Source organism: Aethalodelphis obliquidens, unplaced genomic scaffold (assembly GCF_003676395.1).
Source record: "Aethalodelphis obliquidens isolate GAN/ISIS:26980383/991018 unplaced genomic scaffold, ASM367639v1 scaffold134, whole genome shotgun sequence".
Lineage (NCBI taxonomy): Eukaryota > Metazoa > Chordata > Mammalia > Artiodactyla > Delphinidae > Aethalodelphis > Aethalodelphis obliquidens.
In genome coordinates, this window is record NW_020838078.1 from 913914 (window position 1) to 986002 (window position 72089).

Consider the following 72089-nt stretch of genomic DNA (forward strand, 5'->3'; position numbering starts at 1 on the left):
AAAGAGTGGCCCTTCATGAGTTCTATGGGGAGAGATATTTTGCAACCTTCAGGCCTTTGCGTCTAAGCTGCTGGCCCTAAGAGGACTTATTGCCCACATCGAATAGCGCCAACTCTGAAGATAACCAGTGAGCCTAAATTAGACAGTATTTGGCAAGGCAAGGCATCACTGGAGCTCCAGACCCAAATCTTGACCCTTGAATTAAAGAAGTTTTGGATGCCTCATGAGTACTGACTTCCTCTTCCATCCACAGTTGTCATCTGCCTTTTTATCTTATCTCTCTGAAGGTCTGCATCTCTGGGTTACGGAGTGACACATTATTAGGTGTTACTATCAAGCCACCAAGCTACTGTCCTCTCCCATGACACATCTGCAGGTGCACTTTCTCTATTTAAGGGATATCCCAAGCTTTACTTTTTTCCACCCCCTCTCCATGGATTTTCTTTTTGTTGAGAAATGCACCCTCTTCAGCCAATCTTTTCCTGGAAGAAAATGATATCACATTAGCAGGTGTACAGTTGGGCTCCAATGGTGAGCAGCACTAGGGGTTTACTCTGTACTTGGTTTCAAACTTGGCATCAATTCTAAAGTTTTAAACCCTCTGAGTATAATCCATCATAGTGGTTCCAGTCCACAGGCTCTGGGATAGTATTAAACAACCCTCCCAATAGAAGAAAGGTGTGGAGTGAGCTGTGGCAGAGGTAGGAGTTTACTGTTGGCCATGGGAAACTTCACCAAAATGAGGACAAGTCCAGCTCAGGCAGCAGCTGAAACACAAGCAATTCTCTGGCCAGAGCTCTGTTATCTCACAGCATCAGGAGCTCCTATAATTTTTAAATTGTTGTTTGTAAAATTGCTTTCCTACTTTTTCTATATAAGTGTTAATTGTTGTGCTCAAGCTTGTGATCATTAATTCATTAAATCTAGGAAGGTGAAATAGGAGGATTTAATTTTCATAGTCTCACAATGGCAAAATTATGGTCCATGGCTAAAGTTGAGCTGAGATTTAAATTATAGGCTCAAACATTTTCATTATTGAAAAAATCTTAAACGAACACAATCATTAACCCAAACAGTTAGAAAAAGAATAAATATCCAGGGCTTCCCTGGTGGCGCAGTTGTTGAGAGTCCGCCTGCCGATGCAGGGGACACGGGTTCATACCGAGCCTGTGCTCCACAATGGGAGAGGCCACAACAGTGAGAGGCCTGCGTACTGCAAAAAAAAAAAAAAAAAAAAAAAAAAAAAGAAGAAGAAAATTAGAGGAGATAAAATGCAAGAAATGAGGATGAGTTTAAGAAGAATGGGGGCAATCAATCTATTTGAGTCATTCTTACATACTTAAAAAAAACTAATATAACTGACACCACCCTGTAAGATATTTTTAAAAAATAGAAATCTATAAATTAAAGAAGAAAATGATGAACAGGAAAAAAATCCCACTGAGACATATCTGAATGATCTGTAGGAATTATCCTCGTGAAGTAAGAGGTTAAGGGGTGCTATTGGACTGGTGTGGGAATGGTCCTGCTAAAGGTGATACAAGCATGAAAATCCAAAGATAGAAAAACAGCATGGAAGACCGTTTGAAGTCAATCTACCTGAGAAAAAATAAAGTGAAAAATGAGAAAGGGGATATAAGCAAATAGAGGATTCTAGAAATGTCAAGACAATATTGTAAATATGCTTTGGGTTTCAACTGACAATAACCAGACTCAGGAGGGCATACTTAAGAAGCTGTCGGCTGGAGGAAACCCAGGAAGTGTTGAAAGACCACATTGGCTCAGACCAGGGTTGCTGGTCATCCTCAGGAACCTTGGATCCAGAGGTTCCTGCACCTATTCCTTTATTCAAGGATGCTTCTCTGGGAGTGTCAGCTTTGTCTTTGCCCACTGCAGATTTGTTTTCTAAAATTGAAAAAAAACACCAATATGTTACATCTCATGTCGTTGGTCATCTGAGAAAGTCTGACATATACGATGTAGGGGACCTATGTTAATTTAAAAAAAAAAAGTCTTGGGAGGGATTTGGGTGTGGTTGCCAACATGGGACCAGTCAGTCTCTGTGAAAGGTGGGGTTGGGGTCCTGTGAGAAGGTGAAGTTTCCACAGGAACAAATGTGGAGGTTGCAGCAGTCATAAGGGGAAGGAAGATCCTGGACAGACAGGATGAAAGCCATCATACAAGTCTGTGCTAATAAATACGGCAATCTGTGTGATGGGATCCTAATGAAACAAATTAAAAATTACATCAAAATCACCCAAGGGAAGTGGAAAACCAAAATCAATGACCATTAAAACACTAAGAACGTCATTAGTATATTACCTTCAAGAAGGTTTCCACTGCACACAGATTGACTACCTTCTGCATTTTTCATTTATAACCCTTGATTTGGTAGGGAATCAATCAATTTTTATTACTATTCCTCAGAATTCCAATCTCCCACATCTTTTTCAGAGTTTACACATTTTCTTGAGCAATCCTGACTGTTCTCTGTTTACATTCTCACACTTGTCCGAAAGCCAAATTGACACACCAGCCTAGGTCTTGCTCTGGGACTCATCTCTTAACTTGATTCTGGATATACCCAATTGGATATCTCCTAAGCTTAAGTTACCATCTTTCCCCTTAAACTTGCTCCTTGTCCAGTGCTCATCCATCTCCGCCCCCTCCTCTCCAAGACCTTAGCCCCAACAGGACGCCTGGGGTGGCGGTGGTGATCCTTGATGCCATATTCTAGCGGAGCCTCTACCCTCCTCGGGGCCTCACTACCCCCCACCCCCAGCTCCCTCCCGCCAGGCGCCCCGTCCTCCCGCCTGCCTGCCAGGCCCGCGGACGCGCAGGCGCACTGGCCCGTCCCGCCGCTGCCCCGCCCTGCCCAGCCGCTGCGGAAGGCGCCGCGCGTAGCAACGCGCACTTCCTCTCTAGGAGTCCGAGGAGGGATCGCTGACTCGAAGAGCTCCTGGACTCGGCGGCCGTGCCCTTGCCAGACGGAGCAGACATGTCCGAACAAAGTAAGGATGTGTGCGACCCCAACTTTGCAGCCGAGGCCTCCAACTCCGAGGTGCACAGCAGCCCCGGGGTTCCCGGAGGACCCTCTTTGCCCGCGTCTCAGGCCGCGATCTTCCCAGGGCCGGAGAGCCCTCCCGTAGGCCCGCCCGACGCCCCTTTGGCCTCGCCGGCGCCCCAGGCCCCAAGCGAAGAGGGAGACCCGAAGGCCCTGCAGCAGGCCGCGGAGGAAGGCCGCGCCCACCAGGCCCCGAGCGCAGCGCAGCCCGGCCCGGCGCCGCCGGCCCCGGCCCAGCTGGTGCAGAAGGCGCACGAGCTCATGTGGTACGTTCTGGTCAAGGACCAGAAGAGGATGATCATCTGGTTCCCAGACATGGTGAAAGATGTAATCGGCAGTTACAAGAAGTGGTGCAGAAGCATCCTCCGGCGCACCAGCCTCATCCTCGCCCGGGTGTTCGGGCTGCACCTGAGGCTGACCAGCCTACACACCATGGAGTTCTCGCTGGTCAAAGCTCTGGAGCCCGAGGAGCTGGACAGGGTCGCTTTGAGCAACAGCATGCCAATGACAGGCCTCCTGCTGATGATCCTGAGCCTCATCTACGTGAAGGGTCGCGGCGCCCGAGAGAGTGCCGTCTGGAACGTGCTGCGCATCCTAGGGCTGAGGCCTTGGAAGAAGCACTCCACCTTCGGAGACGTGAGAAAGCTCATCACCGAGGAGTTCGTCCAGCAGAACTACCTGAAGTACCAGCGCGTCCCCCACGTCGAGCCCCCTGAGTACGAGTTCTTCTGGGGCTCCCGTGCCAGCCGTGAAATCACCAAGATGCAGATCATGGAGTTCCTGGCCAGGGTCTTTAAGAAAGACCCCCAGGCCTGGCCTTCCCGCTACAGGGAAGCACTGGAAGAGGCCAGAGCCCTGCGGGAGGCCAACCCCACTGCCCACTGCCCCCGCAACAGTGTCTCCGAGGACTAGCAAGGTCTGAAGGCAGATGGATGGTTTCTGCCCCTCACCAGGGCGGTGGAGGGGTGGGGGTGGGACATTAGAGTATTCAGGATTTACAGTGCAGTATTTCACGTGTAACTTTTAAGTTTTCAGTACAGTGCTTTTATACCTCTTAATGCAATGATGTATTAATTTCAGTAATATTAGGTAGAGTGTAGGATTCATGCATGTTTGTTTATAAGTAAGCTCAGTTGGTGCTTTTGCTTTTGTGCTACCTTTCTTGAATTTTTTGTACCAGAGACGTGCTAAACTTATGAAATACATTGAGACATTTTCCATCTTATTCTTTTACATGGAACGGAGGATGTGTATTGGGTAGACTGGTCCTGGAGAGTTTGGAAGAACTCCCCAGAAAAGCTGGCCTAACCAAGAGAAAAGTCAAGACCCCTGTCTTTGTGATCTCCCTGGGCACAGGAAACATCCTTGTGGAGTGTGGTGATGTGGACTGAAACGGGCACAACATGGGCACACTTTACTAAACACAGATACAACCCCACCATGAGTAAACTTTAAAGTAAACATTAAAGATTCTTGTGATACAATCATTCATGGAAAAGTGTACTTTATCTTTTTAACAAAATATTATGGGTTGGGAATGGGAATTACAAAATGTACAGATACCACTATTTCATCTAATAGGGCGGGGACATCACTATGCATCATGACTCATAAATGTGTGAAGTGTATAGTTTTATTTTCAAAATGGACCTCACAAGTTCAATTCAGAACTTTGACAACTAGAGAAAAGTTTAAAAACCAAAAAAGAATCCTAATCACATCACATAGAAATAATAAATGTTAATATTTAGAGTAATTTCCTCTCTTGCATTTCTATATTTTATGAAAAATAATAGCTGTTTTTGTGGGCACTAAAAGAGTGAGGCATTGTACTAAGTCCTTTATGTGTATTTTCTCTTTTTATTTAATCCTCACAACAGCCTTGTGAGGCAGGCACTTATTACATCTGCACTGTGGAGGAAATACAGGGACAAAGCAGGTAATTAACTTTCCCTAGATCGTAAAGTCTTCCTGTGAGGAGAGGCTAGGGTTTGGACTCAGATTGAATGAGTCCATAGCCTATACTTTTACCCGCCTGCCTCCAGCTGCTCCCCTACCTCCTGCCTTTTAGTTTATGCCTTTTAAAAAATTCCTTGTTAGAGTCTGTACTTTTAGCTCCCTACCCCGCAATCCATTCACACAAGGCTAGGGGTTTTATTTTTCTAATGAATCCTCACATTAATCTTCTAGAGGAAGCAGTCATATTATGACTGTACAAATCAAGAAACTTCATTTCGGAGAGACTAATGGACCTAACCAAGTCATGTTCCTGCTTAGCAGTGAAACCAAGATTTGAAACATGGTCTTCCCTGAAGGACTGGGATGATGGAGCAGTCTCTAATCAGTGGTGCTGGAGGAACACACATGGGACACCTGGGAGAGGGAGGTGGGGTTGGGGTGGGAAGGTTGCCTATTGGGGTGTCTCCAACCCAGCAACTCTGGAATTGCAATGGGCCACTAAGCAATCCCTCGGAGAGTGAGATGGGGTGAGGAAGGGGGTGAGGGGCAGTGCCTGGGGATAAATCTCATTATAAAACTCTCAGTCCTGCAAGGGGGAGAGAGAGAAATGGGCTTTTAATAAGACTGAAAATCCTTCAAACTTCAGGACATTGGGAAAGACCATTTGGTTAAAGCCAGATCCATTTCTGGGGAAGCTGGAAAATGAGGCAAACACATAGGTCACATCATCCCAAAAAGAAGTAACCTGGGAGTTATATTTGGGTGAGGGAATTACAACCTGAATTGGGAACTAGGATTCTCATCACTTAAATGACAGTACTTAACAGGCAGGTGCAGGTGCTAAGTGCTGAAGAAGCCTCACATGTCCTTAGACGAAATCCATCCCTTTTAGTAGACGTCCTGTGAAGTCTGTGGCAGGTAGGGGGCATTTCTGCAATAACTCAGGCAGCTGTGCCCTGGCTTCGATGCCACTTCTTACCCTGAGCCAAAGTGAACTCAGACATTTTAGAACTGTTAAAAAATTACCTCCCTCTCACCCCAGAACTTCCTGCAGAATCAAAACAAATCTGTCCCTTTAAATGTAAAATTATGTCTGGGATGTCTCAGTTCTGGAGCAGGGCCACAGCTGTCTCCCCTGCCAAGGCGGGGTACTGGACACTTTCTCTAATGCCCTAATTCTGTTTGCAGCAACTGTAACTCCTGAACGCTTTTTTCATCAAACCCAGAAGTCACCGGGCAGGCAGTCCCCTCACCTCTCAGTGTTTTTATTTACTTTCCTCTCTGCCAGGAGAGACTGGGAGAACCACTCCAGAGCTTCCCCAAGCTCACTGACACAGGCACATCACCTGTGCTATAGAGGACCAAATCTTGAGAGAAGGACAGGGTCATGAGAAAAGAGAAGCTGACCCCAGCAAGCCATGCGGGCAGGGCTGCTCACCTCCCATGCAGGCTTGGAGGCAGCCAGACCCAGAGGAAAAGGCATACCAGATGTGGAACAGGGCTAATTCATGGCACCTGGTCCTGCAGGGACAGCAGCTTGGGGCACATGGAAGGAACATCCAATATCGCTCTTGGATTTTCATGCTGGGCTCAATTGAAAGGTTGGGGGGGCGGTGGTCAAATATTTTCCAAAAGGTTCATCTACAAGGTGCTGGATAATTATGTGATATGCTGGAGTAGTTAGCTAACATTTTGTTGGTGATCATTTTGCAATCTATAAATGTATCAAATCAACACATCATACACCTTAAACTTACACAATGCTGGTCAATTATATCTCAGTAAATCTGGGGAAAAAAAGAAATACAGAGATAAGTAGGTGGCTATTGATAATTGTTCAGTGGTTTGTAGATGTCAAGCTCAACATCTCTGTGATTTGCCTCTTTTCATTCTTGTCATCACATGATGTGCAATAGCTCCTGATATTCCTTCTATGTTCGTAGAAGGAGTAAAAGGTCATGGGAAGGAAAAGCTTAGGTATTTCTTCTCTGTCTTAACTGGAACATCTCTGACAGGCTGAGATATCACATACTCAGCTTGTGCTGCCTATGGTTTTATAGATGCCAAGGGAAAGAGAAGATGAGAGTAGTGTTAAATTTAGTTGAGCTGTGAAGTACTAAAATAATGTGCACTGAAGTTACTAATAAATAGATCATTTTCCTCTAATTAAGAGTAATTTCAATGGAATAAATTTTAACAGAAGACAAACTTCAGTGACTTAAGAATTGAGCATGTCAGTGGAGGGGGTGTGGAGAAAAGGGAACTCTCGTACACTGTTGGTGGGAATGTAAGTTGGCGCAGCCACTGTGGAAAACAGTATGGAAGTTCCTCAGAAAACTAAAAATAGAATTACCATATGATCCAGCAATACCACTCCTGGGCATATATCCAGACAAAACTATAATTCAAAAAGATACATGCACCCCCATGTTCACAGCAGCACTATTTACAATACCCAAGACATGGAAACAGCCTAAATGGATAAAGAAGATGTAAGAGATATATATATATATATATAATTATATATATATATAATTATATATATATATAATAAAGCCATTTGCAGCAACATGGATGCAACTAGAGGTTATAATACTAAGTGAAGTAAGCAGAAGGAGAAAGACAAATTTCATATGATATCATTTATATGTGGAATGTAAAATATGACACAAAGGAACCTATCTATGAAACAGAAACAGAGTCATGGACATATAGAAACAGACTTGTAGTTGCTAAGGGGGAGGGTTTGGGGAAGGGATGGAGTGAAAGGTGGGGGTTAGCAGATGTAAGCTTTTATATATAGAATGGATGAACAACAAGGTCCTACTGTATAGCACAGAGAACTATATTCAACATCCTATGATAAACCATAATGAAAAAGAATATTTTTAAAAGAATGTGTGTATATATATACACATACACACACACACACACACACACATATATATAACTGAATCACTTTGCTGTATAGCAGAAATTAACACATTGTAAATCAACTATACTTCAATTTTTTAAAATTGATTTAAAAAGAAAAAGAATTGAGCATGTCAGGGTCAACAACTCGAATATATTCCACTACCATTGGAAAGAAACCAGTGTTGAGATCGAGCCTTAAACAAAGTCAGTTATGCATTCTCTATACGGACAAGACAGAAGGGTAAAATGACTGATGTATGCACGTTTGTGTATGTGACAGGAAGTTTGTGGTGCTCTATTTTCTAAAAGGAGTGGCAAGGGAAGTAAAAATTTAAGACAGAAAGGAAGTGAAAAGAGAGAAAGTTAGTCCTGGAAGTGTCCTAGAGAATGGAGAAGACTGAGTTTTTCCAGGAGTGGCTGTCATGTCTGATTCTGGCAGATATTAGCAAATTTAATGTATCAATATGAAAGAAGAATAATATTCTACTACCAAGTTTATTTATTCTAGGAATGCAAAGTTGCTTCATTATTAAAAAATCAATCATCTTAATACACCATATTCATAGTCTTTATAATAAAAATCACATTTTCGTATCAATTCATGCAGAAAAAGTATTTGACAATATTCAACTCCCGTTCATGATAAAAAATTCTTAGCAAACTAGGTATAGAAGAGAAATCATCAACCTGATAAGGACCATAAACAAACAAACAAACAAAAAAAAACAGGCTACAGTTAACATTACATAACGTTTAATGGTGGAAGACTGAATGCTTCCCTTGAAGATTGGGAAGAGTAGGCTCTTTTGCCACTCCTTTTCACATTGGGAGTTAACTTCCTGACCAGTTCAATAGGATGAGGAAAGAAAACACATGTTTACATAATGACAATGAAGAAATAAAGCTGCCTCTATTTGCAGGTTACATGATTGACTACCTACGAAAAAAAATACAAAAAAAAACCCAAAAACCTTCCAGAACTAATAAGTGAGTTTAGTAAAGCCACAAGATAAAAGGTCAACACACACAACCAATTATATTTCTGAATATTAGTAATTAACAATTAGAAACTGAAATGTAAAATCCAGTGCATTTATATCAAAGGTAGGTGTAAACCTAACAAAACACATATAGGCTATGTATGTTGAAAAGTATAAAACAATGATAAAAAAAATCAAAGACCTAAATATCAATAAATGGGGGGAAGCATCATGTTTATAAGACCAGAAGACATTACATAGTAATTAGATCCAATTCATCTGTAGGTTAAACACAATTCCTATCAAAATCCCAGCAGTTTGCCTAGGATTGCCCTGGTTTGAGCACTGATAGTTCCACTTCCTAAGAAGTCCCTATGTGGAATGTGATATATCCCAGGTTTGGGATATGAGTGAAAAAAAATTGGAGAAAAACTGTAGAGTCATTTGGCAGCCACAAAATAGAGGCTGGATGCATTTTAGTGTCAAATAGATACAGCATATATTATCTGCTTTTCATCATTCCTGTCACTAATTTTTTTCTTTTGTTTTATTCACTGATCAGTTATATTGGCAACTATGATTTACAGCCCACAGTAATGGACCATCTATTATTGCAACACTTGAAATGTTGTGATCTAAATATGCTTCTTAGGCATGCTGGAATCGTGAGTGTTAGTTCATATTTTACTTTGCCTGTGGATTAATGGTTCTGCTTCATATCCATTTAGTGCTAGTACAGTTTTTACCTATACAAATATTGTGACCATGTTTTCCAGGAATTCAGATAGCAAAAATGAGAACAATTGCAATACCCTAGCTAGTATGTCCCAGCCTTCACTGAAAAGAAGGTTAAATGACTGTGTTATTTTAATGACATATGAAGGGCACATACCAAGGGGTTAGAAAAGTAAATGAACAAAACAGCAGATTGCACAATATACAGAAAATAATTTGGGGTTGGATATAGTAGAGAAGGTGATATGATCTACATTAATTTTCTGGGGCTGCTGTAACAAAGTACTATAGAATGAGTGGCTTAAATATCAGAAATCTCTTTTCTTACAGTTCTGGAAGCTAGAAATCTGAGACCAAGATGTCAGCAGAGTTGGTTCCTTCTGAGGACTGGGAAAGAAGAATCTGTTCCAGGCTTGTTGATGGCTGTCTTTTCCCTGAGTCTTCACATTGCCTTCCCTTTGTATGGAGACTGAATCTCACAAGTTGGGGCAAACAAACAAATACCCTTAAAAAGACAAAAGCTTCTCTTTTTTTTTGTCTCCTAAAAAGACTCCAATGCTCAGCTGAAAATAGCAGCCACTGAATTGGTGTAGGCATACCACACAAACATACTTCATCATTTCATTTCCTTTCCATCATGTCTGTTGTCCTCTGAAACTAAAGTTTGTGAGCTGCAACTAAAATGTCCTTTGGGCAAACAAAAGGGGATATTCTGATTAGGAATGTAACAGCCACTTACCACGGAGAGCTGATTACATCAGGTCTAACCACCATCAATCTTTCTACAGCATTTTAAGTTATTTGTCAAATCAAAGCAACAACAGAAAATGCATCCCCAGCCCTTAAGCATTTTGACTTGAAAAATGGAGCTTGAAATTATCTTTTTGGTTTCTATGAAAATTTTAACTGAACCACAGAAAACATAAAACAGAAGATTATTGATATCTCATCCAAATCCAAACTAGACTTTGCTCATATATCAGCATATTTGGCAGATGGTACAAATGTAAATTTGGCAAATTTCATTCAGTCTATGAACTCCTTGCCAAAAAAATGAAATGAAAAGATCTTACTTGCTAAATGTCCCACACATCTTTTACGTAGCAGTGTTAAAATGGGGCTTCATATGCTTACCTGTGGTTTTGAGGCTTTCATAAAGTTTTTGGTCACTTTTCAGTTTTCTGAAAACATGGAGAAACACTAATGATAGTGGTAGCTTTATAGAAACGGAAGGAGACAGCCTCCATGGACACATGACTACAAGATGGCTGTCATTGTTTACACTCATAAAAGGACTATCAAAATGTTGGCTTACATTTAAATTATATTTTCAATGTGTGTGGGAGGAAGAATGCCCTGTCTAATTTGGAAATACATTGAGGATGAGAATGAAGGTAAGAGAACAATAAAACCAAAATGTATATGGTTTTTATTCTACAATCATAAAAAATTCTAGTAAAAGACAAACTGACTGCACCTGTGTTGCCTGATGCTATGTATGGTTGCAAAAAAAGAAAACAAAACAAAAAAACAATTTTGGGGGGCAACATGGGGAAAAGACTGTTTCAGAACTAAAAAAGAATTATCAGAAAAGGACAGCCAAGTTAAACAAGACTTTCTCAATTTTTTACAATTTTTAAAAATTGTAACTTATTTGGAATAAAAATTTTATTTCACATGTTAAAATTACCTCTGTGCTTTGAAGCCAATTTCCCTGAGAAAAAGTATTAACTCCTGATGACATCCAGTGCACTTCAGAGTGTTTATAAATCATGGACATTTCAGATGTTATAAACCTATATGATGAATTTATAGAAGCAAAAATATGGGCGACCATTCAGCCAGTCTGTGTCTTTTGGTTGTAACATTTTCAAGACCCATACATATGCTGCCTACAAGAGACCCACGTCAGACTTAGGGACACATACTGACTGAACATGAGGGAATGGAAAAAGATATTCCATGCAAATGGAAATCAAAAGAAAGCTGAAGTAGCAATACTCCTCATATCAGATAAAATAGACTTTAAAATAAAGACTGTTACAAGAGACAAGGGAGGACACTACATAATGATCAAGGGATCAATCCAAGAAGAAGATATAACAATTATAAATATTGATGAAACCAACATAGGAGCACCTCAATATATAGGCAAATGCTAACAGCTATAAAAAGGGAAATCAACAGTAACACAATAATACTGGGTACTTTAACACCCTACTAACACCAATAGACAGGTCACCCAGACAGAAAATAAGGAAATACAGGCTTTAAATTACACGATAGAACAGGTAGACTTAATTGATTTTTATAGGACATTCCACCTGAAAGTGGCAGAATACACTTTCTTCTCAAGTGCACATGGAACATTCTCCAGGATAGTTCATATCTTGGGTCACAGATCAAGCCTTGGTAAATTTAAGAAAGTTGAAGTCATATCAAACATCTTTTCCAATCACAATGCTATGAGATTAGAAATCAATTACAGGAAAAAAAACTGTGAAAATCACAAACACATAGAGGGTAAACAATTCACTACTAAATAATCAAGAGATCACTGAGGAAATCGAAAAATACATAGAAACAAATGACAATGAAAACATGATGACCCAAAACCTATGGGATGCAGAAAAGCAGTTCTAAGAGGAAAGTTTATAGCAATTCAATCTCACTTCAAGAAACAAGAAAAGTCTCAAGTAAAAAACCTAAACTTACACTTAAAGCAACTAGAGAAAGAAGAACAAGAAAACCCAAAGTTAGTAGAAGAAAAGAAATCATAAAGATCAGAGCAGAAATAAATAAAATAAAAACTAAGAAAACAATAGCAAAGATCAATAAAACTAAAAGTTGGATCTTTGAGAAGATAAACAAAACTGATAAACCTTTAGCTGACTCATCAAGAAAAACAGGGAGAAATCAAATCAATAAAATTAAAATATAAAAGGAGAAATTACAACTGACACCACAGAAATACAAAGGATCATAAGAGATGATTACAAGCAACTATATGCCAATAAAATGCATAAGCTGGAAGAAATGGACAAATTCTTTAAAAGGTACAAATTTGCAAAACTGAACAAGGGAGAAATAGAAAATATAAGCACACCAATCACAGGTAATGAAATTGAAGCTGTTATTGAAAATCTTCCAACAAACAAAGTCCAAGACCAGATGGTTTCCCAGGTGAATTCTATCGAACATTTAGAGAAAAGCTAACACCTATTCTTTTCAAATTCTTCCAAAAAATTGCAGAGGACGGAACACTCCCAAACTCTTTCTACAAAGCCACCATCACCCTGATACCAAAAGCAGACAAAGATATCACAAAAAAAGGAAATTACAGACCAATATCACTGATGAACATAGATGCAAAAATCCTCAACGAAATACTAGCCAACAAAATCCAACAATACATTAAAAGGGTCATATACCATGATCAAGTGGGATTTACCCCAGGGATGCAAGGATTCTTCAATATATGCAAATCAATCAATGTGATACACCATATTAATAAATTGAAGAATAAAAACCATATGATATTCTCAATAGATTCGGAAAAAGCTTTTGACAAAATTCAACACCCATTTATGATAAAATCTCTCCAGAAAGTTGGCATTGAGGGAACCCATCTCAACATAATAAAGGTCATGTATGACAAAGCCACAGCAAACATCATTCTCAATGTTCAAAAATGGAAAGCATTTCCTCTAAGATCAGGAAGAAGACAAGGATATCCACCCTTGCCACTATTATTCAACATAGTTTTGGAAGTCCTAGCCATGGCGATAAGAGAAGAGAAACAAATAAAAGGAATACAAATTGGAAAAGAAGAAGTATAACTGTCACTGTTTGCAGATGACATGATGCTATGCATAGAGAATCCTAAAGATGCCACCAGAAAACGAATAGAGCTAATCAGTGAATCCAGTAAAATTACAGGATACAAAATTATTGCACAGAAATCATTTGCATTCCTATACACTAACAATGAAAGATCAGAAAGAGAAATTAAGGAAACAATTCTATTCACCATTGCAACAAAAAAGAATAAAATGTCTAGGAATAAATCTACCTAAGGAGGTAAAAAGACCTGTACTCAGAAAACTATAAGACACTGATGAAAAAAATCAAAGATGACACAAACAGATGGAGAGATATACCATGTTCTTGGATTGGAAGAATCAATATTGTGGAAATGACTACACTACCCAAAGAAATCTACAGATTCAATGCAATCCTGGTCAAACTACCAATGGCATTTTTCACAGAATTAGATCAAAAAAAATTTACAATTTGTATGGAAACACAAAATACCCCAAATAATGAAAGAAATCTTGAGAAAGAAAAATGGAGCTGGAGGAGTCAGGCTCCCCAACTTCTGACTATACTACAAAGCTACAGTAATCAAGACAGTATGGTACTAGAACAAAAACAGAAATATACATCAATGAAAAAAGATAGAAAGCCAAGAGATAAACCCATGCACCTATGGTCACCTAATGTATGACAAAGAAGACAAGAATATACAATGGAGAACAGACAGTCTCTTCAATAACTTGTGCTGGGAAAACTCTACAACTATATGTAAAAGAATGAAATTAGAACACTCCCTAACACCATACACAAAAATAAACTCAAAATGGATTAAAGACCTAAATGGAAGTCCAGACACTATAAAACTCTTAGAGGAAAGCATAGACAGAACACTCTTTTACATAAATCACAACAAGATCTTTTATGACCCACATCCTAGAGTAATGAAAATAAAAACAAAAATAAATGGGGCCTAATTAGACTTAAAAAGCTTTTGCACAGCAAAGGAAACCATAAACAAGATGAAAAGACAACCCTCAGAATGGGAGAAAATATTTGCAAATGAAGCAACTGACAAAGGATTAATCCCCAAAATATACAAACAACTCATGCAGCTCAATATTTAAAAAAAAAAATAACAACCGAATCAAAAATGGGGGAAGACCTAAATAAACCTTTCTGCAAAGCAGACATACAGATGGCCGAAAATCACATGAAAAGATGCTCAACATCAGTAATGATTAGAGAAATGCAAATCAAAGCTACAATGAGGTATCAGCTCACACCAGTTAGAATGGGCATCATCAGAAAATGTACAAACAACAAATGCTGGAGAAGGTGTGGAGAAAAGGGAACCCTCTTGCACTGTTGGTGGGAATGTAAATTGATACAGCCACTATGGAGAACAGTATGGAGGTTCCTTAAAAAACTAAAAATAGAACTACCATATGACACAGCAATCCCACTACTGGGCATATATCCAGAGAAAACCATAATTCCAAAAGATACATGTACCCCATGTTCATTGCAGCACTATTTACAATAGCCAGGACATGGAAGCAACCTAAATGTCCCTCAACAGAGGAGTGGATAAAGAAGATGTGGCATATATAGAGAGTGGAATATTACTCCGCCACAAAAAGGAATGAAATTGGGTCATTTGTAGAGACATGGATTGACCTAGAGACTGTCATACAGAGTGAAGTAAGTCAGAAAGAGAAAAAAAAACATTGTATATTAATGCATATATGTGGAATCTAGAAAATGTTATAGATGATCCTATTTGCAAAGCAAAAATAGAGACACAGATGTAGAGAACAAACATACGGACACCAAGGGGGGGAAAGAGGGGGTGGATTGAATTGGGAGACTGGGATTGACATATATACACTATTGATACTATGTATTAAACAAATAACTAATGAGAACCTACTGTATAGCTCAGGGAACTCTACTCAGTGCTCTGTGGTGAACTAAATGGGAAGGAAATCCAAAAAGAAAGAGGGGATATATATATATATATATATATATATATATATAAAGCTGATTCACTTTACTGTACAGTAGAAACTAACATTGTAAAGCAACTATACTCCAATAAAAAATAATTGTAAAAAATGTTGAAGACAAAAGATACTCTGGTGTGAGATCATCCAGATATATCACAGCAGAGCACTGGCTTGGCCAGGAAGGCCCAGTTTCCCTCCGGCTGGCGGCCTCTTAAGGATTCCTGATCTTTGCTGAGCTTCAGTTTCCTCATCTGTGGTCTGGGGTTGACCATCCCTGCCGCCCCCCTTAAAGGGTAGTTTTAGAGGTCAAGGCAGTGCTGATGAGTATCCGCATTTCCCTTTTTAAAGGGTCCACCAGGAATGTAATTTGGTGTATCCACTATAGAAAACAATATGCAGTTTCCTCAAAAAACTAAAAATAGAGTTACCATATGATTCAGCAATCTCACTCCTGAACATATATCCGGACAAAACTACAATTCAAAACGATACATTGCAACCCTAAGTTCAGAGCAGCACTATTCACAATAGCCAAGACATGGAAACAATGTAAAAGTCCATAAACAGATAAACAGATAAAGAAGATGTGGTATATATATATACAATGGGATACTACACACCATAAAAAAAGAATGAAATAATGTCATTTGTAGCAACATGGATGAAACTAGAGATTATCAGACTAAGTGAAGTAAGTCAGAAAGAGAAAGACAAACACCATAGCATATTGCTTATATGTGGAATATAAAATATGACACAAATGAACTTATCTGTGAGGCAGAAACAGACTCACAGACGTAGAGAACACACTTGTGGTTGTCAGTGGGGAAAAGGAGTAGGAGGGATGGATTGGGAGTTCGGGATTGGAAGATGCAAACTATTTTGTATAAGATGGATAAACAATGGGCTCCTACTGTATAGCATGATAAACTGTGATAAACCATAATAGAGAAGAGTATGAAAAAGAATGTATGTGTATGCATGGCTGAGTTGATTTGCTCTGCAGCAGAGATTAACACAGCATTGTAAATCAACTATAGTTCAATAAAATACTTTTAAAAAACCCATAAAACTACAATGAGGTATCACACTGGTCAGAATTGCTATCATCAAAAAATCTATAAACAATAAATGCTGGAGAGGGTATGCAGAAAAGGGAACCCTCTTGCACTGTTGGTGGGAATGTAAATTGATACCGCCACTATGGAGAACAGTAGGGAGGTTCCTTAAAAATCTAAAAATCGAATTACCATATGATCCAGCAATCCCACTACTGGGCATATACCCTGAGAAAACCATAATTCAAAAAGACACATGTACCCCAATGTTCACTGCAGCACTGTTCACAATAGCCAGGACATGGAAGCAACCTAAGTGTCCATCAGCAGATGAATGGATAAAGAAGATGTGGTACATACATACAGTGGAATATTAGCCATGAAAAGGAACAAAATTGGTCATTTGTAGTGATGTGGGTGGATGTAGAGTCTGTCATAAAGACTGTCATAAAGACTGAAGTAAGTTAGAAAGGGAAAAACAAATATCATATATTAACACATACGTGTGGAATCTAGAAAAATGGTACAGATGAACCTATTTGCAGGGCAGGAATAGAGACGCAGATGTAGAGAACAGAAGAGTAGACATGGTAAGGGGGAAGGGGAGAGTGGGAGGAAATGGGAGATTAGGATTGACATAGACACACTACCATGTGTAAAAGAGATAGCTAGTGGGAACCTGCCATATAGCACAGGGAGCTCAGCTCGGTGCTCTGTGATGACCCAGATAGGTGGGATGAGGGGTTGTGTTGGAGGGAGTTCCAAGAGGGAGGAGATATATGTATACATATAGCTGATTCACTTCGTTGTACAGCAGAAACTAACACAACATTGTAAAGCAATTATACTCCAATAAAAATTTAAAAATAAGATTTAAAAAATGGGTGACACACAGCTAGTCTATCAAAATAAGGCTGTAGATTCAAAGTACATTGTGTTTCAAACATTTGTTTTGAAAATGGACATTTTGGAAAGCTGGAAACTAATTCCTATAAATCTAAAAATCTACTGTTGCTGATAAGTAAAATTCTAAGTACCCTAGGCTAAGAAGTGTTTGCTGAGAAAACATTTAGTTTCATGTCATCACATTGGACTTACGCAAGGAATCAGTGTAGGTGGATTGGCTGAGGGCAGAGCTGCAAGTCAAAGGAAACCATATGTTTGTGCTCCTCTTATCATTGCATGAAAAACACGACTTATCACAAACGCTACAGGCTTTGTAGAGAAATGTTATTGGAAAAGGAAACAGAAGGAGAAAAAATAGCCCATGTATCATGGGACAGAAAGAATTATGTCATTGTTATTTTAAAGTTAAATGTATTAATATCCTATACCCTTTTGAATTTATATTCCTCTAAATTTCTTACATGTATGCATCTTAAGAAAAACTAAATTATAGCCTACAATATTCAAATATGCAATTAAGAGTTAAAATAAATTGCTGTATCAGAGGGCAGAAACATAAAATCTTGTTATATTTTCTCACAAGTATTACTTATCAGTTCAACAATTAGTTACTACTAACTTCCACTATTAAGTAGTCCTATTTTTTATTTTGTTTAAAAAATGTCAGTTAGGTAATATAAAAGTAAATGAAGCAAATAATTACAATTCCAAAATAATAAAAAATAATATACAATTTTAATATACATATAAACCCTGATTTTATATATTATATTAAAGTAAAAAACTGCTTGTGTATAATTATTTATTACATATTATGTTATTATAATTTATTTTGTCTAGTATGACAATTCCCAGGTTGACTCTCTAAAAGACTTGTCACCTAAGATATAGACAAGCTGATTCTAAAATTCATATTGAGAGTGCCTGGGTAGCTCAATTGGTAGAGCATCAGAGTTTTAATCTGAGTGCCCAGGGTTCAAGTCCCTGTCCAGGTGCCAAAAGAAAAAAAAATAATAAAATTTATATTGATAAGTAAAGGGACTAGAATAACTAAAGCAATTTTGTGAAAGGTGAATAAAATTGGAGAAATTGCTCTAGCCAATTTCAAGACTTAGTGTACAACTCTGCCATCAGTGTGGTATTTGGCAGAGAGATAGACACATGGATCACTGGAGCAGAATAGAGAACTCAGAAATAGACTCACCACCAGTACAGCCAACTGATTTCTCACAAGGTGCAAAAGCAATTCAGTGGAAGAAGGATTCGTTGCCTTTTCAACAAATAACGTTGGAGCACTTAGGCACCACATGAAAAAACAAACAAAAAAACCCCATGAACCTTAACATAAACCTCACACCTTATACAAAGATTAACTCAAAAAACGAATTAAAGATCTAAATGTAAAATGTAAATCTCTAAAACTTTTAGAAGAAAACATAGGCAGGAAATCTTCATGACCCTTGTTATAGAGGAGGACACTGAAAGCATGATCCACAAAAGAAAGGACTGATAAACTAGAGCTCATAAAGATCAAAAACTACTGTTCTTTGAAAGACACTGTTAAAAGAATGAAAACAAAAAGCCACAGACTGGGAAAAATTATTTGTGAACCACATAACCAAAAAAGGATTCGTATCCAGGAAATATAGAGAACTCTCTAAACTCAACATTATGAAAACAAACAATCTGATTAGAAAATCGTCAGAGATAGAAACAGACACTTAAACAAAATGGATATCTGGATGGCAAATTAGCACATAAGGAGATGGTCAATACCATTAACCATTAGGGAAATGTAAATTAAAGCCACAATGAGATACCACTGCACACAAATTAGAATGACTGAAGGAAAATATACTGTCAGTATCCAAGGGAGGCTGTTGAAAACACCGACTTCTCACATGGCTGGTGGAAATGTAAATTTATACAGCCATTCTGCAAAATGTTTTGGCAGTATCTTATGAAATTAAACACACACTCACCATAAGACCTAATTTTCCCACTCCTGGTTAATTACTCTACAGAAATGACTGCATAGATGCTTAAAAAGCTGGTACACTAATGCTTATACCAGCTTGATTTTGCAATAGTGCACAACTGGAAACAATCCACATGCCCTTCAACAGTGAATACATAAATCGTGGTATATGTATACAAATAAACACTACTCAACAATAAAAAGGAACTGAATATTGTTACACACACCAACTTGGATGGACCCTAAGGGTGTTATACTAAGTGCAAAAAGCCAATCTCAAAAGGTTACATACTGTATGACTCCAATTTTATAACATTTTAAAAATGACAAAATTATAGTGATGAATAACAGATAAGTGGTCATCAGGGTTAGTGGAAAGGTGTGACTATAAAGGGCTAACATGAGAGAATTTATTTGTGGTGATAAAAGAGTTCTGTATCCTGATTATGTTGATGGCTACACAAATCCATATCTGTAATAAAATTTCACAGAACTATACATACACACTCTCAAAAAATGAATGTATTCCCAAACTGATGAAACTCAAATAAGGTTTGTAGTTTATTTAATAGTATTGTACCAATGTTAATTTCCTAGTTTTGATCATTCTACCTTGGTTGTATAAGTTGATATCATTGGGAGAAGATGGATGAAAGGGATACTATAATTTTCCATACTATTTTTGCAACTTCTATATGAGCCTAAAATTATTTAAAAATGAAGAGTTAAAATAAATGAATGTTAATAGTAGTACAGAGACAGAACAGTTTTTAGAACTGCTTAAGTGTGGTATCCATCCTTTTGACTACCCAGTGTGCCTCATAATGTGAGAAAATGAAAATCCAACATTTTTACAAAAATCAGATTAGAAGGATAAAAGGATAAAGTATGACATTTCTAAAAAGACTGTACAATTATCAAAGTTCACATGGTATGGTAACATAGTAATGATGATGTTAACATAATGACTAGTATTTACAAAGCACTTAATATACAATTCTTAGAACAAGCTGAGAGTATGTATTTCTTTACCACCATTTTACAGATGAGGAAACTGAGACACATAGATATTAATTCATATACCCTTGACCACAGAGCTAGTTAAAGACCACAGTGGGACTTTCACGCAAGGTGGTCTGGTCTTAGAATCTGTACAGAATATAGAAAAATGTGTAATATATTCTGAAATTCTGAAAGATAAAAAGAACATAATCTCAATAGATGAAAATACCTACTGTCAACATTTTGATGTATTCTCTTTTTGATATTCCTCCTTTAACTTATTCATTTTTTGATTCATCAATAATTAAAATATTAGCTGAACATGTAAGATGTGTCAATCCTTGTTCTGGGAACATGGGCTACAGAAAAGAAACTAAGAACATCCCTGCCTACATGGACCACCTAGTCTAATGGGGGGACAGAAAATACAAATGAAAAAAGTATAAGAAAATTTCAGGTGATAAGTCCTAAAGTAGAATAAAGGATTAAGACAGCAGGGAGTTTTCAGGGAAATGAGGGAGTGAGCCACAGGAACTTCTTGGAGAAGCAGTAGAACATTCTGGGCAGAGGGCATGGCACTTGCAAAGGCCTGGGTGCTGGGACTGGATCCAAGGTCTCCAGGGAGGCCCATGTGGATGGAATTGGGCAAGGGAGATGGAATATGGGAGAGATCTGGCCAGGATCCTGTCCCACTGCCCAGATTGCACAGCTTATTCAGAAAATCTCTTTACGCAGCCACCACTTTACATTTTCATTTCCTTTTATTGCTTGTTTGTTTTGTTTTGAATAAGAAGATTATTTATTATAAATTCTTCTCAAAAACAGCAGTTTTTAATACCATGAGTTTACCATTAAATAATTGGTTTTAAAATATTTTTCCATCCACATAAGCAGAAAGTAGGTAGTATTTACTAATCCAAACAGAAGACGATGTGGAAGTGAAATGCTCTGTTCACTCCTTTCCCAACTTTCAATGGGAAGTTCCCTCAGACGTGTGTGAAAGATGTGTCCTCATAGACACCTCCACTGGGCCTTCCTCTGAGCCTGGCCTTGAGGGGTTCAGTGGAGCTGGGGTCATTCCTGAGGTCCCATTCTCAGAAGTCCCAGAAAATCAGATAGAACTTCAACCCTCCCACCAGTTCAAGAAGAAATAGAGGCCTCTCAAGATGCTTCATAAAGGGTGGGGCTGAACTCTTCTGCCACCTTGTGACTGATTCCATTTCTCCCTTCTCATTAGATGGATGCTTCTCTAGAAACTCCATGAGTAGAACTTCAATTTTCAGGAGAAGCTCTTGACAGGATCAAAGGACATGGGGACCAGAATCCACAAAGGATTTTTCAACACAGAGCTAAGCCTAAATCAAAGATTATACTTGGTAATGAAATGGACAGTAGACTGTGAAAGAAAAGGCCATGGAAATCATGTATTTTATGGATGCATGTGAAGTAGGAAAAGCAGAGAATCAAGGTTAGATGTGGGAACGAAGAACGAAGGGATTGAATGGCAGGTAGCTCTTGTGAAATTCTCTTCCTTGGAACTCAATTTAATTCTCTATCTCTTCTGTATGACATACTCAAGCTCCAGTGAATCCAATATCTCCTTTCTCTACATGCTCACCTGATACTGAATCTCCTGCTGTCAGGAGATGTACTTGCCTGTCCATAGGCAACTCCCGCTCCCTTTCCAAATAAGGAGACCCTACCACCTAGCTTCACTCTGCTCAAGCCCACTCTGTCCTCCTAGTGGTGAAGAAATCTAGGCTGTAGTTCAAGAGCTCCTTCAATACTTGGCCCTTGTCCTGTTCAAGATGGATGCCTAGATCCAGCCTCTCTTTTAGTAATTATAAATATGACTTTCCTACCACCGCATCCCATCTCCTATGAGATAGCAATTCTCCTTCAGCTTACCGTGGTGTATTTTCAAGCTCTCCCTCTCTGCTTCACAGACACATGTCCCGAATATCCTTAGTACATCCTTGTGTTGGCAGTGTTATTTATCAAAAACTTCCCATTCTGTGCTGTGCTAAGTGTGTCACAACTTAGGCCACAAATATTAATTCCAGGGCTGATTGCAAAGCATGGTAAAGTTATTCAAAGTGCCATTTTAGACTGAAACAAACATGGAATTTTAATGACTTTTTGTCAAGTCATTGGCACCTTTATTCTTTGATCCTGTCATAATATGAAGATGAATGTACACTTTGGGTGAAATTTTTAATATAAATCATGAAATTTCAAATAAATTTCAGGTTCAAGCAGTGCCGTAATAATAGCATCTTCAGTTCCATCACACAATGATGAATCTTAAATGCTTTATAGATATGCTTTGGCTAAAAGTTTTGAAAAGCACTTCCACTTCTGGGTTGGAAACAGAAAGTTCCACCCTAGTCATGAGAGCAACATGGATAAATTATAAAACACATCAGGACACTGAAGACACAGAGACACCCGAATGAATTAAATTCCAGAAATGGCAAGGGGTCATTTGGTGCTTTCATCTCTGTAGGTAATGCAGAAGTAGGAACAACTCCCCAAGGATGGCTGAGAAGAGAAACCAAACTATTAACAAATTAGTATTGACTACATATGTCTGATGTGACAGATTCAAATTCTGAGGAGTCTAAAAGCACTCTACATCCACCTGCCAAATCTCCTTCAATGCTCTGGCTGGCTGTGTGTGAGTATCACACGAATGGCTGAGAGCAGGGCAGGGGAGATGAGACAGACTCGTGAACCCTTCCCTGAGTGCAAGATAATGACCAGGAGGAGGATGCTGAAGTGGAACAGGAGAACTAAGGCCTTCCAAGGTGCACGGATCTTTCATGAGCGCAAGGCAGTAGCCTGCAGGAGGCTATGGGCAGAGAAAGAGAACTGACAGCTCTTACTCCCAAGGTGCACACAAAATCTTCATTGAGTACACTACAGTGGCCTAATAAAGACTGAGGCAGGGAATTAAGGATTAGAAGGACCTCCTGAGGCTTGAAGATGCAGGATCAGAGCTAGAGTGTAAAGAAAACTCCTTAGTGAACCAAAAAGTTGTAAGAGAGTCAGAAGAAGAGGGAGACTTGGGTGCAGCCAGTGGGAGAGGGAGACGGCAGGGGGGTGGTTAGAAAGTGAAAGAGAGATTTATTTCCTATATTCTTACAACAAGCAACTAGGTGTAATACATAGATATTTGAAGTCTCACTGGTCTTAGATTTGAATCTCTGCTAAAAGGAATATCTTAATCTAACCCTCAAAATATATGAAGCCATTATCGGGGAACTGAATCTAAGTATAGTTGCGAAAAACACCCATATTCAATTCAACTGCATATTTAAATATTTAAATCTCACATACTACTGGTCAGACAGAGGAATGATTATGCTTTCTCTGGGAGAAAGCATATTTACTTCAGTCTTTAATTTTCTTACACAATGTTGTTTCACATACGATAAAAAATTAAGAAACATGAGAAGAAACAGAGAACTGTGACCCATGGACAAGAAAGGAAACAAACACAAGAGAAGAGACTCAGAAAATCTACATGTTTGACTTGGTAAAGAAAGACTTTAAATAACTATGAAAAAACATGTTAAAGTATATAATAAAAAAGGTAGATAACATACATGAACAAACAAGAGATTAACAAATGAGAGATTTCAGCAAGAAGATAAACTATTTGAAAAAGTGGAAATGTTATGAGAAAAATACAATATCAAAACAAGTAATTCATTCAATGGGCTTAATATCAGACTGAATACAGCAGAAGAAGAAAGGGTCAGTGGACATGAAGGTAGACTAATGACAAGTATCCAAACTGAAGTAGAGAAAGAGAAAGATCATTCAAGAACCACAGACTAATGTAAAAATAAATTTAATCTATGTGTAATTGGAATCCCAGAATGACAGGAGAGAGAATAAGACAGAGCATTATTTAAAAACATAATGGCATTGACATATATACAATACCAAATGTAAAATAGATAGCTAGTGAGAAGAAGCTGCATAGCAGAGGGAGATCAGCTCAGTGCTTTGTGACCACCTAGAGGGGTGGGATAGGGAAGGTGGAAGGGAGGCTCAAGAGGGAGGAGATATGCAGATATATGTATACATATAGATGATTAACTTTGTCATACAGCAGAAACTAACACAACATTGTAAAGCAATTATACTCTAATAAAGATGTAAAAAATAAATAAATAAAATGAGGAGTAGAAGGAAGCAAAAAAAAAAAAGACATAATGGCTGAGAATTTTCTAAAAATGGTGAAATGTATTAACCTACATATACAGTAAGCTCAGTGAAACCCGAATCAGGATAAACAAAAGAAATCCACACTTATGCCTATTATCATGAAACTGCGGAAAACTAAAGATAGAGAGAAAATCTTAAAAGTGTTTAGTTGGCAAGAATATTACTTGCAGGAAAACAATGATAAGAATGCCTTATTGCCAAAAGACAGAGGAATAACATCTTTAAACTGCTGAAAGGAAAAAGAGAATTGTCTGTCTATAATTCTCTATCCAGCAAAAAAATTTTTCAAGAATGAATTTGACAGAGAAGAATATACAATGAAGAAAAGATAATCTTTTCAATAAATGGTGTCAGGAAAACTGGACAGCTCATGCAAAACAATTAAACAGTTTTACACCATACACAAAAATCAACTAAAAAAATATTAAAGAATTGAATGTAAGACCTGAAACCATAAAAATACTAGAAGCAAACAGAGAAATAAAGCACCTTGACATTGATCTTGGCAATTTTTTTGGTGGCGGGGGGGTGGGTAGATTTGACACCAAAAGCAAAGGACGCAAAAGCAAAAATAAACAAGTGGAACTACATGAAACTAAAAAGCTTCTGCACAGCTAAGGAAACCATCAACATAATAAAAAGGATACCTGTGGAATGGGAGAAAATATTTGCAAATTATATATCTAATAAAGGGTTAGCATCCAGAATATATAGAGAATGCATACAATTCAATAGCAAAACAAAAAATCCAATTAAAAATGGTCACTACAAATAACTAAATTTCATTTCTTTTTATGGCTGAGTAATATTCCATTGTATATATGTGCCACAGACCTAGAGTCTGTCATACAGAGTGAAGTAAGTCAGAAAGAGAAAAACAAATACCATATGCTAACACATATATATGGAATCTAAGAAAAAAAAATGGTCATGAAGTACCTAGGGGTAAGACGGGAATAAAGACACAGACCTACTAGAGCATGGACTTGAGGATATGGGGAGGGGGAAGGGTAAGCTGTGACAAAGTGAGAGAGTGGCATGGACATATATATACTACCAAATGTAAAATAGATAGCTAGTGGGAAGCAGCCACATAGCACAGGGAGATCAGCTAGGTGGTGTCTGACCACCTAGATGGGTGGAATAGGGAGGGTGGGAGGGAGGGAGATGCAAGAGGGAAGAGATAAGAGAACATATGTATATGTATAACTGATTCACTTTGCTGTAAAGCAGAAACTAACACACCATTGTAAAGCAATTATACTCCAATAAAGATGTTAAAAAAAATGGTCAGAGGAACTAAATGGACATTTTTCCAAAGAAGACATACAAATGGCCAGCAGGTACATGAAAAGGTGATCAACATTACTAATCATCAAGGAAATGCAAGTCAAAACCACAATGAGATATCACCTCACACCTGTTAGAATGGCCATCATTAAAAGTACAAGAGAGGGGCTTCCCTGGTGGGAACCCCCATTAAAAGTACAAGAGAGGGGCTTCCCACAACCAAATTTAGACATACTAACTTTCTAACACTTTCTTGATTAATTGATAGAACATATTAAAAACAAAGTAAGAATACAGAAGATGTGAACATAATCTAATTGACCTAAGTGACAATTACATATATCAAAGAATGGCAGAACACACTTTCTTCTCAAGGGTACATCGAATATTTTTCAAAATATACCCTATGTTCAGGCTTCCCAGGTGATGCAGTGGTTGAGAGTCCGCCTGCCGATGCAGGGGACACGGGTTTGTGCCCCAGTCCGGGAAGATCCCACATGCCGCAGAGCGGCTGGGCCAGTGAGCCATGGCCGCTGAGCCTGCGCGTCTGGAGCCTGTGCTCCACGACGGGAGAGACCACAACAGTGAGAGGCCCGCATACCGAAAAAAAAAAAAAAAATACAAGAGATAAGAAGTGTTGGCAATAATGTGGAGGAAAAAACAACCCTTTATGAACTATTAGTAAGAATGTAAATTTATTCAGCCACTATGGAAAACAGTATGAAGTTTCCTAAAAAAATTAAAAATAGAATTACTATATGATCCAGAAATTCCGTTTCTGGGTAAATGTTCAAAGAAGACGCAATCACTTTCTGGAAAATATATATGTGCCTCCATTTTCTTTGCAGCATTGTTTACAGTAGACAAGACATGAAACAAACTAAGTATTCATGGACAGATGAATGTATAGAGAAAACGAGGTGTGCGCACATGTGTGTGTGTGTGTGTGTGTGTGAATAATGGGATATTATTCAGCCAGGGGCAAAAAAAAAGAAAATCCTGCCATTTGTGGCAACACAGATGGACCTTGAGGGCATTATGCTAAATGAGGTAAGTTGGACAGAGAAAGACAAATATTGTATGATCTCTCTTATATGTGGAATCTAAAAGAAACCAAGCTCATAGATACAGAAAACAGACTGGTGTTGCCAGAGGTTGGGTAAGAGGTGGACAAAAATAAATAAAGGTAATGAAGGTAAAATAAAGTCATTTTCAGATAGACAACAGCTGAGAAAATCTGTTTCTTGCAATATTTACTATAAGTAATAATAAGGAAACTTTCTCAGGCTGAAGGGAATTAATACTAGAAAAAAATCTTGATATGCAGGAAGGAATAAAGGGAACTAGAATGTGTATATATATATATATATATATATATATATACACACATATATGTGTGTGTATATATATATATACATATATATGTGTGTATATATATGCGTGTATATATATATATGCATATACATATACACACATATGTACAACATAAAAGGACTTTGAAAACTATTGTAATATACATTATATGTACAATAATGTTTACAATAGTTTAATATATAGCATTTAATATAAAATATAATAATAATATAATACACACAAATATTCATATATTTAAAATTGTACACACAGATATATAGTATAGGCAGTCCTCAATTTGCACAGTACTGCCTTGACTGAAACTTGTGTGTATCAGAACAATGTTCCCAGTTTGCACAGAACTTCAGTTACCAGACACCTGTGTAAAGTGAGTACACTTTTCCAATGTGCACAGGATTCAGATAATATGGTTTTATGCATAGTAAGAACTGTAATATATATAAAATATATAATATATGTATTTTTTGACCACCTTCATCCATTTTGTCCATCCCTCACCCCAACCTCTGGCAACCACCAACCTGTTTTCTGTATATATCATATATTATTTTAAAAAGACAACCGGCCATTAAAAGAAAAATAAATAGTCACATGTTGTAGGGTTTGTAGTATATAGAGAGGTAAAATAAATGGCAACAATAGCACAGACAGTGTGAGGAGTCTAAATGGAATTACATTGTTGAAAAGCTCTTATATTATTCATGAAGTAGGTAGGATATTCGACGTAAATGTTGCTAAATTAAAGATGCATATTGTAATCTGTAGAGCAGCCATAATAAAATTAAGGAGCTATAAATTAAAAACCATACAGAAGGGCTCCCCTGGTGGCACAGTTGTTGAGAGTCCACCTGCCGATGCAGGGGACATGGGTTTGTGCCCTGGTCCGTGAAGATCCCACATGCCACAGAGTGGCTAGGCCCGTGAGCCATAGCCGCTGAGCCTGCATGTCTGGAGCCTGTGCTCTGCAACGGGAGATGCCACAACAGTGAGAGGCCCATGTACAGCGAAAAAAAAAAAAATACAGAAGATAAAATTTAATACTAAAATATTTGATTAATCCTAACTGGAAAACAAAAAAATAGGTGGCATACATAGAAAACAAATATCAATACAGTCACCTTATATCCTAGTCTATCATTAATTACATTAAATGTTAACTATTTCATGAAAAAGGAAGAAATTAGCAGAAATGATTAATAAATCACCACTTAACTGTGATTGTTAATTTTATGTGTGAACTTGACTGGGGCACATGGTGGCCAGACTTGGTCAAACATTATTCTGGGTGTTTCTGTGAAGCTGTTTTAGATAAGATTAGCATTTAAATCAGTAGACTAAGGCATATTATCATCCATAATGTGGATGGGCCTCACCTAATCAGTTGAATGACTGAATAGAGCAAAAAGACTGATCCTCCCCCCAAGTAAAAGTGAATTATTTCTGCCTAATGGCCTTTGAACTGGGACATTGGTTTTTTGCCTCCCTTTGGACTTGAACTGAAACAACAGCTCTGACTAGGTTTCAAGCCTGCTGGCTTTCAGATTGGAATTACACCATTAGCTCTGCTGGTTCTCAGCCCTTCAAACTCATACTGGAATTAAACCATTTGCTCTTCTGGGTCTCCTGCCTGACGACTGACCCTGCAGATCTTGGGACTTGCCAGCCTCCATAATCACATGAGACAATTCTTTATAATTAATCTATAAATTAAATAAAATATATGGACTTCCCTGGTGGTCCAGTGGTTAAGACTGTTTCTCTGGAGAACCCTAATATACTTAGTATATCTTATTTATCAAAACACACCTTAAATATGATGAACTGGGTTAAAAGTTTAAAAGATGCATATAAATAGGATTTCCAATTTACTAAGCATAAAAGCTAATGTGACTCTGTTAATATCAGACAGAGTAGACTTCAAGAGAAGGGGTATTTATAGAGCTAAGGGGGACATTTCACAAGGATAAAAGTGCCAGTTTATCAAAAATACATAACATACACATAATGTGTGTTCCAGTAAAAGTTCTTATAATATATTAGATTAAATTCCTTAACTATGGGGAGAAATAGACAAATCCACAACCAAATTTAGACATACTAACTTTCTAACACTTTCTTGATTAATTGATAGAACATATTAAAAACAAAGTAAGAATACAGAAGATGTGAACATAATCTAATTGACCTAAGTGACAATTACATATATCAAAGAATGGCAGAACACACTTTCTTCTCAAGGGTACATCGAATATTTTTCAAAATATACCCTATGTTCAGGCTTCCCAGGTGGTGCAGTGGTTGAGAGTTCACCTGCCAATGCAGGGGACACGAGTTCATGCACCGAACCGGGAAGATCCCACATGCCATGGAGCAGCTAGGCCCATGAGCCATGGTTGCTGAGCCTGTGTGTCCGGAGCCTGTGATCTGCAATGGGAGAGGCCACAATGGTGAGAGAGGCCCGTGTACCGCATCAAAAACCTGGGAAGCCTATATATATATATATATATATATATATATATATATATATATATACCCTATGTTGGAAACTACATGCAAGTCTTAATACATTTAAAATAACTGAAATAATATTGGCCATATTCTTTGATCACAGATAACAGTGGAATTAAATTAATAATTAATCCTATGAAAATATGTATAAGATATCCAAATGTTTGGAAATTAAACATCATATTTCCAAATAACCCATAAATCGAACAAAAAATTCAAAGAAAAGTATAAAATATTTTGAAATGAATGATAAAAATTATAATAAAAACATTGTTTCTACAGTAAGGCTGAAAGATAAATTTGTAGATTTAATTACCTATACTACAAAAGAGGATATATTTAAAATAAATTACCTAAACTTGCATGTTAACAAATATAGAAAAAGAATAAATCAAAATTAAAGTAGAAGAATGAATAGAATAGAAATAAGACCTGAAATAAATGAAATAGAAAACAGACCAACAATGGTGACGATTACACAAGTCAATAATTTATTGTTTGAAAAGAGTATAAAAATGGGTAACCCCTAGAAATACTAATTAAAGAAGAAAGAAAACAAAAGAGAAAGAACAAATTACTCATGTCAGGAATAAAAGAGAGACAATACTACATATTATACAGACATGAAAAGGATATTAAAGGAATATTTTGTTAATCTCCATTTAATAAAAAGAAATCGTTAACTTAAAGCCATTTAACAAATAGCAGATTGTTAACTGTTAATAAAGGTAGATTGATAACTGTAAGTTGACAACTTAGATGAAATGGAAAAATCCTTAAAAACAAAAATTACCCAAACTGGCAAATGAGAAAACAGAAAATCTGAACAATGTGATTTCTATTAAAATCAACAAGAAAAAGACAACCCAGTTGGAGATTGGTTCAAGATGGCAGAGTAGAAGGACGTGTGCTCACTCCCTCTTGCGAGAGCACGGAATTGCAACTAACTGAATAATCATCAACAGGAAGACACTGGAACTCACTAAAATAAATACCCCACATCCAAATAAAAAGGAGAAGCCACAAGGAGAGAGTAGGAGGGGTGCAATCACAATAAAATCAAATTCCATAACTGCTGGGGGGGTGACACAAGATGGCGAACAACTTATACCACAGAAACCCCAACTGGAGTGAAGGTTCTGAGCCCCATGTCAGGCTACCCAACCTGGGGGTCTGGCAACCGGAGGGGGAATTCCTAGCGAATCAAACTTTGAAGGCTAGTGGGACGTGATTGTAGGACTTTGACAGGACTGGGGGAAACAGAAACTCCACTCTTGGAGGGCACACACAAAATAGTGTGTGCATCGGGACCCAGGGGAATGAGCAGTGACCCCATAGAAGACTGAACCTGACCTACCTGCTAGTATTGAAGGGTCTCCTGCAGAGGTGGGAGGTGGCTGTGGCTCACCATGAGGACAAGGACACTGGCAGCAGAAGTTCTGGGAAGTATTCCTTGGCGTGAGCCCTCCCAGAGTCTGCCATTAGCCCCAACAAAGAGCCAGGTAGTCTCCAGTGTTTGGTCGCCTCAGGCCAATCAACCAACAAGGAGGGAACCCAGCCCCAGCCATCATCAGAAAAGTGGACTAAAGTTTTACTGAGCTCTGCTCAACAAAGCAACAACCAGCTCTACTCATCACCAGTTCTTCCCATCAGGAAACTTGCACAAGCCTCTTAGATAGCCTCATCCACAAGAGGGCAGACAGCAGAAGCTGCAGTTCTGCAGCCTATGGAACAAAAAACACACTCACAGAAAGATAGACAAGATGAAAAGGCAAAGGGCTATGTACCAGATGAAGGAACAAGATAAAACCTCAGAAAAACAACTAAATGAAGTGGAGATATGAAAACTTCCAGGAAAAGAATTCAGAATAATGATAGTGAAGATGATCCAGGACCTCGGGAAAAGAATGGAGGCAAAGATCAACAAGATGCAAGAAATGTTTAACAAAGACCTAGAAGAATTAAAGAACAAACAAACAGAGATGAACAATAAAATAACTGAAATGAAAAATACAGTAGAAGCAATCAACAGCAGAATAACTGAGACAGAAAAAACGGATAAATGACCTGGAAGACAGAATAGTGGAATTCACAGCTGCAAAACAGAATAAAGAAAAAAGAATGAAAAGAAATGAAGACAGTCTAAGAGACTTCTGGGACAACATTAAACTCAACAAGATTTGCATTATATGGTTACCAGAAGAAGAAGAGAGAGAAAGGATCTGAGAAAATATGTCAAGAGATTATAGTCAAAAACTTCCCTAACACGGGAAAGGACAGCCACCCAAGTCCAGGAAATGCAGAGAGTCCCAGGCAGGATAAACCCAAGGAGAAAAATGCTGAGAAACATAGTAATCAAATTGACAAAAATTAAAGACAAAGAAAAATTATTGAAAGCAACAAGAGAAAAGCGATAAATAACATACAAGGGAAATTCCATAAGGTTAACAGCTGACTCCTCAGCAGAAACTCTCCAAGCCAGAAGGGAGTGGCATGATATACTTAAAGTGATGAAATGGAAGAACCTACAACCAAGATTACTCTACCCAGCAAGGAGCTCATTCAGAGCTCATTCAGAGGAATCAAAAGTTTTACAGACAAGGAAAAGCTAAGAGAACTTAGCACCATCAAACCAGCTTTAAAATAAATGCTAAAGGAACTTCTCTAAATGGGAAACACAAGACAAGAAAAGAACCTACAAAAACAAACCAAAACAATTAAGAAAATGGTAATAGGAACATACATAATGATAATTACCTTAAACATGAATGGATTAAAAGCTCCAACCAAAAGACACAGGCTTGCTGAATGAATACAAAAACAAGACCCATATATATGCTGTCTACAAGAGACCGACTTCAGACCTAGGGACATGTACAGACTGAAAGTGAGGGGATGGAAAAGGTATTCCATGCAAATGGAAATCAAAAGAAAGCTGGAGTAGCAATACTCATAGCAGATAAAATAGACTTTAAAATAAAGAATGTTACAAGAGACACTGAAGGACACGACATAATGATCAAGGGATCAATCCAAGAAGAAGATATAACAATTAAAAATATATATGCACCCAACATAGGAGCACCTCAATACATAAGGCAACTGCTAACAGCTATAAAAGAAGAAATTGACAGTAACACAATAATAGCGAGGGACTTTAACTCCTCACTTACACCAATGGACAGATCATCCAAATAGAAAAGTAATAAGGAAAAACAAGCTTTATTTTTTTAACATCTTTATTGGAGTATAATTGCTTTACAATGGTGTGTTAGTTTCTGCTTTACAACAAAATGAATCAGTTATATATATACATATGTTCCCATATCTCTTCCCTCTTGTGTCTCCCTCCCTCCCACCCTCCCTATCCCACCCCTCCAGGCAATCACAAAGCACAGAGCTGATCTCCCTGTGCTATGCGGCTGCTTCCCACTAGCTATCTACCTTACGTTTGGTAGTGTATATATGTCCATGCCTCTCTCTCACTTTGTCACAGCTTACCCTTCCCCCTCCCCATATCTTCAAGTCCAATTTCTAGTAGGTCTGTGTCTTTATTCCTGTCTTACGCCTAGATTCTTCATGACATTTTTTTTCTTAAATTCCGCATATATGCGTTAGCATACGGTATTTGTCTCTCTCTTTCTGACTTACTTCAATCTGTATGACAGACTCTAGGTCTATCCACCTCATTACAAATAGCTCAATTTTGTTTCTTTTTATGGCTGAGTAATATTCCATTGTATATATGTACCACAATTTCTTTATCCATTCATCCAATGATGGACACTTAGGTTGTTTCCATCTCCGGGCTATTGTAAATAGAGCTGCAATGAACATTTTGGTACATGACTCTTTTTGAATTATGGTTTTCTCAGGGTATATGCCCAGTAGTGGGATTGCTGGGTCATATGGTAGTTCTATTTGTAGTTTTTTAAGGAATCTCCATACTGTTCTACACAGTGGCTGTATCAATTTACATTCCCACCAACAGTGCAAGAGGGTACCCTTTTCTCCACACCCTCTCCAGCATTTATTGTTTCCAGATTTTTTGATGATGCCCATTCTGACGGGTGTGAGATGATGTCTCATTGTAGTTTTGATTTTCATTTCTCTAATGATTAGTGATGTTGAGCATTCTTTCATGTGTTTGTTGGCAGTCTGTATATCTTCTTTGGAGAAATATCTATTTAGGTCTTCTGCCCATTTTTGGATTGGGTTGTTTGTTTTTTGGTTATTAAGCTGCATGAGCTGCTTATAAATTTTGGAGATTAGCTTTAAATGACACAATAGACCAGATAGATTTAATTGATATTTATAGGACATTTCATCCAAAAACAGCAGATTACACTTTCTTCTCAAATGGATCATGGAACATGCACATGGAACATTCTCCAGGATAGATCACATCTTGGGTCACAAATCAAGCCTCAGTAAGTTTAAGAAAATTGAAATAATATCAAGCATCTTTTCTGACCACAACACTATGAGAGTAAAAATCAGTTACAAGCACAAAAACAGAATTATAGATCAATGGAACAGGATTGAAAGCCCAAAGATAAACCCACGCACCTAGGGTCAACTAATCTTTGACAAAGGAGACAAGGATATAAAATGGAGAAGAGAGTCTCTTCAATAACTGGTGTTCAGAAAACTGGACAGCTACATGTAAAAGAATGAAATTAGAACACTTCCTAACACCATACACAAAAATAAACTCAAAATGGATTAATGACCTAAATGTAACACCGGACACTATAAAACTCTTAGAAGAAAACATTGAAAGAACACTCTTTGACATAAATCACAGCAAGATCTTTTTTGATCCACCTCCTAGAGTAATGGAAATAAAAACAAAAATAAACAAATTGGACATAATGAAACTTAAAAGCTTTTGCACAGCAAAGGAAACTACAAACAAGACATAAAGACAACCCTCAGAATGGAAGAAAATATTTGCAAATGAATCAACGGACAAAGGATTAATCTCCAAAATAAAAAACAACTCCTGCTACTCAATATTAAATAAACAAACAACCGAATCCAAAAATGTGCAGAAGACCTAATAGACATTTCTCCAAAGAAGATATACAGAGGGCCAAGAAGCACATGAAAAGCTGCTCAACATCACTAATTATTAGAGAAATGCAAATCAAAACTAGAATGAGGTATCACCTCACAACTGTTAGAATGGGCATCATCAGAAAAATCTAAAAACAACAAATGCTGGAGAGGGTGTGGAGAAAAGGGAACTCTCTTGCACTGTTGGTGGGAATGTAAATTGATACAGCCACTATGGAGAACAATATGGAGTTTCCCTAAAAAACTAAAAATAGAATTACCATATGTTCCAGCAATCCCACTACTGGGCATATACCCAGAGAAATCCATAATTCAAAAAGACACATGCCTGCCGATCTTCACTGCAACACTATTTACCATAGCCAGGTCATGGAAGCAACCTAAATGCCCATCGATAGACAAATGAATAAAGAAGTAGTACATATATACAATGGAATATTACTCAGCTATAAAAAGGAACGAATTTGGGTCATTTGTATAGATGTGGATGGATCTAGAGACTGTCATACAGAATGAAGTAAGTCAGAAAGAGAAAAACAAATATCGTATATTAACACATATATGTGGAACCTAGAAAAGTACAAATGAACCGGTTTGCAGGGCAGAAATTGAGACAGAGATGTAGAGAACAAACGTATTGACGCCAAGGGGGGAAGTGGTGGGGGAGTGGTACTGTGATGAATTGGGAGATTGGGATTGACATATATACACTAATATGTGTAAAATGGATAACTACTAAGAACCTGCTGTATAAAAAAATAAACAAAATTCTTAAATTAAAAAAAAAGACAGGGCTTCGCTGGTGGCACAGTGGTTGAGAGCCTGCCTGCTGATGCAGGGGACACGGGTTCGTGCCCCAGTCCGGGCAGATCCCACATGCCGCGGAGCGGCTGGGCTCGTGGGCCATGACTGCTGAGCCTGTGCATCTGGAGCCTGTGCTCCACAACGGGAGAGGCCACAACAGTGAGAGGCCCGCGTACCCCCCCCCAAAAAAGGCAACCCAATTAATAAATGGGAAAGAGAATGAAATGCACAAAGATGATATACAAATGGTCTCAAAATACAGCCACTTTGGAAGTCAGTTTTGGTAGCTTCTTACAAAACTAAATATACTCTTATCATACAATCCAGCAATTTTGCTCCCTGGTATTCATGCAAATGAGTTGAAAATGTATGTCGGCAAAGAAATCTTCATGCAAATGTTTATAACAGCTTTATTCATATGTGTCCAAACTTGGATGCTACCAACATGTCCTACAATAGGTGAGTGCTAATAAACTATGGCACCTCCACACAGTAGAATGTTATGCCAAGATAAAAAGAAATGAATCACCTATCCACGGATGTTTATGGAAGCTCTATTCATATTTGCCAAAATTTGGAAGCAACAGAGGTGTCCTTTCATAGGTGAATGGATAAACTGTGGTACATCCAGACAATGGAATATTATTCAGTGCTAAAAATGAAGTAAGCTATCAAGCCATGATAGCTTGGAGAAATCTTAATTGCATATTAGTAGGGGAAAAAAATCCAATCTGAAAAGTTTACATATTGTGTGATTCCAAGTATATGACATTCTGGAAAAGGCAAAACTATGGAGATCTTAAAAAGGGGGTTTGGGGGGAGGTAGGGTTTGCCTGGGGGTTTGCCGGGGGTTAGGACGGAAGTAGGGTGAATAGCAGAGCACAGAGGATTTTTAGGGTATTGAAATTATTCTGTATGTCATGAAGGTGGATACATGTCATTATACATTTGTCAAAACCCACAGAATGTATAACCCCTAGAGGGAAACTTAATATAAACTACAGACTTTGTATGATAATGATGTGTCTGTAGGTTCATGGATTATAACTCATGACCCTCTGGTGCAGGATGTTGATATTGTGAGAAGTTGTGTATGAGTGTGGGACGGGCAAAGATTATATGAGAATTCTCAATTTTGCCCTCAATTTTTTGGAAGCCTACAGCTGCTCAAAACTTATCTATTAATAGGGCTTCCCTGGTGGCACAGTGGTTGAGAGTCCGCCTGCCGATGCAGGGGACCCGGGTTCGTGCCCCGTTCCGGGATGATCCCACATGCCACAGAGCAGCTGGGCCCGTGAGCCATAGCCGCTGAGCCTGCGCGTCCGGAGCCTGTGCTCCGCAACGGGAGAGGCCACAGCAGTGAGAGGCCCGCGTATCACAAAAAAAGAAAAAAAAATTATATTAATAAACAAGCATACAGACAAACAAAAATACGATACAACCATTTCTCACCCACTAGAAAGCTTAAAATCAAAATGGCCAATTACATCAATTTTGGCAAGGATTTGGAGCAAATAGAACTCTCATACATTGCTAAGAGGAGTACAAAATGGTACAATCACAATTTCACATCTGCTAGGATGACCAAAATAAAAATGACTGACAATACAAAATCTTGTAAGGCTGTCAAGCACGTGGAATTCTCATAAGTTCTGGAAGAGTGTATGTAAAACATTCTAACCCAATGGTGGAGAACTGTTGCAGTTCCTTATAAATACACACGTATCTACTTTATGAACCAGTCATCCAGTCTGACATTTACACAAGATACATGAACATGTACTTTAAAAAGAAGAAATTTAGAAGAATTTTCAAAGCAGTCTTTTTTTATACTAGCCCCAAATTGTAAATGTCTCAATGTCAACAGGTAATAGATAAACAAACTGTGCAGTAAATAAAGTTGGAGTTCTAGTTGGCATCAGTAAGTAGCAAACTTCTGATACATGCAATATGTTTAAATCTAAAAAAAAAAGTTGAATCCAGACACAAAAAGAGTATACACTATACTGATCAGATTTATATGAAATTCAAGAACAGGTAAAACTGATATATGGTGAAAGAAATCAGAAAGCAGCTCCCTTTGCACATGAAAAGATGCTCAACATCTCTATTAGAGAAATGCAAATCAAAATTACAATGAGGTCTCACCTCACACCAGTCAGAATAACCATCATCAAAAAGTCTACAAATAACAAATGTTGGAGAGGGTGTGGAGAAAAGGGAACCCTCCTACACTGTCGTTGGGTTGGTGCAGGCACTATGGAAAACAGTATGGAGTTTTCTTAAAAAAACTAAAAATAGAGTTTCCATTTGATCCAGCAATCCCACTCCTGGGCATCTATCTGGAGAAAACTCTAATTCGAAAAGATACATGCACCCCAATGTTCACAGCAGCACTATTTACAAGAGCCAGGACATGGAAACAACCCTTGTGCCCATCGACAGATGAACGGATAAAGAAGTTTGGTTGTGTGTATATGTGTGTGTGCATATATATATATATATATATATATATACACACACACACACACACATATATACAGATACACACACAATGGAATATTACTCAGTCATAAAAAATAATCAAATTTGCAGCAACATGGATGGACCTAGAGATTATCATATGAAGTGAAGTAAATCAAAGATAAATATCATATGATATCACTTATATGTGGAATCTAAAAAAGTAATACAAATGAATCTATATACAAAACAGAAACGGACTCACAGACATAAAAATCAAACTTACAGCTACCAAAGGGGAGAGGGTGGTGGGGAAGGGATAAATCAGGAGTATGGGGTTAACAGATACAAACTACTCTATATAAAATAGATAAGCAACAAGGATTTATTGTTTAGCACAGGGAACTATATTCAATATCTTATAATAACTGATAATGGAAAATAATATTAAAAAATAGCAGTTGCCTTTGGAGGTGAAGGAATTGACTGGAAAAGGGCACATGGACATTTATTTGGTAAAGAAAGTGCTCTTCATCTTGTTTTGACAGATGGTTACTTGGTGACAAAGTTCATTTAACAGAATGCTGTATATCTATGCATTTAACTGTATGTTAATTATGTCTTAAATTTTTTAAAAAAGTTTTGGCAACGCTGGTGTAATGGCCAAGAAAGCTCCCTTTGGCAACAAATAGATTTGGCTTCAATTCCAGAATCTGCTATAGATTTCCAGATTTGTGACAAGTTAATTACCATCCTGAGCCTCAATTTCTTGATGTGTAAAATGGGGCCAAACACTTGTGGATTTTGTGAGGAATGTACAGTGTTTGACAGCTTTTAGGGTGGTATTTGGTCAAATAATCACCATTCAATAAATAGTAGTTACACAATTTTAATGAATCTCTCACAATTCTTCTTTCAAATGCCTTGTACTTCTGACATATCCTGTTTTTGTTTTTCTTTTTTCTTTTAGTGCTCTATTTGTTCGCTCATGAATCTCCCACACCTTTGGATTTGTTTTTCTTTTCATTGCTGTTACCAGCATCACACCCTTACCCCCACACTCCAAGCAGAAGTAAGTACTCAGTTATTTGCATCAACTATAACCAATATGAATTTTAAACAATGCAAACAACAATACTTTATTGCACTAAAAATAGCATATTCGTATCCCTCTGTGTCTATAAGATCCAATGTCAGATTTTTCTCTGTACATAGCACCATGTCAGGCACATACTAAATCCTTAATAAAAGGCATTTCATAAGTAAATAATTTTAGACTTTGTGAAAATCGTAACTATTTTACTCACTTATCAATATTTACACCAAGTCTAACAGCTATCGAGGAGTGAAAGATGGGCGCTTCTAGTGCTAATCTTACACTTTCATTCACTAGCTCCTTACTGAACACTCAGAATGATCTGGGGATAGAAGAGTAAGCAAAACAAGGCTCCAGTCTCTATTCTTTCCATGTTGCAGACAATAAAGAAATGGACAAATTCTTCATACATCTGGCTCAGTGATTTTCCTATTCCTGTTTGTCTCGCCTCATTTCTCCTTCCCCCAATCTTTTCCATTACTTGTGTTATCCTTTTGTTATATACTTATGCAAATACTGAAAACTCCTTTCTAATTAGAAGACAGACACCTACATTCCATGGATGTTTTGTATATACATATATATATATGTGTGTGTGTGTGTGTGTGTCTTTTATTTTCTATGCACCTTGGATTTTTAAGCTGTTTCATGGAGAAGGAAGGGAAGGGAATTTGACAACACTTGGATCAGAGGTATGGAGATGGGAGAGCATATGCACAAAAGGGTGGTGGGACCCTCAGGAAGCTAGAACATTCCACAAGGAGAAGAGGGGTTTTTGGAGACCTATTTAAAGCTTGTAGTTCAAACCCACTAGACTCAGGACATTATTGGGTTTTGCTTTTATCAATATTAAAACAGTCGACCTTCACAAAGGGGCTATATGTCACTCGATTCCTCAGGTGTTACTGACATTGGGAATAGGAAATTTGTCAGTAGCTAGATCATCAAGTGGCCTGGGTCTGAGAGCACTGATTGTCCAAAACAGGCAGATGTATTTTCCAGGGAAGAATAAACCCGATTCACCCACCATTACTGTACCCAGCAGAACCACTGGATTCTCATACCCCAATTTTTCTCAGATAGTTCAATAACATTAACCAAAGAGTTGCAAAGGTGCTACCTTGACTACCTTCCATTTATAATGACACCTACATTGCCCACCCCTTCATAATTCCTGATAATTTGCTTTTGGCTTCTGTATCATCCGTGGGTATAAACTGGGCCTCCTTTGACATAATGGATTTGGTGGGGGTTGACGTTGTGAGGCAGTGCTATTCATTAAGCTCCAACCTCCGTGAGAACAATTGGGCCCTGCTGGTAACCATTTACTGTGTGGGATGATCCACAGCATGGTGGACCAAAAGCTAAATCCACCATAATCCTGAAAAAAAAAATGGTTAGTGGGAGAACTTGATCTCTGATGAATTTATATATTAGAATTAGAGGAGGAAAAAGTGCTTTATTGAGGGTAGAAATGTCATAGGCTGAAAAATAAACTGATTTTTCCCAAAGCCATCCACAGCCAGCAACTGTTATGTGACAAGGTTGGTAATAGGGGAACATGAGGGTTATGGGTCCAGAGTTGGCGCCCATGAAGTCGTTAGCTCTAAACCCCATCAAACTGAGAACTCTTATATGGATTGACTATTATTAACCTACAGGAGGGATCTGAAACCATGAGACATGGAATATCCATTCTGTATAAGCATCTTTCTGGGGTTATATAGGCATGACACATCAACAGCCACCAGGGAAGAGCTGCTGGTCTCTGAAAAGAAGATGTTCCTGGGGGATAACAACTCATTTCTCATCCCTTCAATTGCCAGAAAAACTACTGAAACCTCACTCCCAAATTATTATTTCATTATTTAAGGCAATAGTAAACTTGGGAGTGTGTATATGCCTTCACTGGGATTCATAAATTATCAAATTTGAGGAGGAGTGGGGTGTAGCCTTCATCATTCTCGTCTGCCCCCTTGTGGCATCTTTCATGGTTTTTTTTTGTCACTCCAGACTCTTGCCCTAGGCTGCAAATAGCCTCTTCTAAACTAAACATCTTTGATATTTAGTATGTTGTACATTTCCAGAAAACTACCCAACTAGAGCTGAGACTGTCATTTCCTTTCATCATGAAGTAGTATGGTGTTACTCAATACATTTGATGTCTTCTGCTTTATCTGTTAATACATTGTTTGTCTAATTTTTAAACTGATTTGGCTGAGTAGATGTCCCCCCAATTCTGTGTGTTACTCTTCATCTGTTTTTCCCGTATATGAACCATGGATCTATTCATTCACCCATTTTATTACTTTCTAGTGCATTTTTTTTGGTTGTCGCTGTTACCATTTCTTTCTTGCTCTGCAACTGATAAACAAGTAACAGGAAACATACCTGGTCCTTTCATCCCAGTTATTCCATGGGAATTATCCCCCATACTAAAAATGCTTCCTCTCATGGATGTCTGGAACATCTCAATTTCCAGGATCTCTTTCCTTCTCTATTCTTTGCCATCTTTTTTCTCTTCCTGGGTCTGAAAATGCCTGTATCCTCCAAGAAAGACCTTTCATAGGAGTTTCACCCTAAACACTCTTCTTCTGCATCCACAATCCCTGCAACAGCTCTATTTCCATGAAGAGTATCTGGACTCCCAGCTCATTTATCTTCTGAATCCCAAGCCATTATACAGGAGTGTCTGCAGGGTATCTCTCTTTGGCAGGTCCACAGCACTGTAAATGCCCGTGTCCCATCCAATAACCATCAATCTCTCTTCCTACCAGCTTCCACTGTGTCCCTAAGAGAATCATCTACACCAGCAATTTCCCACTTTCCCAGGACACACGTCTCTTTCACACTTACATTAAATTATAATAGCTGCCTACTATCACTCTTGAAATATATATATGTATATATATATATATGTGTGTGTGTGTATATATATATATATATATATATATATATATATATATATATATATTTCCCTTCCTCCGGCTCCAGTTTTGCTGTATCTGAGCTCAGACCACACCATCTCCCCCTTCATGGATACCTTCCATGTTCCCAGTGGTCTGTTCCCAACTCTATAATGCAGTAGAGTGATTTCTAAAACATAAATCTGTTCCTGTCACTCCCCTGTGAAAACTCATCCATGGGGAGTCTGACGAGGCTGCATTTGGGGACTGGACGGAGTGAGGAGGGATCTTGTGTCAGCCAGGATTTCTGGTAGACGCCCCTATGCACTATCCACTTGTGGTGGTCGGGGGCGGAGAAGGGGCGGGATTGAGCCCCCTTCCCCCCTCCTCCTTACTGCGGAAAGCTGCAGAGCTAAGGGCACTCACTTCCTATTCACCAGTCAGCAGGGAGGAATCCTCTCAGCAGCCACGTAGGCATTCTCTTCTCTCTGGAGGAAAAGGCCCAGCAGCTGTCGGAGGAAAAGGCTCACCAGCTGTCAGAGCAAAAGGACATGTCGCAGCTAAGTAAGAATTTGGGTGATTCGAGTCCCCCGGCGGAGGCCCCTAAGCCTCCGGTCTATAGCCGCCCTACGGTTCTGATGCGGGCTCCGCCCGCCTCCTCTCGGGCTCCACCAGTCCCTTGGGATCCACCTCCGATTGATTTGCAGGCTTCATTGGCCGCTTGGCAGGCACCTCAGCCTGCTTGGGAGGCCCCGCAGGGCCAGCCGCCTGCCCCAGTGGCTCCCATGGCCCAACCTCCGGCCCTAGGGGGCCCGATGGTCCAGGCTCCCCCTCTGGGAGGCCCGATGGGCAAGCCTCCAACTCCGGGAGTCCTGATGATCCATCCTCCCCCTCCGGGAGCCCCGATGGCCCAGCCTCCAACTCCGGGAGTCCTGATGATGCATCCTTCAGCTCCCGGAGCCCCAATGGCGCATCCTCCCCCTCCGGGGACCCCAATGGCTCATCCTCCCCCTCCGGGGACCCCGATGGCGCATCCTCCCCCTCCTGGGACCCCGATGGTGCATCCTCCCCCTCCGGGGACCCCCATGGCGCATCCTCCCCCTCCGGGGACCCCCATGGCGCATCCTCCCCCTCCGGGGACACCGATGGCTCACCCTCCCCCTCCGGGGACACCGATGGCCCATCCTCCCCCTCCGGGGACCCCTATGGCTCAGCCTCCAGCTCCAGGAGTCCTGATTCCCCAGCCTCTGACTCCGGGAGTCCTGATGGTCCAGCCTCCTGCTCCAGGAGCCCCGATAGCCCAGCCTCCACCCCCGGCACCCTTGATGGCCCAGCCTCCGCCTCCAGGAACCCCGATGGCCAAGCCTCCAGGTCCTGGAGTCCTGATGATCCATCCTGCAGGCTCAAGAGCTCCGATCACCCAGCCTCCAGCTACAGGAGCCCCGATGGTGCAGCCGCCTGCGCCGGCCCCACCTGCGCAGCCTATGGCTTCCTGGGCCCCACAGGCTCAGCCTCTGATCCTGCAGATCCAGTCACAGGTTATAAGGGCTCCTCCGCAGGTTCCCCAGGGTCCGCAGGCCCCGCCAGCGCAGCTGGCCACACCCCCGGGCTGGCAGACCACTTCTCCGGGATGGCAGGCCCCACCGCAAGGCTGGCCAGCCACGCCCCTGGGCTGGCAGACCACACAGGTCACCTGGCCTGCTCCAACGATTGCCTGGCAGGCACCTCTACCTGTGCGCCCGGGGCCACCACCCATCCGACCGGGCCCACCGCCCATCCGCCCGGGCCCCCCGCCGGTGCGCCAGGCCCCACCCCCAATCCGCCAGGCACCTCCACTGATCCGCCAGGCACCGCCACCCATCCGACCTGCCCCGCAGGTCCTGGCCACCCCGCCGCCTCTCTGGCAGGCTCTGCCGCCCCCACCACCTCTGCGGCAGGCCCCACAAGCTCGGCTGCCCACCCCGCAGTTGAGGGCGGCTCCACCAATTCGGGCGGCCCCACAGGTGCCGACGGCCCCTCCAGCACTGCAGATGCCCACCGCACCTCCCGCTGTTCCGCAGGCGCCCCCGGCCGTGATGCCAGCCCCTCTGCCGGCCGCACTGTCAGCCCCGCAGGCTGTGCACTGCCCACCCATCATCTGGCAGGCCCCGAAAGGCCAAGCTCCGGTGCCACACGAGATGCCAACCTCAATGGAGTTCCAGGAAGTTCAGCAAGCCCAGGCCAGCCTGGCCTGGCAGGCTCCAAAGGCCCCCGGGCAATTCTGGCAGGCCCTGCCCACCCAGGAGGCCCAGAGGCAGGGCCCACCACTGGTTCAACTGGACCAGCCCTTTCACGGGGCCTCCGCCTCCCAAAAGGCCCTGCAAATCCAGCTACCCACCCAGCAGGCCCAGCCCTCGGGCTCGCAGGCAGAGCTGCCAGCCATGCACCTCCAGCCCTCCTGGCAGGGCCCCCCCTCAGCCTTGCAGGGCCAGCCCGGAGCCCCCTTAGTGGGGGCAAATTTTCCCATGGGCTCTGCTAAATCATTGATGACTCCATCAGGAGAATCCAGGGCCTCCTCTATAGACCGTAGGACCTCTTCAAAAGAACGTAGGACCTCTTCAAAGGAACGCAAGGCTCCTTCAAAGGACCGGATGATCTTCGGTGGCACTTTTTGTGCTCCCAGGGCAATGCCAACTGCTGGAGCACACCTGCCAACTCCCTGGAAAAACTTGCCTGCCGCATCTGAGACCTTTACTGCCACCCCAAGGGTCTTTCCATCTACCTCCCAGTTCCAGCCTGCCTCTTCTAATGCCTTCAAGGGCCCGTCTGCCACCTCAGAGACCCCAAAATCACTGCCACTTGCTCTGCAGGATCCATTTGCCTGCATTGAGGCCTTGCCTGCAGTCCCATGGGTTCCACAGCCCAACGTGAATGCCTCGAAGGCGTCCAAGGCAGGGCCCAGCATCCTGATGGCGACGGCAGCTGCCCCCAAGGCAATGGCCACCACTCAAGAGGCCTCGAAGACCTCCGCTGAGCCTCCACGTCGTTCGGGCAAGGCTACCCGGAAGAAGAAGCATCTGAATACCGAAGAGGAGGATGGCAGGGGCCAGATGCTGAGCATGCGCACCTGGCAGGCCCCCAGGCCCTGGGAAAGTGTGGACTTCAATGACTGGGAGGTTCAAACCCCTATCCAGGTCCTGTGTGACTGGGAGGGCCTGAGCACCTCCCATGGCCTGAGTGGCTGGGAGGGCCCGAGTACCTCCCGGATCCTGAGTGGCTGGGAAGGACCCAGCACTTCTTGGGCCCTGAGTGCCTGGGAGGGCCCGAGCACCTCAAGGGCCCTGGGTCTCTGGGAAAGCCCAGTTAGCCCTCCGTCCTTGATCATCTCTGAGCTCCCTAATCTTGCTCAGGGATTTGGTGCAACCCAAGATGACCCCAAGATGGAGACTCAGCCACTGTCTCCCTTGGATGAGAGAGCAAACGCACTGGTGCAGTTCCTCTTGGTCAAGGACCAAGCCAAGGTGCCCATCAAGCGCTCAGAGATGGTGAAATTCATCATCCGTGAATATAAAGATGAGTGCTTAGAAATCATCAGCCGTGCCAGCCACAAGCTGGAGTGTGTCTTTGGTTATCAATTGAAGGAAATTGATCCCAAAAACCACTCTTATATTCTCATCAACAAGGGTCGGAAGGGTGAAGCAGCGTCATCCTATTTAGACAGGCCCAAGGTAGGACTCCTGATGGTGGTTCTGAGCCTCATCTTTATGAAAGGCAATTGTGTCAGGGAGGACCTGATCTTTACTTTTCTGTACAAGTTAGGGCTGGATGTCCGGGAGACACATGGTCTCTTCGGAAATACAAAGAAGCTCATCACCGAAGTGTTTGTAAGAGAGAAGTACCTAGAGTACAGGAGAATCCCTTTTACTGAGCCAGCAGAATATGAGTTCCTCTGGGGCCCCCGAGCATTCCTCGAAATCAGCAAGATGCTTGTCCTGAAGTTTTTGGCCAAGCTCTATAAGAAAGATCCACGGTGCTGGCCATACCAGTACTATGAAGCGCTGGCAGAGTGTGAGTCTGAAGATTTGGATGAGGATGAGCCTGGCCCCGATGATAAAGCCGATGACCCCACCAGCAGCCCCCCTCCCCGCTAATATGGTTTAGCCGATATCTCATTGTTCCTTTGGGTCCCCGGCCTGAGGCCACTGACAGGGTGGGGTGGGGGGGACGTTTTGTTTCTGGTGTTTATGTTCCAGTTCTCTGTGTGTAAGTTTGAATTTCAATTTGCTTTCATATCTGCCAAAGCTTTGTACATTTTCATGTGGTGTTGATTTCAACTGGCTACTGTTCTATTTGGTATTTTGGCATCTGTATTTTTAAGTGAGATCTGTGATTCTCTGTTTTGTGTTATAATTGTTATGTTTTGCTATCAGAGTTGTGCTGGCTTTGTGAAATGAATTTGAGAAGCTATCCATCTCATTCTGGTACAGATTATGTAGCATCAAAATAGGCTGTTCTTCGAACGTTAAAATGACTCATCAGTAAAAGCTGTCTGCAGAAAAGTAAATATCTATATCTATATATATATATAAATATAATTTCAGCATAACATGGAAGTGTTTGTCTTTATTCTAATTTTTATTCTAGATAGTGCGAGCCAAGTTTTACCGTACTCTCCAAATACAGCTGAACATCAAGACAACTACCAGTGATAGTAGAAACCACGGTGACGAAACTGCTTTTCAAAGACAGTGCTACATGCATTGTAATTAGGCAGCGATTGCAATGGGTGGTGAAACGTAAGATTAAAGCAAAAGTAAAACTTAAGTCAGCAAGGCTGGATCAAGAGGAGGTTTTTAATCCTCTTGACTCCTCACAATAATCCTTCAAAGTAGGCATTATTCCCATTTTGTAGGTGAGTGTCTAAGGCTCAAGTAGAATAATTAAATGGGACATGTCTGTGCCAAGGCAATAATGTTGTAATTTGGAGCAGAAAATATTCTTAAGGTTATGTGAGAAGTGAGGACCATCTGCCTGCAGGACCACAGCTACCAAGTTTGTTAGCCACAGGGATGAATTGGCCAAAGGGGCATTGGTCAGTCATGTGGTGGGTGGTGGGTGTCCAGCAGCTCAGGAAATGTGGGTTTCATCAACACATTGACACGGGCATTGAAACACACTCCCTGCAAAACATCCAGGTTTAGAACAGGGAAAAGGAAATACCAGGCTTCACTGAACTGGGGATCCTGCAGATTGCAGGCAGTAGCGGGGAAGGAGGTGGACAACACGGAGGTCTAGCTGAAGCTCCTGGGAGGGGCCATCAGTTGTAACATACAGGGGACTTCAGCTGGCAACGTCTGATGTGCTAAATAGCCTTAGTCAGCCTTTGGGTGCAGGGCCTGGTGTGGGAGGGAGTGGATGTGGACAGGAGAGTTTCGGAGAAAGATATTCATGCACACCTGACCAGGCTGGTGTGTGCAAAAGGACTTTCCTGAAGGTACCACTGTCTTCACGTGGATTGGGACCATCAGCGCTTCTGCCATCTCTACTGTCCTAGAAGGATCCAGAACCCCACCCCTAAACCCCCCTTCTCTTGGTGAAGATGAAGTTCCAGAGAGGAGGTAAATGGCAAAAGTGGTATTCGTCTGCCCCCTAGTGGCCTGCCACAGTTCTGTTGCTCCTGCAGTGGCTCAGTGCAGCCCCTGCCGCAGTGAAGAAACACCCCAAATACCCTGGGTTTAGGCTAGTACTTGCTTCATAACCCTTGCCCATAATTCTACTTGCATTTGGGCCCAAACGTTTCTTCTTTTCTCTTATGTCATAGGGCAAGGTGAAACCTCCTCTCCACGTCCAATCCAGTTGCATTTAGGAAGCTGAGTTTCTAGAAGAGGAGATGAACTCATAAGATGCAGAGTCCATTCCCCGACTGCCCCCACCCTGGGACCTGCCTGGCTACAGGGGATCTTTGGTAAGTTGTCCAAGTGACCAGGTTTTCCAGAAATTCTGAAGAAGTTTCTTGTAAGCTCTGTGGTTCAGAGAGTATTGGGCTACTGCCCCAATCAGTCTTTAGTTATTTTGACGACAACAGCAAATGCCCATTGAAGGCAACAGCCCTGTCCCAACTGAGAAGTATCCCCCAAAGAGGCTTTGCTGGGCCAGAAAAGTGACACATAGGTCTAGTATTTCTTATTTGGTTTTAGTTTATTTATTATGTTTTTTAAAGTTTTCTCCAAATCATTCACTCATGGGGGACTTGAGCAAGTGGCTTTTTATGGAGCAAAATTTGGAAAGTAGCATCATATGACTTTGGTGCCATGCTTAAGGTGTGGCTTTACTTCAGGGCAGAAAGGCTCACTTCCCATTGACAATCCTTAATCTCATTTATCCCATCATCGGATATAAAGCAAATACCTAATTTAAGCAATGTCAAGGGCTTAAGACCTGACTAGAGTTAAAATGTAATTAAAGATAAGTTACAATAATAATACAATTGTAACTACAAACAAACAAACTTGACCAAATATTCCACTGAAAGGTTTAAGAAAGAACAGCTTCTTTGGAGAAATGTCATGAAAAACCTAGGGGTGAAACAGGAATAAAGACACAGACTTACTAGAGAATGGACTTGAGGCTATGGGGAGGGGGAAGGGTAAACGGTGACAAAGCGATAGAGAGGCATGGACATATATACACTACCAAGCGTAAGGTAGATAGCTAGTGGGAAGCAGCCGCATAGCACAGGGAGATCAGCTCGGTGCTTTGTGACCGCCTGGAGGGGTGGGATAGGGAGGGTGGGAGGGAGGGAGACGCAAGCTGGAAGAGATATGGGAATGTATGTATATATATAGCTGATTCATTTTGTTGTGAAGCTGAAACTAACATACCATTGTAGAGCAATTATACTCCAATAAAGATGTTAAAAAAAAAAAAAAAACTAGGGGAGAAAAAAAAAAAGAAAGAACAGCTGACATTATGAAATCAGAAGGCAGAAAACAAAAATCCAGGAAAATGGGAAACTACAGGGTAAGAAGCAATGAGAGAAAATTCAAGACCCATTATTTCAAAGTTCTAAAATATAGATAAATTTAGTATGAAGATTTTTATTGTAAAATGAAGAAACCTAAAACCTCTATAAACTAAATGGGCAAAAGATAACAGGTGACAAAAAACAAAAGAAATACAAATGGAAAATGACATTGTAAACTGTTTCACCTCACTAATACGTGAGGACAATATTACCTATTATAAATATTAGACCAGTATTCCAGCTTTCATTTATTAAATTAGCATAGAATGAAATAAAAGCCCATGGAATATCCAATGCAAATAAAGTTATCATGAAACTGGCACCCAGTTTATATGGCTGATGAAACTATAAATTACTACAAATTACCCTGAAATAAATTCAGTCAACTGCATCTCCAAGAGATTTAAAAATATTAACACTATCTTACCTACAAATTCTTCATATAGGAATATATTGAATGGAAATAATCTGTAGTGGGGGCAGAAGCTTTTTCACAAGGAAAACTACTCAGGAAAGTGGAGGAGACATTATGATATGCACAGCTGCCCTCTACCCCCATACAAACATACTAGCATCAAGGTGGTCCAGTGAGCTTTCTGCTGAAAAGACCAAAGGTTTCCTCAGAAAACCACGTGCAGTTTTCTCCAGCACAAAATTGTGTGCAGCAAAGCAGAGACATGAAATCTGTGCCTGAAAAATTTGAAAGTGGGTGCTAGCAGGTTCCCATCAAAGCTGTGGAATGATCTCAGCCATTTCCGATTAAGCTGTAGACTCTTCAAGAAGAGAAATTTAAAATGTTTCCCAAAGTGGTGGAATCCAGGCATTGTTGTACAGGATGTTAAGTTATAAGCAAGGTAATATCTTAGGATGCTTACCTAGAAATGATGATCTGAATTTTAGAATAATACAGGGAATGGTAAAGCAGGGAATGGTAACTAATCCCATGGGTGCACCACAAATTCAAGTGAGTGGGCACATTTTTTGGTACCAATAAATAAGTACATTGGTATATCAAAATAAAAAAAGAGAGAGAGAGAGAGAGAGAGAGGGAGAGAGAGAGAAGCCCTACTGTATAGCACAGGGGACTCTGCTCAATATTCTGTAACAACCTAAATGGGAATAGAGTTTGAAAAAGAATATATACATGTATATGTATAACTGAATCACTTTGCTGTACACCTGTAACTAACAACATTGTTAATCAACTATATGCCAACATAAAATATTTTTTGAAAAAAAAACAGAAAGAAGCCTCTGACATTTAGATCACAAACTTCCTGTTTTCTTTTGTTTCCAATCCAGAAAGTCCTGTGTGTACAAGAAAGACATGCAGGATAGTAGATCTGGCTTCTCTGGAGGGAATCTCTGGGAAAGGAAGCCTAGCAATCCATCTGTAGAGCACAAGCTATAGTGCAAGCAATGTCATTCTTCCAAATTGTTCAAAGGGTCCTATTGTGAATCCCATGGAGAGATTTATAACACTACTAGGCCACTGGTCTGATCCCCTAATCCTTTAAGATTCTGAAAGTTACTCTGGCTCCTTTTTGTTTTAAGAGATGAAGCCTACATGGGGAGCCTCCTTCATTCTAAGTTTTCTCCTATTTTGCTTGGTGGCACCGCAGGAATCCTCCTGGGGTCTCAGAGAGATGCCTTCTCAGTACAAATGACTTCACTCTGCAAACTGCCCATCCATTTCCCAGCAAGACTGGCTTTCTTTGCCCTCACTTGTTCAGAGTAACTTCAGCTTGAGGTTCTCAGAGGGTTAATAGAGGGATTGAGGTTGTCCAATCAACCAGCAATAACCACAGAAGCATTTCCTATCTAGTAGCCTTCCTGGGGTGTGCTTTCTAGTGACTCAGACTCTTCCCTGAAACAGAGCCAGCTGGGGCCACAAAGCTGTGGGATTTGAGTGCTGGTTTTCTTGGCTTCTACAAGACATACTTAAAAACATTTTGTTTTGAAATAATTATTGATTCATAGAAAGTTGCAAAGATTGTACAGGACAGTCTTCTGCATCTTTCATCTAATTTTCCCCAATGTTTACATCTTAAATAACGGTAGTACAATATCAAAGACATTGACATTGGTACTATGTATATTTCAATGATATTTTATCACAAAAAACTGTGGACTCTGTAAACATCACCTCAATCAACATACAGAACTGTTCCACCACTACAAAGATTTCTCTCATGCTGCTCTTTATAGTCATGTGCATCACTTCCCCAACATCCCCCTGGCGATCATTGCCCTGTTCTTCTTCTCTGTAATTTTGTCAGTTTGAGAATGTTATATAAATGGAATCTACCTTTGAGTGGCATTTTTTCCACTCACTATAAAGCCTTTGTTATCCATCCAAGTTGTTGTGTGTATCAGTACATAGTTCATTCGTTTGCAGTGCTGCAAAAACATTTACCTGTGAAGGACATTTTGGTTGTTTCCAGCTTTGATCTCCTACAAAGCTGCTATGAACATCCCTGTGCATGGGATGGACATAAATATTGTATGGACATAAATTTTCATTTATCTGCGATAAATGCCCCTGGGTATAATCGCTGGGTGGTATGGTAAATGAATGGTTATTGTTTTAAAGAAACTACCAAACTACTTTCCAGAGTGGTTGTAGCATTTTACATTCCCACCAGCAGTGTACGAGAGATCCATTTATTTCATATCCTCACCAACAGTTGGTGTAGTCAGTTAAAAAAACTGTAGCTGTCGGGCTTCCCTGGTGGTGCAGTGGTTGAGAGTCTGCCTGCCGATGCAGGAGATGCGGGTTCGTGCCCCAGTCCAGGAGGATCCTACATGCCGCAGAGTGGCTGGGGCCGTGAGCCATGGCCGCTGAACCTGTGCTTCCAGAGGCTGTGCTCCGCAACAGGAGAGTCCACAACAGTGAGAGGCCCACGTACCGCAAAAAAAAAAAAAAAATGTAGCTGTCCTAGTAGGTGTGTCCTAATACCACAAAAATTTCTAAATAAATTTTTGTTTGTTTTATAATATGGGATTTGGGGGTGTTCTTTATGTAATCTAGATCTGAGTCATTTATTATATATGCAATTTGAAAGTGTTTTTTTCCCAGTCCGTAGTTTTGCTTTTTATCCTTGTAACAGGGCCTTTCACACAGCAAAAGTTTTAAATTTTGATGAAGTTCAATTTACTGATTTTTTTCTCCTATGTATCATGATTTCATATCTAAGTACTTTTTATCAGACTGTAGGTCCTAAAGATTTTCTTCTGTTTTCTTCTATAAGTTTAATAGTTTTATATCTTATATTTAAATCTATGATCCATTTTGAATTTATTGTGTATGAAGTATGACATTTAGGCCGAGATCCTTTTTCTTTTCCATATTCTTTTTCCTTTTTTTGGGGGGGGGGGCTATGGATGTCCAGTTGTTACAGTAACATTTATTGAAAAGACTATGCTTTCAACATCTAATTGCTTTAGCACATTTGTCAAAAAATAGTTTAGCTCTGCTTGTGTGGGCTAGTTCTGTCTCATTGATTTGTGAATCTATCCCTCCAGTGATAACTACACCACCTTGATTACTGTGGCTATTATAAGACTTGAAATCAAGTACAGTGATTTTTCCCACATTATTCCTCTCTTTCAAAATTATTTTTAGCTATTCTAGATTCTTCGACTTTCAATATCAATTTTAAAATAAGATTGCCAATTTTTTTTTTTTTTTTTTTTTGCGGTACGCGGCCCTCCCACTGTTGTGGCCTCTCCCGTTGCAGAGCACAGGCTCCGGACACACAGGCTCAGCGGCCATGGCTCACGGGCCCAGCCGCTCCGCGGCATGCGGGATCCTCCCAGACCGGGGCGTGAACCCGTGTCCCCTGCATCGTCAGGCGGACTCTCAACCACTGCACCACCAGGGAAGCCCAAGATTGCCAATTTTAAAATAAGATTGTCTATAAAAAATTTGCTGGGATTTTTAAAAGAAATTTAGTTAAACTTATATATGAAGTTGGGGAGAATTGACATTTTTTACTATGTTGAGTCTTCCAATCCATAAAGACAGTATATCTCTCCATTTATTTGGATCTTCTTTGATGTCTTTCATCAGCATTTTGTATTTTTCAGTGTACAAGTACTGGATATGTTTGTTAGATTTATACCTAAGCATCTCATTCTTCACGAGTGATTACAAATTATATTACATTTACATTTCAGTTTCCATGTGTTCAATGCTAGTGTATAGAGATTTGTATGTTGGTCTTGTAGCCTGCAGCTTGCTGAACTCCCATGTTAGTTCTGAGAGTTTGATTCCTTAGGATTTCCTATGTAGTCCATTGCGTCATCTGCAAATAGGGACAATTTTATTTCTTCCTTTCTATCTGTATACCTTTTTTTTCCTTTTACTGTCTTGTGCTGAGCTTCACATAATATATTGGACTGGAGGGGTGAAAGCAGATATCCTTGCCTTATTTTGATGGTGGGGGAAAAAAGTCTTTCACCATTTAAGTATAATGTCACCTGTAGGTTACCTGATGTGCTTTATCAAGTTGAAGAAGTTCCCTTCTATTCTTATTTTTCTTAGGGATTTTATCATAAAAGAGTGTCAAACATTTTATTAAATGTTTTTTCTGCATTGATTTCTTTGATCATGTGATTTTTGCTATTTAACCTATTAACAGGATGGATAACATTAATTTATTTTTGAAAATTAAAGCAGCCTTGCATTCTTGGAATAAACCCCACTTTTGCTGAATTTTATTTACCAATATTTTGTTAGGATTTTTACAACCATGTTCACGAGGGATGTTGGTCTGTAGTTTTTCATTCTTTCTTTCTTTTTTTGGGAGGTATGGGGGAGGGGGTACTGTGTTTGTCTGATTTTGGTACCAGAGCATTACCAATTTCATAAAACATTCTTTCCTCTTTGGCTTTTTTGGAAGAGATTGTATAAAATTTGTGTTAAATCTTTAAACAGAATTCTCTAATGAAACCATCGATTTTACAAGAAATTAGTTTCTAATATAGTCTTGCTTCAGGATGGAGGGAATTCTGCTGCACATAAGTATAACATCCAGTGGAGTTTCCAAAGAGAAGATACCAGCCTATACCTGAAGATGATCCAAGAATGGGTGTCATTGTTTCTCCTTTGGGAGAACCCAGGGTCAGCACCAGCCCCTACCTCAGAGTCAAGGGCAAAGTCCAGCCTGGACTGCAGCATATGACTGATGTCTGAAATTCCAAGTATATCACAAGTTTCCCCATTTCTGCCTTCCATTGCCAAGCAGGGCGTTTGGCCCTGGTCTCTGAGCTCTCGCTCTCTTTTACCCAGTGTGTGGCTCATTTTCACTCTCTTATGAATTTCTACAATTTAAAAGAAGATATTAGCATATTTACCCAGAAGAGTTGAAATTGTTAAGGATAAAATAAGAATTGAAACAGAACCAGAACAAAAAAATTCACAATTTTTATGGAAACACGAAAGACCCCAAATAGCCAAAGCAATCTTGAGAAAGAAAAACCGAGCTGGAGGAATCATGCTCCCTGACTTCAGACTATATTACAAAGCTACAGTAATCAAGATAGTGTAGTACTGGTACAAAAACAGAAATAGAGATCAATGGAACAGGATAGAAAGCCCAGAGATAAACCCAAGCACATATGGTCACCTTACTTTTGATAAAAGAGGCAAGAATATACAATGGAGGAAAGACAGCCTCTTCAATAAGTGGTCCTGGGAAAACTGGACAGCTACATGTAGAAGAATGAAATTAGAACACTCCTTAACACCATACACAAAAATAAACTCAAAATGGATTAAAGACCTAAATGTAAGGCCAGACACTATAAAGCTCTTAGAGGAAAACATAGGCAGAACACTCTATGACATAAATCACAGCAAGATCCTTTTTGACCCACCTCCTAGAGAAATGGAAATAAAAACAAAAATAAAGAAATGGGACCTAATGAAACTTAAAAGCTTTTGCATAGCAAAGGAAACTATAAACAAGATGAAAGGACAACCCTCAGAATGGGAGAAAATATTTGCAAATGAAGCAACTGACAAAGGATTAATCTCCAAAATCTACAAGCAGCTCATGCAGCTCAATAACAAAAAAAACAAACAACCCAATCCAAAATTGGGTAGAAGGGCTTCCCTGGTGGCGCAGTGGTTGAGAGTCCGCCTGCCGATGCAGGGGACATGGGTTCGTGCCCCGGTCTGGGAAGATGTCACATGCCACGGAGCGGCTGGGCCCATGAGCCATGGCCGCTGAGCCTGTGCATCCTGAGCCTGTGCTCTGCAACGGGAGAGGCCACAACAGTGAGAGGCCCGCGTACCGAAAAAAAAAAAAAATTGGGCAGAAGACCTAAACAGACATTTCTCCAAAGATATACAGATTGCCAACAAATACATGAAAGGATGGGCAACATCATTAATCATTAGAGAAATGCAAATCAAAACTACAATGAGGTATCACCTCATACCAGTCAGAATGGCCATCATCAAAAAATCTACAAACAATAAATGCTGGAGAGGGTGTGGAGGAAAGGGAGCCCTCTTGTTGTTGGTGGGAATGTAAATTGATACAGCCACTATGGAGAACAGTATGGAGGTTCCTTAGAAACTAAAAATAGAACTACCCTACGACCCAGCAATCCCACTACTGGGCATATACCCTGAGAAAACCATAATTCAAAAAGAGTCATGTACCACAATGTTCATTGCAGCTCTATTTACAATAGCCAGTACATGGAAGAAACCTAAGTGTCCATCAAAGGACTAATGGATAAAAATGATGTTGCCCATATATACAATGGAATATTACTGAGCCATAAAAAGAAACAAAATTGAGTTATTTGTAGTGAGGTGGATTGGCCTAGAGTCTGTCATACAGAGTGAAGGAAGTCAGAAAGAGAAAAACAAATACTGTATGCTAACACATATATATGGAATATAAAAAAAAATTTTCTGAAGAACCTAAGGGCAGGACAGGAGTAAAGATGCAGACATACAGAATGGACTTAAGGACATGGCAAGGGGGAAGGGTAAGCTGGGACAAAGTGAGAGAGTGGCTTGGACATGTATACACTACCAAATTAAAATAGATAGCTAATGGGAAGCAGCCACATAGCACAGGGAGATCAGCTCCACACTTTGTGACCACCTAAAGGGTGGGATAGGGAAGGTGGAAGGGAGATGCAAGAGGGAGGAGATATGGGGATATATGTATATATACATAGTTGATTCACTTTGTTATAAAACAGAAACTAACACACCGTTGTAAAGTAATTATACTCCATTAAAGATATTAAAAAAACAAGAATTGAAAATATACTCAAAATATACTCAAATATAGTGGTGGTAAAGGCAGTGAGTTCTATAGTCTGGGACTTAGGTACTATCATTACACTTGCTACAGTGTAATGGTTTTTTGAGGTTTTTTTTGAGGTTTCTCTGCAATGAGTAGGCTGATAGCATACATTTGCAACTTCATGCCATCATCCTGTTACCCAGCTCCATGTTTAGGCAGAAGTGTTCAGCAAGAGGAAAATCAACATTTCAGTTAATTTATTTCTATATTAACCAGTAAGTTTACAGAGATAGCCAAAGGCAATAGTGGTTAAAGAAAGCTTATATTCAGATGAGGTGCCATTCAAGATTCTTTTGTTTCTGCTTCATGGGTTGACCACTTACCCTTAGATAAGGGGAACATCTACTATTAGGGTTCACATGGTTCTGGAAAAGCAACAAAAGAGTGAAGACACAGATAAAAGTCCCCATTATCATGGCGCTTACATTATAGTGAAGAGAGGTGAGTCACAAACAAATGAGGAAATGTCAGTAGTGACAATACTGTGTAGAAATTAAAACAAGACGAATTATAGGGAGATAAAGGGGCTCTGTAGATAGTGTGATCAGAAAAGGACTCTGAGAAATTCATATTTACATTGATATTTTAAAGACAGAATGGAGTCAGACCACATAAAAGGCTGGGACAATAGCATTCTAAGAAGAGGAATTGCCTAGTGCCAAGGTCATCAGGAGGAGGTATTCATGGACTGGGTACAGAACATATTTCAGTGTGCCTGGAGCAGACTGAGTGGTCAAGGTTGGTGTGAGTGCTTGCCCTTTTTTTTGGCGATGGACACCCATAAATGAGGAGGGTAACTTGGGAACATTGATTTGCCTTGCTCTCCCATTAGCTGATTAGGGGTTGGTGCACAATATCCTTGTCTACAGATTGCACACAGGATCCCTTAAGAAGTCCATCTGTGGAAATGAGTGGGCTGAGGATATATGAATCAGGTTTGTGCAGCTGGCCAGGGCTACTGGGGCCAGCTGGCCTTAGGATCACATTTGTCACTTCTTCCATGACTTCGATAAGATGGATGTAACCTCACTTGTCTCTAATGTGATGCGTACTTCCTAGTCGTTTGGGTACATTGTAAAAAGGATATACCTAAAGGAATTCCCTGGTGGTCCAGTGGTTAGGACTATGCACTCTTACTGTTTAGGGCCCAGGTTTGATCCCTGGTGGGGAAACTAAGATCCCACATGCTGCGCAGCCAGAAAAAAAAATAAGAGAGAGAGAGAGAGAGAGAGAGAGAGAGAGAGAGAGAGAGAGAGACATCGACGGGTGTGCCTGAGAAATTTTTTTTAAAATAATAAAACACCTAAAAAATGACCCAAAAAATGGATATACCTAAGGGAAGTTTTTCTTGAAGTCTTTGAGAGGAGGCATTATTCAAAAATTAATACTAGTTTCAGAGAAAGCTACCTCAGTTTGAGGAAAGGGCCAGCTGTGTTCAAATAATTCTAGAAAAATAGATGAGCCATCTCCTTTTAAGGCTGTCTGAGTTTCATCTGTGTGGTTTAGGTACCAAAATGAGTCCAGGTCTGTGTTGTAGAATTCCCTGAAGAGTTTATATGGTATTCATGGAGAGGCAGACAGTGCTAGTGACTTCCTCGTCCAGGGAAGCATGTAGGGAGCATGGTACTGATCAAAATGAATTCCTATGCTCTTGGAAACCAGGAGCCACCAGAGACTTAGATGCCCTTCCTAGGGGCATGCTGTGTGCTGATGCCTAGAAGATAAAGCTAGGAGTTCCAGTCCATCATCACTGGTCATTCTGAACCCTGGGTTAACACCTCTGGGGCCCCACAGCCATGTTAAAGTCTACACTTTGGTTATGATTCCTGATCTCTGGAGGGTGGGGGAAAGAAATACATTTTAAAGGGAACCCAGAGTCTGCAGGAATGAAAGGGAAGCAGGTTGCACTGAGGGAGAGAATCACATAATAAAGTCACTAATTCCTGATTGTTTCAGGAGACAATGAGATGAAATACACTGTCTGAAATCAAGGTCTTGTGAAAGCACACGAAAGGCTTCCTACCAATTCATACAAGTTTTGATTTTTTTTAATGCATCCCCATCAAGGTAATAAATAAAATCAACTTTTTGTTTCAGCTCTAACATGCAAAGGTCTTTCTGTACTTAAATGAAGAACAACCTCGACAAACAGACAATCAATGAGTTTTCTTGGACACTTCAGAGAACTGAGGCTGCAAAGCAATACAAGCACCCAGAAATGTAGAGAGAAGGAAACTCCAGTGAGTTGCAAGATGTGAAATTCTGGGGCAGAAGCTCTGGAAGCCAGAGGCTGGAGGAAAGCCTTCACAGAGAGCAGTGCTGAAACCTCATCCCATCTGGGGGAAGGATGTCTACCCACTCCAGCCTCACTCCAGTATTCCTGTGTCAACTAAGGAATAAGAAAATTGAAGCCAACAGGTGAGAGAGCTCCAGGGAAATAGGCTGGGGGCATCACAGTCAAGAAAGAAGGTAGGAGATGGGAAAAACTCTAGGGAGGGACAGAGACATCTGTAAAGATCCCCACGACAGAAGCACACTGTACCCCTAAAGACTGAGACTTAATCAGAAGCTTAAAGAAAACTCCTGCCCCACGCTCCACCTCCTCACTAACAAACCTCCAACAAGAGCAATGGATTAGTGCAAGAGTTGCAAGTTGCAGAATCTCTCTGAAGATCAGTACAAAGGGCCCTGAAATTCAACACCCATTCATGACAAATACTCCTGAAAAACTAGAAATAGAAGTGATCTTCCTAACTTAATAAAATGTTTATATGAAAAATGTGCTGCTAACATCATACTTAATGATTAGAGACTCAACACTTTGCCTCTAAGATCAGGACAGCATGGCAGTGTTGACAGTATAGACACACAGATCAATGAAACAAAAGAGAAAACCCAGAATAGACTGTCACAAATATAGTCAACTACTTTTTGACAAAGATGCAAAGGCAAGTCAATGAAGAAAGAATATTCTTTTCAAAAAATGATGGTGGAAATATTGTAAGTCCATATGCAAAAAGTAAATTTTGATGCTGATCCCACATCTTACACGAAAAGTAACTCAAAATGTATCATAGAACTAAATATAAAATGTTAAACAATATAACTTTTAGAATAAAACAGAGAAGAAAGCTTGCATGCCTTTGGATTTGTTGATGGGTTCCTAGATACAACAAAAAAGCATAATCCACGGTATTAAAAATTGATGAATTGGACTTTATTAAAGATAAAATCTTTTTCTCTGCCAAAGTCACTGTTGAAGGAAAGAAAAGACAAGTCCCAGCCTTGGATAATATATTTGTACATCGCATATCTAATAAAGAAATTGTATTCAGAACATACAAAGAACTCTGAAAAGACAATAAAGAGAAAATGAATAGCCCAATGAATAAATTGGCAAAAGAACATCTCACAAAAAATTTTCAACACACTTGTAGATAGTCAGCAGCAAGCCTTAGTTTTACACTTTTTTTCTTCATTGTACCCTTTACTATCTATAGAGTTTCTAAATAGGAGTGTCCAGAAGCTATCCTAGAAGAGGGCAATGAGGTCTAGACAACTTTCTAGCTGACTCCCCAGAGTGAGGTTACATGTTTTTAACACATGCACATGACTATTCTTCATCCTAAAGTGAATACTTTCCCACCTCAGGAAGATCTCATTTAATTCCAGTTTTGTAGCATCCTATAACACAGCATCTTAGGCTGTGAACAAGTTTATTTTTAGAATGTCTTTGAGGATTATTTTCCATTCTCAGTAAACAACAGCAAACGTGTTTTATACCGCAGAGTGTTCTGTGAGATCTGGGTCTGTCCAAGTACAGAGTTCCTTCTGTCTGTGATCCATGGTCTGCGAAATAGATCCCATTAGGGCCATCTGGTGGCCACTGGGTAAACCAGCAGGTTTTTGTATTTTCTGTTTCTCTGGAGAACTTCAGCTTCACTAAAGCTCTACTAAGAAGTCTAAAAATTCTAAAATGAGGGCTTGCTACAGACTATCTGTAAGCTTCCTGAACATTTAGCAGAATTCAGTAGCCATATGCTTTGTTAATGTATTTATCGCTCCATATATTTTACATATAATTATTATATAAATGGGGCTTCCCTGGTGGCGCAGTGGTTGGGAGTCGGCGTGCCGATGCAGGGGACACGGGTTCGTGCCCCGGTCCGGGAAGATCCCACATACCGCGGAGAGGCTGGGCCCGTGAGCCATGGCTGCTGAGCCTGCGCGTCTGGAGCCTGTGCTCCGCAACGGGAGAGGCCACAGCAGTGAGAGGCCCGCGTACCGCAAAAAAAAAAAAAAAAAAAATTACATAAACGTATAATCCATATGATTTCTCTGGACTCGGTTCATTAAATGACTCCATGCAATATATCCATTCTCCCCTTTCTACTACGTTTGCCTTATGTTAAGTCCCTAGCATCTCTTGCCTGGAACATTTCTCCTATGTAGTGTCTCTGCTTCCCCTCTTGAGCCATTTCCCAGAGTAGCCCAAATTAACTTTTAGAAACATATGTATCATAATAGGGTCATGTTTTTTCCCTGCTTAAAATCTTCCAGTGATGTTCCATCACAATTGTTGTGGATAATTGTGTAGGCTCTTCACAATCACCCACAGAGTCCTACATGATCTGGTCTCCACCTATGCTGTCAACCTCATCCCCTACCTCTCTCTTCTTCATTCACTAGAAATCAGATGGACTAGTTTCTTTCTGTTTCTTAAACACAGCCTCCCAGACTTTGGTTTTTGTGTGTTGTTCCCTCTACCTAGAATGACTGGTTCCCAGGTATTTAAATGGATTGCTTTTCTCTAAAACCATGGGGTGGTCTCAGATCAAATACCAGGTCCTCAGAGATGTATCCCCTCTCTGATTACTTCTGGGTTGCTCAGATAAATTAACACTAAGCCGCAACGACAAAGAAACCCCCAAATCTCAGACATTTGGTTATATTATGTCATGTCATGTTACATTATGGTATGTTAGGTGAGATGTCATGTCTTGTCATGTTATATGATATCACATTATTCTTGATTATGCAAATGTCAGTATGGGTTAAAGAGAGTGGAGATTGAGAAGCTCTGCTCCATGTAATTATTCAGGGACTGAGGCACCTGCTGACTTACGACTCTGCTTGGCACCTGGTTATTAGAATCTATGCCATTCACCTGTCAGAGGAAGTAAGAGAGTGTGGAGGATTCTGTCAGAGGGTTTTATGGACCAGATATGGTAGAGAAGTGCTTTATTTCTGCCTACATCCCATCAGTTGGAATTCAACCACATGGTGTCAACTAACTATGACTGTGGACTGGAATGTAGGCCAGCTGTGAGTCCCGGGGAAAATAAGATTGGATGAAGATATAGCATTTTCTCTGCCAAGGTGGCCATTTTGTTCGTCGAATATTCACTTCACTGTCTCCTTACATGTTGAGCAAACCCCTTTCCTAAGGGAGACAACCCAAAGTTCATCTACGTATTGAAGCCAGTTCAAAGTTCAGGATTTCTGAATGATACTGAAGTCCTGATGTGGTTTTTCATGGTCAAGGACTTGGATATGTTATTTTCTCTCAACATCAAATAGTCAATCAGAGAAAGGGAAAGGCTGGCCGTAATGAAAATTCTCATTTGGAAAAGCAAAGGAGACGCACAATTACCAGGGACCCGTAGGAATTATGGGATCCAACTGACACCGGTGATGCCTGTGATGCAAGTGAGAAGTAATATTGTAGAAGGACATAGTTGTGGGATGAAATCCTAGTTCCTACCTTTTTGAGTAAAGTGGGTAAAAATGGAAGATCTGAAATAATTACTACATTTCTTTACATTTAAATGCTGAGCAGAGAAAGGAGTTGTGGCTTGATTCCATGTTGAATTCTTTGTCTGAGTGTTTCACATGTGTTTCATACCCCACTCTCCCATTTGTACCTGGAAGGTCAGACCACTTGTAGGCATGAGGCACTTACTTTGAAGGAGCAACCAAAACTCTGACTCCAAAGAATGAAACTCAAAGACTGAAAAGAATGTAAAAAGACATATGCAACCGCATGTCTAATTTTTCAGTTCTTGATAGTTCAAAGAGGACTTAAGGGATAGAAAATGTGGATGGAAGATAGATAGAAATGGGTAATATGTGATCTTGAGCAGTGAGGTGAGGGTTGAAGTTGATGGTTCAGTAAAAAGGAATGTTCATTCAGAACAGGGATCCTTTTATAGCAGCTGTCCCAACCTTTTTGGGACCAGGGACTGGTTTCATGGAAGACAATTTTTCCACAGACCGGGGTGGGGCAGGGAGGGAATGGTTTCTGGATGATTCAAGTGAATTACATTTATTGTGCACTTTATTTCTATTATTATTACATTGTAATATATAATGAAATAATTATACAACTCATGATAATGCAGAATCAGTGAGAGCCCTGAGCTTGTTTTCACTTGCCACTCACTGATAGGGTTTTGATATGAGTCTGCAAGCAATTGATTTATTATGGTCTCTGTGCAGTCAAACCTCTCTGCTAATTATAATCTGTATTTGCAGCCACTCCCCAGCGCTAGCATCACTGCCTCAGCTCCACCTGCGATCATCAGACGTTAGATTCTCATAAGGAGTGCACAACATAGATCCCTTGCATGCACAGTTCACAGTAGGGTTTGCGCTCCTATGAGAATCTAATGCCGCCACTGATCAGGCAGTAATGCGAGTGATGGGGAGCATCTGTAAATACAGATGGAGCTTCACTTGCTCACCTGCTTCTCACCTCCTGCTGTGTGACCTGGTTCCTAACAGGCCACAGATCAGTACTAGTCCATGGCCCGGGGGTTGGGGACCCCTATTTTATAGCATGGGTCCCAACTCAATGCTTAATCTTTCCCGTTTCTCCTGGGACCCTCTCTAGGGAGAGATCAGCCCTTTAGCCATTGAGTATCTAGTCTGAGATAATGCTTCTATCTAATTTGTTGTTTGTGTCCAAAGATTCTAGAAACTTGTAATTCTAGGAGAGAGGGTAGGTTGTTTGGACATACTGGGGAAGGCAGAGCAATAAGAAAGCCTAAACACCCAATCATAATCAGCTCAGAAAAATCCACATAGAAATTATCCTCTGATTTAGAAAAGGACCCTTGCTCTGTAGGATACCCCATAGTTGTTGGTGATCTATGATGATTGTTTGTCTTCCTTACCAGGCTGCAAGCTTTACGATGGCAAGAGTGGTGTCTCCTTTTCTCACTATCGATTTCTCAGCTCTTCTCACAGTGCCTGACTTACAGTAAATTTTCAGTAAATATGAGTTGAATAAATGAATAAATTTCCTGTAGCCATCGTTGTTAAACTGAATGAGAGTCAGGCAGTGAAGCCTGTATGTTCTCTGTGTATGTACACATTGCAGCTCAGAGTCAAATGCCTATGGCACATATTTGAGCTCCTTGTACCTTGTTTAGAAAGAATTGGCTGTGTTGAATGTTGTCTGCTTAAAATCTTTAGGGTTGGCCATATGGGAGCCACTGTGTCTAACAACAAACTCAATTTCATTATCTAGAAGAAATCCCTGGGTTGGAGGATGGTTGTTTTTTCTTGGAAAGAAAAGCCTAAGACATGCATCACAACTGAGCTCTGGGGGAACAAACTATATAGCCTAGACTTATGTGCTGTGACCACCTTTTTGTATTGGTACCAATTATTAGATGGGAGATGGTTTCTGAGTAGAGAGACCACCTAAGACATGCATAGTTTAGGGTATAAATTGAACAAAAGAGACACAAACCATGTTTTCTGGAGCTCCCAGACTAGTGGAGGACTATAAGTTCAATGACAGCAAAAGTACAGTGGATCATGCATCACAAGTCAGGAATGTTTAACAAATTTAAGGAGATTAGGGAAGGCCATCAGCAGAAGTGTCACAAAAACTGAAACTTGAAGGCTGAGTAAATGGTAAAACACTCAGGGATTAGATGTTCCAGACAGAGAGAAGGCATGAATGAAAGCCTGGGAAAGGGATCATGGTGCATTTGAGAGACAGAAGGGGAGGGAGAAGATGATGTATTCTGGAAAAGGTATTCTGCATTCAAAGAACTGACAGCAGATCACTGTTGCTAAAATTTCAAGTGAATGTGTGTGTATGTGAAGGAGTTGGGAATGGAGAATGTTGAATCTGGAAACATAAGAAGAAGGAATACAATGAAAGATCTTGTACATTATAATAATAGGTTTGGCCTTTAATAGTAATAGGAGACCTCTGAAGGCACTTAATCAGGAGAATGGTGTAATCAGATTTACTTTTTGAGAGAGATGAAATGAGTCTTACCATACTCCCTGGTTCCCCCACCTCCTAGAGCTCCTTTTTTTTTTTTTAACATCTTTATTGGGGTATAATTGCTTTACAATGGTGTGTTAGTTTCTGCTTTATAACAAAGTGAATCAGTCATACATAAACATATGTTCCCATATGTCTTCCCTCTTGCGTCTCCCTCCCTCCCACCCTCCCTATCCCACCCCTCCAGGCTGTCACAAAGCACCGAGCCAATATCCCTGTGCCATGCGGCTGCTTCCCACTAGCTATCTACCTTACTACGTTTGTTAGTGTGTATATGCCCATGACTCTCTCTCGCCCTGTCACAGCTCACCCTTCCCCCTCCCCATAACCTCAAGTCCGTTCTCTAGGAGGTCTGCGTCTTTATTCCCGCTTTACCCCTATGCTAACACATATATATGGAATTTAAGAAAAAAAATGTCGTGAAGAACCTAGGGGTAAAGTAGAGCTCCTTTTATCTGGCTGAAAATCCTGGGGCTTAAAGATAACTGATTTGGGCAAGTCATGAATCACTGTCAACATTGTAGGGAGGCTTTAAAAGTAACCAAGGGCTCAGAAGGTGTGAAAGCACCTTTTGCATAATGAGACCATTACACTAAGCCGGGTTGGCTTTGATGCTTTTGTGTAGACTCAGATTCTCATGGAGAAAACCAGCTCTGCCTCAGAAAAGAGACCCTTTTCTCTAACACCCCTGGAATGAGAGTACATCTTCCCCTTCCCCTATGGAGCCATTAGGCAGTGGGAAAAAACAAACAAACAAACAAACAAAAAAACTTAACCATTCTCCTCTCCACCAACTACTGGCTCAATATAAACTGAGCTGAAGCAAAAGTGACTAAGAGGCAGTGGGCATCTGAAGTGGCGTAAAAAGTATCTTGGTGGCCAGGATACCATTATGTGACAAGGAGAGGAAGTGGCAGAGGAGGAGAGGGCAGACCCCTGGATGGGGCAGAGTTTCAAGGGAGATGACTGTGGCAAAGGACACAGAGAAAACAGGAGTTAAGATATGATAGAACCTTCTTCACATGAGACCTCCTTTCAGGTCTGGTACGTGAGACATTGCACAGGAGATTGATGAGTCAAGGCATAACCAGATTCAAAAGTCTCTGTCTCAGACTGAAAATTCCAGATCAGCTTAAGGTATTGGCAGAACTCTGCAGGAAAGAAAAGTTTGAACATTCTTTGTGAATTAGCAGCTATTTGGTTTGAAGAAGGAAGGTGAAAAACCACCTGCATCCCTAATTGGGAGGATAGATCCCTCTCCGAGACTGTCACGTGGTACTAGGTTGCACCCAACTATGCCCTTTTAGACAGTAAGAAGTATCAACTGGTTCATTTCCCAACTGGAAAATTGTAAGGCTACCCTCAGCCCCTCTATCCCCAGAGTCAAATTTGTGACATACACTGAGGGGAAGAACAGAGGGTCTTTCCTCTAAGGTTAGAAAAATCATCCTGACTAGGGTGAAGAGAACGGATTGAGTGGGAATAATTGAGGAGACAGGGGAACCAGATGGAAGCTAGTCCAATAATCCAGTAAAGAGTAAAAGCTTGCTAAGGTAAGATAGTGGCAGTGAGATGGAGAGAAGCAATAGATTTGGAGATTAAGTGGAGCCATCCCTTGTCAACTACCTTGCACTCAAAGACAAGAGAGATATGGAAAGCTATCAAAGTTAAATATAGCTCTAAGTTTTCTGGCTTGAGTGACTGGATGTATACAGGTGTGCTTATTTGGGTAAAGGAACACAGAAAGGTAGCTACTGACGTGGGTATTCAGTTTCTGATACTTGTATCACATATCTAGGAAATAATTCACATAGGCAGATGCATTCATTTGTTTGTTGGTTTGTTTATTGCTTTATTCTGGAAAGCACTTGGGGTGCATTGTGGGCCCACAATGCAATCTGAAGGCAGAAGTTCCCAGTGTAAAGAGTTCATTGAAGCCTCCAGTCTGAAACTTGGGAAATCACACCATTCATTGGTTATCCCGGCTACGTGAGTCCTGGTGGAGCGGTTAAACATCTGTGGTCCAAGAGCTGCTTGTGCCTTGGCACAGAACCACCGAAGTGGCCTGCAAGGCTGCTCCCACGTGGGTCTGTGAGGAGCAGTTGGGGTGGGAAATGGGGGAGAAAGTCATCTAATGGAAGGGAAGCCAGGGCAAAGATGTTGTTAGTTAGAGTTGGCTGAAGTGGAAAGATCAGCAGAGTAAGCACTTAAGGTGGAGTGTAGGTAACTGGGGGCCAGGTGACAGACTTGTAATTTCTGATTCCCACTGAGTGGGTAGCCTTCCTAGTTCATGGGGTAAAAATATGGGTGGTATTTGTGAAGCACCTGACACGTGGTCTGGGGAAAGCATGGGGGAAATGTGGTGGAAGATATCCTAATAGCGTCAGGGGTAACCATGATGGGGGCTCGCAGTGGCCAGAAGGGGTTGGGAATTCCCAAGTGAGCACACAACACACAGACACAGAAGGTCAAGGTGACCAGGTCCAAATGGGCAGTGTTTGCAGGCCGGGGAGCTATCTGGTTCAGAATGCACAATTTGGCTTGACTCGGTGGGGAAATAGGATACAGTGCTGCCCTGTGGTCAGCAGGGGAAATACTCATAGTCTGACAGGACTCTTGGTACAGAGTAGGGTCAGCAGGCAAACAATGGGAAAATTCAGCAAAATAATATTTCACTGAATCCCACAATTCCATCAGGGCAGTACATTTAGTCCCTTGTTCCCAGAAAGTCTTAGTCCCCACTGTGGGGATTCACTGAGTTCACTATAAACTGGGCAAGGAGTGAGGTCTGTGGCATGGTGCTGTGTGCCTGAGGAGTCATCTCTGCTAGAGGAGGTGTAGGCTCCTCCAACGGTGAACTCGGGCTGGGTGAGGTGCTCTGGAGTGGTGGCTGGCAAGGGTGTGGGTGACCTTCCCATGGGCTATGCATTTGGGGTCACGGTCATGGGCTGGGAGCAGTGTAGCCTGATATACCTTGGAGGCTTCCCTGAGGACTGAGCTAACATATCTGGGCCTGCTGCGAGTGCAAGACATTCTTAAGAGACTCCCTGGGGACATCAAGGGCACAATTAGAACAGGAATGGGTGGCTACCCTTTTATTCCCTGACGAGCTCGTCCACAGTACGTAAAGATTGTGGACACAGTTATATCCCTGATAAGGAGGATTTTATGGATGCTATTTAGGCATTCCTGGGACTGGCCTGTGAGGGCAATTGGCAAATCATGGGACCACAGTTCCCATAACCGGGTGGGTTTTATGTATGGGCACTTAAAGGTCCAGCTAGCTTGAAGCAGTATTTGATGTACAGAAATCAGGAGGAAGGGAAAGTGTCATTTAGACATCATTTCCAGAAGGCCAATCTCTGCAAAGGACTCAATCCCTTCACTGCCCAGACTTGGTGGCATGCTGGCCTGAGCCCTTCCAATGGGGCTCTCCAACATTCCCTGCTATTACATCCTATAACCAGATGGGTTTTACGTATGATCATCATTGGTCTGGTTAGCTTGTAACAATATTTGATGTACAGAAATAGGGAGAAGAGCATCATTTAGACATCACTTCCAGAGGGTCCATTGTCTGTAAAGGAATTCAATCTCTTTGCCAGGAGACCTGGTGGCCTGCTGGCCTCAGCCCTTCCAATAGGACTCTCCAACACTCTCCACTTTTCCACCCTGTGGTGCAATTGCAGGCTGGAGCAGGACTGGTCCAGCATAGTATCTGTGTGATGGTTAGCCCTGAGGGGTCTACCAGTAGCTGTGTCACCCAGGCAATACAAAGCAATAAGAATAGCCATAGTTATACAGAGCACTGGCATTTCATGAGCAATTGTCAGGTTGCTTCTGGCTGAACTATTTATGTATTGATTAACGGCTCAGTGTAATTGCTCTTCGTGAGAAAGTCATGGGTTACCTCCTCAGGCGTGAAGTACGGCTGTGACTTGTAGCTTTCATCTCCAAATATGGCTTGCACCTACCGAGCAGAGTTTCTTTCCCTCTTTCAGACACCCAAACTTGTGCCCCTGGTTGGTCCTGTAGCAATGATTTCCACTCCCTTAAATTACTAGGGAATTAAGTTTAAATTGGCCAGCCTTTGTATCTTCTATATTTGGGAAGAGCAGCCAGTACGGAGAGGCTCTTTTCGAAGGGTCCTCACCATTGTCAGGGTTTCCAAAGAAACAATTTTGCACCAACTTGGTGGGCTTTGGGACAGGATGGCATTCAGTGAGGACGGGGTCAATTGGATGATCTGCCCTTGATCAGGTCAGCAGAGTGAAGCAGATGGCGAGATGACTGCAAAATTACTGAAAGAGGGAAGTGAAGTCAGAGGATAAAAGGAGAAGGATATCGTCTTGGAGGGCAAACGCTTGAGGCTTGCCAGAGAGGAGCAAAAGTGACATTTGGGTGGGGAGGGAGGAATGGATAATAACTGGTATGTTGGATATAAAGGCCCAGGGGTGAGAGTTAAGTAATATGAGGGCCTGTGATAAGAATTCAACCCATTTCAAGGACCACATGCCTGGAAGTAATTTAAGGAGTGTCTCTTTAAGGAGGCCCTTAAGATGCTCAGTGAGGCCAGCTGCCTGGGGGCAGTAACCTAGATGGACTTTCCAAAACTGCTATGTTGGAGAGCTCACTGTTGAGTCTCCCAAGAGGTAAAGTGGGTACGTAGGTCAGAGTTAATGTCTGGTGATCCGAAAAGAACAAGAATAAATTTGGTAAGGAAGGAGATTACATTGTTTTCAAGAGGAATGCCAGGTGGGGGTCACCAAGAGCAGTCCCATATCAGTGATTGTGACAGCATATGTAGAAGCCCCAGTAGAAGGACAGTGACCAGTGAAACCACATCTTGACAGATGAGGCTGGACATGGGATCTTGTGAGGGACGATTGCCCAGGTGTATTGGTGTAGGTGGTGTGTGAGGCTGTGCACATTTGCCCTTCCAACTTCCTCGTAGGGACCCTCAGCATCAATATGATGCCAAAAATGACACTTTTCCAATTGTAAGGCATTTAAATCCTGGCAGCAGAGTTATGTGCAATTGCAGAGCTGTTTAAATATCCCACCAGGAGCTGTGTAAATGTGTATCGAACCCTGTCAAAAGTGAAAGCAAAGTAGGCCTGGAATTTCCCCATGATGGGAACAGAACATGTTAGCTAGGTCAAGGTCACTCCTTGCACCAGTGTTATGTCCTCAATCAATTCTGCAGTATCAGGAATTGGAGTCTTAATCGGGGGAACTGGAGTATTGAAGTTTCGATAGTCAATGGCCAGGTGCCATACATTAGCGGTTGGCTTAGGTTTTAGCCAAAAGGGGCTACCGAAAGGGAAGATTATGGCTTAATGTCCCCAGTCTCAAGCACATTGATAATGACAGGGTGTAGACGTTCAGTGCCTTATTTAAGTTGGTACTGGGGGCGTTTGCCACCTTGATTGACGAGGAAGAGTCACTGGTGCCCAGCAGGAAGGCTAAGAACTTGTTCCATGTGGCATGGGGCCATGTTAACGCATCCATGCCTGTTATGGGGAAAGAATAAGCCCGGGGCAATCAGGAGAGGAAGCAGTTTGAGGTAAATGTCTCATTGGTTACATCCAAATGGGTCTGTACACCTTTGATTGTTTTACTGGCATGCCCTTTTGTGGGCTCCCCTTTTGTAAATTCAGAGGCACTGTCTGGAATGACAGTGACTTGGGCCCCACTGTCTAATAGGTCCTAAAAGACTGTACTTTAAGTGGAAGACAACTTTCCATTATTATTTTTATTAAGTTAAAATTCATGAAAATTGAAGTGTCCTGACTTTTAAGACCATATAAATGTAATTACTTTTGGCAAATGTATAAATCTGCAGTGCTGTGGTGGTGAACTAGCTCTCTAAACAATCACTGATGTGCTGTTTGTCAATGCCTATGGTGTAAATACTCTCACCACGTCCAGTTTCGAGCCACTGAGTATTGCTGAGTATGAAGTTGGGAGGGGATGTGCACTTGGCTCCTTTTAGCCATTAGTCCAACTCCAGCATGTGATTGGATGGGTGCAGCCAACACCCACACGAGATACAGAACATTTCCATCAGTTAAGCATGTTCCCTTATGGCCCCTTCGAGATAATCTCTATCTCCATAGATCACCCAGGTTCTGATTTCCAACACAATAAATTAGGTTTTCCTTTTCTTTAACTTTTTATAAATAAATTCATATGGTATGTTCTCTTAACTATCTGGATGTTTTTGTCAAAAATATTACTTTGTCATCTCTTAATTTTGCTGTTTTCTTAAATAGTTATGTGCCCCCAAAACCATACTTAGGTTTTTTTGTTTTTTAGAAAATGAAAAGTAATTTTTGTAAGACTTTCAATATCACAGTTTTAACATTTATGCTCTTAGTTGAAATACATTACATAATAATCCCCTATCATTAAAATTTGAGGGAGGGGCACTGGGTTAATATGTCTCCTGTCTAAATCATTATTCATGTGGGAATAATAAACTCCATAGATCTTGCCTCAAAAACATTGGTGGAGTCCAGATCCTTGAGTGCAAACATCATGCTCATCTTTGGTCTACAGACACTCATGAGTTCCTCATTTATACTGTATCTAGATTCCATTTGATTCCCTTCATCCAGGTTTCATATAAACAACACCAAAAATGAGGTGCTGTTATTCCCATTTTCTCTCAGATGAGTAAACTGAGCTGTAGGACACTTCAGTAACTTGCCCAGGTTACTAAGACACAGAGATGGTGTTAGCTTCCAATCCTCCACCGTATCCTGTCCCCAAATAACTTCCCTTTCTCTAAGCATAGTCTAATGTTTCTTCTGCCTCTTATGTAACAGTCTGGATAAATGGTACCATTATATAAAATATATATGTAAAAATATCTATCTATCTGGAGAGATGGGTGGGAGAGAGAGAGACAGAGAGTTAGTAAAAGAAAATATGACAACTCCAGTGATGAGGAATGTAGCTTAGGAGAAAATTTTCAAACTGCCCAGGACCAGCCTCAATGCCTCTTCTTTAGATCTGCCCCAACTGCCCTAGCCTGCTACTCTGCCTTTATTTTTTGTAGCATCTGCTTTCATTATTACAGAGTCTCAGAGAACATGATATCTGGCCAGATTCTCTCATTGTTTGGTTCTTTGGCTGACTGAAGCCCTAAAAAAGAAACTCTATTAAGAATAAGTGTCTCTCACAGACATAGAAAACAAACTTATGGTTACCAAAGGGGATAGTGGGGGCAGGGGGGAGATAAATTAGGAGTTTGGGATTAACATATA

At 40.6% G+C, this 72089-nt stretch overlaps 2 protein-coding genes and 1 non-coding gene across 3 annotated transcripts; all 3 read left to right on the forward strand.

Moving 5' to 3' along the window:
* Window positions 1–2911: 2911 nt before the first annotated feature.
* On the forward strand, window positions 2912–4551 carry NDN (necdin, MAGE family member). Its single transcript, XM_027099614.1, has one exon. It carries the CDS (start codon window positions 2999–3001, stop codon window positions 3974–3976), a length of 978 nt encoding a protein of 325 aa, XP_026955415.1. The 5' UTR covers window positions 2912–2998; the 3' UTR covers window positions 3977–4551.
* Window positions 4552–18362: 13811 nt separating this feature from the next.
* TRNAK-UUU (transfer RNA lysine (anticodon UUU)) lies at window positions 18363–18435 on the forward strand. The gene has a single exon. It is a non-coding gene; the product is annotated as a tRNA-Lys (tRNA).
* Window positions 18436–42527: 24092 nt separating this feature from the next.
* Window positions 42528–46752, forward strand: MAGEL2 (MAGE family member L2). The gene has a single exon (XM_027099615.1). The coding sequence runs from the start codon at window positions 42728–42730 to the stop codon at window positions 46304–46306; it is 3579 nt and encodes a 1192-aa protein (XP_026955416.1). The 5' UTR covers window positions 42528–42727; the 3' UTR covers window positions 46307–46752.
* Window positions 46753–72089: the final 25337 nt, after the last annotated feature.

Coding starts and splice junctions, on each gene's coding strand:
- NDN (XM_027099614.1), top strand. CDS start 2,999: ATGTCCGAACAAAGTAAGGATGTGTGCGACCCCAACTTTGCAGCCGAG.
- MAGEL2 (XM_027099615.1), top strand. CDS start 42,728: ATGTCGCAGCTAAGTAAGAATTTGGGTGATTCGAGTCCCCCGGCGGAG.